The sequence below is a fragment of the Anastrepha obliqua genome, chromosome 4 (assembly GCF_027943255.1).
Source record: "Anastrepha obliqua isolate idAnaObli1 chromosome 4, idAnaObli1_1.0, whole genome shotgun sequence".
In the NCBI taxonomy this organism is placed as follows: domain Eukaryota; kingdom Metazoa; phylum Arthropoda; class Insecta; order Diptera; family Tephritidae; genus Anastrepha; species Anastrepha obliqua.
The window spans coordinates 19,210,884-19,282,972 of NC_072895.1; positions in this window are offsets into that span (position 1 = coordinate 19,210,884).

Below are 72,089 nucleotides of genomic sequence, written 5' to 3' on the forward strand. Positions count from 1 at the left end.
CTAAGCACGGAGCTTCCTTCAAGGATGAACTGCAAATTGAAATTTTTTCTTCTCTTTTTTTGGGTTTCTTGCTTGAATAGCTTGCGCCTACATGCACACACACATACACATGTATAAACTTGGGCATGTATCCACGCATTTCCGAACATAATTCACGGCTGAGCTGACAGTTAAGTTGGCGCGCGTGCATTGCTGGAATTTCATTTTAATAGGCTTTAGCGAAAATCAGCACCAACGCAATGCTACTTTAAGCAACAGAATCTGCAAAAAAATTAAGTCAAATGAAATTATGGCAGCAGCACAAAGTCATACACTAATACACGTATCCACACGTATATATTCGTATGTATGCATGTACGTACGCGGCGTGGCATGGAGTAACTTGCGGCTGTGTGGTCGGGCAGAAGGAAAATGAAATTCGAAATGCAAAGCAGCCCTTGAGGCGCCGAAACAATACTTAGGCACAAAGGCATGCGTGTACACACATACATATGCGCATATATTTTCTCATTAAACTCAATATTAAGGCTTTCACTGTCGAAAGCAAATGAACGAGCGATGATGATGAGAAAGAAATGAAGGCAATAAAGAAAACAAGGAAAATTGTTTATTTTTTTGAGGAATGAGACGATGTGCAAAAACACCAGCAATGACTGTAATGCCATTAGATTATTGCCTTTGTTTAGGTGTGTGTGTGTTTGTTTATGTTTCTGAGAGTGCCTGCACTTGCTATACGCGTGAGATTTGTGCGCCATTCGGTGCTTGGCGGGGTGGGTGACAGGTTATTAAAAAAGTCTTCATGCCGGAAATTGCGCTTGTATACGTGCTGACAAGTCTACAAAAACGATGACAAAGCAATCTAAATACTTCGTCGCTTTTAATTACAATGAATGTTGTAATGGAGTAAAAGCGTGTGTATTATTATTTGAGTGAGAGCGGAATGAAGTAGGCAGCACGAGCGCAGCAAGCAAATTGAAAAATCCACACAAAAAAAGTTACAACGTGAGAAAATTTCAATGTTCAAAAAAACTTTGCTCAGGCATAATATTCACGCAACCATATGTAGGCACGCAATTATGCACACAAACAGACACGCACACACTCGCATCTTACAAGTCAAACATGAACAATGGCAGATAACGCGGAAAGTTATGTAAATATTGAACATTTGGTAAATTTCTTAAAATTCGTTACTGTTTTAAATAGCGCTTAAGGTGCTCCATTACATATGCGCGTGTATGTGTGTAAGTAGGTATGTATGTGTAGAGTAGTCATGTAATTTGTAAGATACGCACGTGTAGCCTACACTGTAGCAATCGTGAAAAAAGTGTGGATAAGAACATTAACTCGCCCATAGATATGCCACATGCATGTGTGTGTGTGTGTGTGTGTATTTATATATACACGCATACACACACATATATGTGTACGGCTTGCGGTTAACTGTGTGAAAAGCGTAAGACTTATGAAATTTGACAGCTGACGCCACAATATTTTAACACCCACGACACTAAAAAATCCAGCGAGTTTAGGCAGATATGAACTGGAAATCGCACAGTGGCCATGCAGATGTTGCAGATGCGAATAAAACGCATTTTAAACCAAATTACAGTAAATAAATAAGAGATTTTTTTTCTATATGAGGGGAATATAAAAGGCAAAGCGAAAAAGGTTTAATTTTCGAGAGGACGTTATAAGCCACCAACTACCGCAACATGGCTATGGACCGAGATGCATGGAGCAAAATGTTGGAGAAAGTTAAGGCTTACACCGAAGTCTATGTAGTGCTGTGCATGATGATGGTCATGATTTTTATTCTGTGTGCTCAAAATCTATGCTCTATTGTAGAATTTTACGAAGCTCAGATTTTCGGAACATAGTAACGCTCCAACTCCAACTTAGTTGGAAATCAGTGGGTGCTTCCAAATACGCACTTTTTATTTTTTTACCAATTAGTTAGTTCACGAGGAGTTTAGTGAAGATTTCATGCTTACAAATTAAAATTTATTAAGTATAGTTTTTACCTTTCTTCTTAAAAAATTGGATACGCCTATAACCGCAATTTGTTTATATATATATATATATAATTGGCGTGTACACACTTTTTGGGTGTTTGGCCGAGCTTCTCCTCCTATTTGTGGCGTGCGTCTTGATGTTGTTCCACAAATGGAGGGACCTACAGTTTCAAGCCGACTCCGAACGGCAGATACTTTTTATGAGGAGCTTTTTCATGGCAGAAATACACTCAGAGGTTTGCCATTGCCTGCCGAGGGGCGACCGCTATTAGAAAAAACTCTTTCTTAATTTTGATCTTTCACCGAGATTCGAACCGACGTTCGCTCTCTGAATTCCGAATGGTAGTCACACACCAACCCATTCCGCTACGGGGGCCGAGCTTTCAATTTTTGAAAATAATGTAGCAAAAAAATGAATGAGGTATATTTTTTAACTATAACTTTATTTTCGCATTATTTAGTTTTAGAAAACATTTGCCGCATGAAACAAATGGTAAGATTCAAAACATTCTGGACATAAAGCTGGCTTTCCGGGACACGTTTTATATCTGTAACAAGTTTGTGCTCGAACTTTATTTTTGGTACAATTTCAGCAACGACGATATGTTATATTTCCTTTTTTATTTTTTGTTTTTTTTTTTCGTCACTAGTAGTTAGCTCGTAGAATTTTATTCCATATTTAAATTTTTTCGATTCCATATATTATCGAAACTTTAGTCGATCTCGGAATAATAACATGGATTCATAAAGAGATATATTTTTCTCTTGAGATTATGTTTTTTGATATTTTCTTCAAATGGGATTAAATAATGGAAGAAGCTGATGTAATTTTTCGGAACAAGAAGAACGAAGAAGTAGCTCTTTATTTCCATAAAGTACATTCACAAAGTGTAGTAACTGTTGAAAACGACGTCCTGACATTGTTTTCGCAAATACTGGAGAAAAGTATATAACAGCTAAACAAATTACGAATTGATGGTGCATTATGTTGAGCTTGCAATAAACGCAGTCCAAAAAACGTCCGTAATTCCTTTATATTAGTTTCTTTGAATTGAACTTTTTGTAATTTTCTTGCATGTAGTGGGTCCCTTACTTTTCATTCGATTTTAACCGTATTTGTTTGTTGCAGCAACAAATTTGTGTATTATCTTCTTATCAATGATTTCATTAAAAATAGCTCGTGGACTTGAACGTGACTTAATTTTTAGCTTTATTCCACATTCAGTTTCATTAAAACCAAATTCTCCATTATGTTCATCATTGTTACGCGTTTCACTATCAGAAGTATAAGCCATAGGAATTCTTTGTCGACGGCGAGGAACAAAAATATCTTCACTTTGTTCAGTTTTATCCCTATCTGAAGAGGAAAGCCTTTCACTTTCGCAGCAATCCTTGATTAGTAATCTCTTTCTTCGGCGACGGTTCATAAGTGCAAGAAAATAAGATACTTAAAAAAACGGAAAAAGCAGAAAAGCAAATTATAGGTGTGCAAATTTCGCAACAATTTGTGAAATGTCCACAACTGCATTCAAAAAGAGACTAGAAAAAAATGTTTTGAAACTGAAAACTAAATATAGCAAATTTGAAAAAAATTACAATTATAACAGTAATAATACCAACAATTGCAGAGAGGAACGAAAACAGAATGCATGAAATATTGGTGACTATGCACGCTGTTAAATTCTAAGAGCGCTCTTATCACAGTTGAATCTATTTTTTTAAATAATATAACTGTACCAATAACAGTAAAATATTACATCATTTATTATTAAATAAAGGTTTAAAGATTCAGGAGAAAGATATTTTAGCAATGATATACATTTTAATAATTTCTATATATTAATAAATATATGGGACGACTATAGACGTCATTTACGTCAACGTGTTAATTAGGTAATTTAAAAACTAAATTGCTCTAAGAATATTTGACTGAAGATTTTAGCGAAGGTTACCGAGCACACAAAAGCTTTAAATATAAGTGAATTTACTCGGAATCGACAGAAATATTCGCCTACCCATATAAAAGGTTTTCTCTGCCCTAAGTGTGTCTCTTCCCGTTTAAAATCACTTGTGCGGCTACGAATACTGAATAAACAGTTATCAGCGAGTGCATTTGGAAGCATTTAATGCGTACGAAGGTTGCCTTTTATACTCTTTTTCGCGCTAGGGGCGATGAGCTGTAATTCGATATTTATATCGAAAATTTCGTTTCTTTTAGCATAAAATCTCATATGACGTTTTTATTTTAAGGGGTTGGGGTTAGTCAGAATTTTCAATAAATTGGATTTTTTTTTAAGTGAAACTTCTTAGGCATCTATGGACGAGCGAGAATGGAGAGTAAAATTTCAAGGTCATGCAGCGTTTTGGGCATTTTCGTTCCGCGAGAGAGAAAAAAGAAATAATGTAGAGAAAAAGGAGAGAGAGAGAGCTATACCTTATATATATCTTAGATATACTTTAGGCTATTTTTCCTGAGGTTTTCCATGTGGTTGCTATTTTCTAGTGAGAAATAACACTGCCTACTTTTTGACGCTTGCATGTAGGAAATATATTTTTGGTCCCAATTTTTTTGGTGTTTTTTTGTGGTGCCTACTTTTTGGCGCTTATTTCCGTTTCCTGGCTAATGATTGTGCGTACTATAGAATGCTATCCATTCCGGCGTCGGATTTTTTGGTATTGTCTTGCGGTAATTTGTGCCGTTGCTGCGGTCCTAGAATCGCTGCCCTTGTGCGGCTGATAAACGCTCGGAGTAGTGCGCGTTGTTGCCACGGTTTATGTCCAGCATTTACCTACACCGGTCGACCCTTCCCAGTTTTTTGTAAATTTTGTCTGTTTGTACTCTTTGCAAATGTTGTGAATTTATTTAGATATATATTCTTTCTCTTTCTCTCTATCTCTCATTCTCTCTCGGGTCTCTCCCTCTTTCTTTGTCTACCTTGAAAGTTTAACTTCTGTTATGTGTACTACGCTACACGCACTTTTTTGTTTTGTATTTTCTTAAAGTATATTATCTTAAAAATATTGTGTGAAAATTTGAAGTGAATTCCACAAATACTTTTCGAGTTATTCAACAATTAACAAAAGGCGCTCGGGCGCTCCATAAATCGATCAAAACTTCAAATGCGTTTTTCCTAAAACTATGTTTTTTGAACTGCTTATACTGCTTTTAAAAACCATAAAAAACTCCTACCTGGTTCAAGGATTTTTTTTTTTCAAAATTTCGATTTTTTTTTAATTAACCCGACAGTTTTTACTCAAAAATTTGAAAAATATTTCCTAAGACCGCCATATTGTTAATTTTGAAAAAAACGCACAAGATTATCTATTAATTAAACTAATTTCTCTTGTCCGACTGATTTCAGATGAATCTCCAAGGACTTGTGATGATCACCGCAAGGGACTTCTGAAGAAACGGCCTCCACACAAACAGCGATAATTTTTACAATTATAAATTTTTTTTTTTTAATTTTGCTGAAATCAAGTCGAAACGTGATTTATTAATGCTATGTTTTTATTTTTGTGAAATAAAGCAACTGACTAGCAAACAAAAATTATTGGAAATCATCATTTTTTCGGGCCACTGACTACACCTAACCCCTTAAAGACGAATTTATGAACACAATTCAAGACTTTCCTTTTTCAGATGTAATCTTGAGGTCCAATTATCTCACTTTATTTCGTAGTAGAGCACGTCGAATGTTGGCTCTCAGCTGCCAAATGTTGTTTTTTGTGGTTTATTGTCGTAGGCAAGCGCCTATATATACCGTCAGAGAAAATAATCGAGAGGCATGAAATCGCACGAGAGATGTGGTTAGTGATGCCACACCAAAGAGAAAATTTTTCTAAATGTAATGCCGTTTCAGGAGGCGGCCGCCTTAACCGAATGGCTTGGTGCATGGCCACCATTCGGAAGTGCGCAAGCTCGAATCTCTGCGCATAAAACACCAAAGTATTGAACAAGTTTTTCCTAATAGCGGTCGCCCTTTGGCAGGTAATGACAAACCTTCGAGTGTATTTCTGCCGTGAAAAAGTTTCTCATAAAAAATCAGCTGCCATTCGGAGTCGGCTTAAAACTGTATGTCCCTCCATTGGCACAACATCAAGACGCCTACCACAAATAGGAGGAGGAGCTCGGCCAAACGTATTTTTTCTTAATAAATTTAAATAATTTGTAAGCTTGGTTCCGACGTGTGTCTATTCACGGTAAATTGACCAACCAACATAGCCGCAAAACTACCGAGAGCTTTCCAGTCGGCTTTCATAGAAAACTGTGATAACAATATTAAACTCTCTGCCCTTAAAAAAACATCCTTTATTCACTTACGCAGCAGCATTGACATATTATATATAACTTTCGAATTTCCTATACTCTCAAAAAAACACCCGCTACCTATGTACTTAAGCACGCACGTGCAACTATTACCTTTTGATTAGAAAACCAAAGGCATACCTGGGAGCCATTCAACCCATTCAACAACCAGTAACATATGCCATTCTTGCTTGACGAACGCCACGTTTTCTGTCAACTCATTGATAAAATGAGGAAAACAATTTTATGGCTCCTTAGGCGCTGCGAGACAGTCTAACGGCAATCTGACCAAAACAAAATTTAAGAGCACAAAAAAAAATGTGGGTAAAAGTGATATTTTGTGAAAACTCACTGAAGGAGAAATGAAGCTTTGAAACCAAAGCAAAAAAAAGCAAGCAGCAGCCACGAACAGACGAATGACGCCACAAAATCATTCTATCCATACGTGGTAGGTATCCATAAATCGAGCAAAAAGGCCAACACGTTGACACACACACGACCACACATTGGAGTCACCACTAACGCAGCCCCCTTACGCCTCCTACCACAATGCCATGGCCTGTTCTCCAACTGCTGTAGCTGCAGCTGTCATATAAATGTCAAAAAAGGATACGTGGCAACAGACATGCCGCTTGTAGCAAAGTGAGTGCGTAAAAAAAATAAAAATAAACGAAATGAATTTGTGAGAATACCCACACAAGGTCCGAGCACGTAGACAAAGCGTAAGGAAGCAAACGTACATAAGAAAATAAATTGCAAAAATGGCAAATACACTTCGATAGAATGCTTGTCATCCGCATGCAAAACCCCATTCCTCATGCAAACACGACTTGTCCGCTCGTAGCCAAGGAAAGTCAGTACTCGTAAAAAGTAAAACAACAACAAAAATATGTTATTAAGTGCCGTTTAATATGCCGTTCTTCAATTCTTTGAAAATTCGCAATGCGCCTGAGGTCTGTCTTCGGGAAAGAAAAACTGTTAAGTGATGGTTAAGTACGCAGTGACGAGGTGTACGCGGCATCAACGAAGACACGTCTGACATGTGTGATTTTGCTTATCAGTGCGTGTGCGCATATGAATTTATCTGCAGAATGGCATATGGCGTATGGCTGTCTGCGTACGCGGAACATAATTTGCTTTTGTGGAAATAAATTGGCATTAAAATCGAGACTCATAAAATGAAGCTGCAACACTATGGCAGCAGCCAAGCGCGTAGTCAAGAAGCCAAACGGTTGAAGGTGCTGAAATTTTTTTATGTTTTGTATTTTTTTATTTTATTTTATTTTTTTTTTTTGTGATATTTTTTTTTGATTTTTTTTCTTTTTGTCATATCACAAGGCAAATATAGTACATATATATTAATTGAATTATTAAATAAATATACAATGATGGCACATCAACATTTTGATCAATTTTTATTATTTGCATTTTTTTTCTTAATGTTCAATATTTTTTTGTAAAAGCACAGCTAATTAACTAACAAACACCATGCAATTTTCCAATTTTTACACCATTTTAGCGCCAGTTAAGGCCCAATTTTTAAATTTTTTGCAAAAATTACAAAATTTCTACAAACATATTAGAAGTTATCTATAATAAATTAAGAAATTTCTAGAATGATTCCAACTGTGCAGTTTTACATCTTATTAAATTTTAATGCAAGTTTGAAGTTGCTTAGAAATCTCGTTGATTTTTTTCTAGTTTCTTCCCCTGACGATGTTGCGCATTTTATTTAAATAAAAAACTGAATGAAGGGAGCTATGAGAAAGAACAGTGTAGGCTTGAGCAAATTAGGAAGTTAACTGAAAAACGTAAAAAACAAAATCTTTAATTTTGAGACGTTGAAAATTTGGTATATAGTTTTTAAATTTTCGGTTATTTTTATAATAGAAAAAAATTTAAGGGACAAAAAAATTTAACTGACTAAAAAAAATGTAATTAAAAAAAATCTTAAAAAATTTTAATTTAAAAATATTTTTTTTTTTTATTATTTGAAAAAATTGTATTCAAAAATTTTTGGGAAAAGTATTTTTTTTTTAATAAAAAAATAAACATTTAAAAATAAATATAATAAATAAAAATAAAAAAATGTAAATTTAAATATACATTTTTTCATTTTCATATTTCATATTATATTTTACCCTAAAAAATCAGAAAAAAAAATTATAAAAATATCAAAAGAATATTTGGTAGGCTCGGGTATAATAAGAAGCTAACTGAAAAAAAAATCTATAATTTGAGACTTTGAAAACTTGGTATATATGTAGTTTTTAAAACCAAACACTTTCGGTTTTTTTTTAAATTAAAAATAATATTTAAGGGCAAAATGCACTTTTAAAAAAATTAGTTCTTGTTTATGTAAACATTGTTGCGAAAAGTCCTTGTTTTCTAACTAAAACATAAAAATTTAAAAAAAAAAATAAATAAATATAATTAAAATTCAATTTTTGTTAGCATTTTATTTTATCCTAAAGAACTGAAAAAAAATTATAAAAATGGTAAAAGTATATTGGGTACGCTTGGGTATGATAAGAAGTTAACTTGAAAGATTACAAAAAAAAATGTATTTTGAGACGTTGAAAATTTGGTATATAGTTTTTAAAGCCAAACATCTTCGGTTGTTTTTAAAATTCAATAAGTTTTTCTAAGGACAAAATATACTTTGTAAAAAAAAAAATTTATATAATTTATTTAAACACTTTTGGAAAAAAAAATTTGTTTTTGTTATGGTTTGCTTATTTTTTTTTTAATTGCTGAGCAATACCGAAACATGACCTCAGCTATAAAGGCAAAATATAAGAAAAAAATCTGAGGTAGGTGTTTTTCAGTAAGAACAAAAAAAATTCTGCTCTAAAAGTTTTGACCTGAAAGAATTTTTTTTTTTTTCAATTATATTTTATATAAAACAACAAAAATTAAAATAAATAGAAAAATAAATTTTGTCTTAAAAAAATTTTAATTAAAAAATAATTATTAGGAAAATTAGAATTTTTTTAAATTATATTATTTTTTCATTTTATTTTTTATAGATATTACAAACACACATTTTTTGTTTTATTATATTTTATATAATATAAAAATTAAAAAAATAAAAATTTCTTTAGTTATTTTATGGATTTTTTAAAAAATTCAATTTTATAAATTACTAGCTTATACCCGTGCGTTTCACCCCACATTTCTATCAAAAAGTATGCAATGTAAATAAAACTACTTTAACTTTTTTAAGTCAGTTTAGGTATTATTTAAAACGATCAGATATACGACATTTTTTGTTATATTATTTTGAGTATTAATAAAAAGGTTTTTCGGTGCGCCAACTCTGGAGCAGGCTACATATAATTGGCCATGGGTAAAACATGAGTTGGTTAGATTGCTGGACTATTTACTTACCGATGAAGCTTTACCAATAAGAGAATGCATTGAATTCAGCAATACCTCTATCGTTGATAACATAAATTCGTTTCTATATCAAATGGTCTAACCCCCATTTTTCTCTAAGCTCATATTTTATCTAGGAGTACTAAATACTAACTTCATTAAACTTTTTACCAATTTTTGGTATTCTATAATACCATAAATGCGTCCAGTGATATGCAGTATGAAAAATCCCATTTGTATAGGAGATGTCACGCCCCATTCTAGCTATCACCAATTTTCATGCAGGTGTTAGGTATTAACCTTATATAATCTCTTACCAAATTTCAGTTTTCTAGCCCAAATACTTCCGGAGATATGGACAATGAAAAATGGCATTTATATGGGAGGTGCCAAGCCCCTTTTCGTTTTTCTTAGTTTTCTTGGAGGTGTTAGGGATCAACCTCATATAACCCCTTCCCAAATTTCATTGGTCTAGCCTAAATACTTCCAGAGATATGGACTATAAATAATTCCGGTTTTATGGGAGGTGCCACGCCCTCTTTTTCGTTATATGCAGTTTTTCTGAATGTGGTAAGGATTAATGTCATATAACCCCTTACCAAATTTCAGTAGTCTAACGTAAATACTTCCAGAAATACGGACTGTTAAAAATTCCATTTGTATGGGAGGTGCCACGCCCCCTATATATATCAAAATATTGTTTAGCCTATGACCATCCCGGTAAGGTATCCAGTTCGTGTTTCAAATTTGGTTACGATCGGTTTATGCGTTTAGGACGCAAGTCGATCTATATAAAAAATTTCAGTTGTATGGGAGGTGCCATGCCCCATTTTTCGTTATACGCAGTTTTTCTGGATGTGGTAAGGATTAATGTCATATTACCCCTTACCAAATTTCAGTAGTCTTACGTAAATACTTCCAGAAATATGGACTGTTAAAATTTCCATTTGTATGGGAGGTGCCACGCCCCCTATATATATCAAAATATTTTTTAGCCCATGACCAGAGATATGGACTATAAATAATTCCGGTTGTATGGGAGGTGCCACGCCCTCTTTTTCGTTATACGCAGTTTTTCTGAATGTGGTAAGGATTAATGTCAAATAACCCCTTACCAAATTTCAGTAGTCTTACGTAAATACTTCCAGAAATATGGACTGTTAAAATTTCCATTTGTATGGGAGGTGCCACGCCCCCTATATATATCAAAATATTTTTTAGCCCATGACCATCCCGGTAAGGTATCCAGTTCGTGTTTCAAATTTGGTTACGATCGGTTTATGCGTTTAGGACGCAAGTCGATCTATAGATACATACATAATTTGAATTTTATATGTATAGATATTTGATCTTTAAAAATTGGAAAAAAAATATAAAATGTTAAAAACAGCCGTAGATATTTCACTTTAGAAGTTTTCATACCAAAATTTTCAGCGTTAAATAAATCACAAAATAATGCAATTTTTTTCAAAACTTTTTCACTTTATTTTTTATTATAATGAAGCCACGAAGAAATATTTAATATTTCATTTATTGAAATAATCGTTGGTGCTGGGACTGTTTCTCCACTAACCCAAAGTTTATTACTACGAAGAGAATTTTTTTCAATTTATCTGACACAAACTAGGCTAAATTTTCTCTGACTGTCCTAACTTTTTTTCTTTTTTTTTGATTTCTTATTGAAAAAAGTTTATGTTTCAATGCTGAGATACCCGTTTCAGGGAGTTTACAAATGCAGGAAATTTCAAACACACAAAAAAACAACAGATCAGAGATTTATGCTAGAAACTCTGTTGGGATCTTTTTATGGGGGGTGTAGACTCTCCTTCTCTTTGGTCTCATCAAAGGCGAAGCCATAAGCATTCATTATCACTCAACTGTGCAATTGCGCGATTCAATTCGAAATAGTCGCGAACTAAAAAAACACTATTTTTGGTTTAAAATGAGCCCTTGGTTACGAATTTATTTGCGAAAATATTTGCATGTTGAACGGATTTAATTTTTGGTTGCTAGGAGTAGTTTTTACAAGCAGTACATTTTACGTAAGAATTCATTTTTTTCTAAAATATTAGTGACCAATGTAGTATTAAGAGCTGGACCTTTTATAAATATTGTTCATACACAAATGTCGCCTTAGAGACGTCATCCGCGCCTAGGGCAACCAGGTGCATGACGTGTCTCAGACGTCAAATGTATCCAAGGGGTTGAGAAGTCAAATAATATTAATTAAATAACTTTCTTAGTTTTGACAGGCAGTTCTACATATATCCGGATCTCCTTACAAATGTACTCACATACCCTACATTTGTCTATGTATATCTGGTGACTAACTTGGAGTGCGTAAATGTTTGCTATGCCTCTAATATTCTTGAATAGCTTGTCAGTGTGTATGTATCAGCAAATGTCATGTGCTTCATTTCTGCAGAAAATGTAGGCGAATATGGATTTACATACACATATACATATGCCGACATCTACATTTATACATATGTAAGTGCATGCATAAAATTGTGTGTGGGTGGATCAGTGCGTGTGCGACTCTTTTCGTTCTGTGTGCTTTTTTAACAGCTGTGTGAGTAGCTGGGCGGCAAACATTTGCGTTTTATCGACGAACAGACACGCCTTGGAAATCACAATTATTATTTTTTTTTGCATGCACACATATGCGCAACCCGACATTTATTAACACAAACATACAGTGGCGAGCATCTCTAAGGTTATAACGATTTTTGCTAATATTTTTACATTTTTTCTTTAAGGGGTCCCGGTGGTCTAGGATTTTCAAAAAATCAAATTTTTTTTTTGACATTTCGAAAGTAATGGCTTTTAAGAATATACAGTCAAATTTTTGGAAAGATATTGCCAGTATTTTCGATTCTACAGCCGTTTTAGCAGGTGGAGTCAGATTCGTCCGTGGCCACGACTCTCAAAACTTGAAGCTCAATTATCTCAAAACTACTTTTTTCGGCCTGTCAACCGGTCAGCCTGGTTCAACCGGATGATCTGAAATTTTAATATGTATATTGTTCACAGCATCAATAGCTATCCCCCGTACTAGAATAATATTATTATTTCAACTATTTCGGTTTTTTTTTTTATTAAAAAAAACTTAAAAAAAGAGTGTCAAATTCAAAACCGAGCCATTTTGTACCTTTTTTTTTTGTTTTTTTTATTCAAGTAGCGGGACATAGCTACAGTCATACTGATCACTAATTTTTTTGGTTTTTGCGTTTCAGATAAACAGAAGAGCCAAAATGGACAACACCGTTCAGGTCCAATTTTTCGAGAGGGTCAACTTCAGCGCCTTTTTTTTAATTATTAAAATTAAAAAAAAAAAATCATTTTTGTATGTAAAAGAAATTAAGTAAAAAGGCTAAAAAATTCAAATATCGTTTTTCATTTTGTTATTGTAAAAAAAATACAAAAAACTAAAATACCCTAAATTTTCGAGCTCTAGACCACCGAAACCCATTAATATTTGCGCTGATTCCGATTTTTTCTAATATTATTTATTCTTCAACAAAAACTCTACAAATCAACCTTTCAAATTTTATAAAAAGTTTAGAAAAAATCAAAAAATTTTCGTTTTGAGTTTTTAACTTTGAATTTTTATAATTTTTACTTAAATGGCGGGATCAAAATCGCGCGGATGAGATCACTGGTGCATAAGACAATGCTAAAATTACATGTTAGATTCTTTAATAAATGACAGCAAAATTTACTGTGTAGTTTTCATTCGGAAAAACATGTTAAAAATTAGAAAAAACATCGTTATGCACTCAGTTATGCTCACAACTGTACTTATAGGCGCATATTTGGGCAAATTTCATATACATTTCAATACTATTTACTACCTTGAAGGAAAATTTAGCTTTTGCTTACTCCTTACGTTACATGCGAACTATTTTGTTAGGGACTAGTTCTTCACTAGTTGCCACGGGACCAAAAAGAAAAATTTGGAATAGCAAGTCAAGAGTACATCTTGGAAAAAGTGAAATTTCGTTACATGCAAACTAGTTTGTTACGGGCTACTTCTTGACTAGTTGCCAAGGGACCAAAAGGATTAAATTTATTGTATTTATATTTTAAGTAGTTATATTTTAAATTAAATTATGATTCGTACGTGTAGTAGAAAGCCCCCAAAGTTCGCCAAAGGGCTCCCGCCTGCTCATTTATAGATATTCGTACCTTTAGTGAAAATTTCAATGACACTCTGGGATAATTGGAGCGAGTGCCACGCGCAGTGTTATCTTTCAAAGCTTCAATAGCTTTTGACTTTTCACAGAAAGCCCATCTTTACATACCAAAGTGTCTATAGGGTTATATATCCTTACTATCGTCACTGTAATCTCATTGTATTGGGGTAGAGTGCTTGTAATGCTTCGCGTTTTACGTGTGGCAAGTGATTCTGTTGAGCACATATTTGCTTTCATTGAACTGTATTCGCTATTTTCATTTCATTAGGCTTTCGGTTAGTCTCTTCATCTTCATCTTTGACTGCATTAACCGCGCGCTATCAGCTGCAAATGTACCCGCAATGGTGACTTTATCTACTAAAGGCTGATCGCATATGAAGGTTTGAAATGCTACAATACCCATCGGATGGCTTTATGGTACTCCTGCTGAGCCTGCTCTCCTTCTTCTCCTTATACTCTTTCACGCGTTTATTAACTAAATATTTTCCCATATTTTCAGTTAGCAGTGAAGAAAAATATATCCTTGTTCCTAATTCACCAGATAAACACCAGTTTGCAGCGTTTGCTTTTCCTGCCGGGAAGCTTCTGTTGGGCTATTATAATATTATTATTAGTGTATACAAGGCGCATATAATATTTACACGTTATTTTATTTTTCCATTATTTTCTTTTTCTATGCGGCGATGCGGGTGTGTATTTTATTAACTGATATTGACATGATTTGATATATTGCCGAAAGTTTAGACGGCTGCGTTCTATACTTGTGACTTGTGAGCTGTGAGTTGTGTCATGGCAAAGTCGGATGCCTCTTTTTATTGTTAGTTTATTATTTCGACATTTGACTAATAGTGACTGCCCAAAAGCAGAAACGAAAGCCAGCAAAGGTGTGAAGTCTGCTTTTAATATACATTGGACATTTTATGCCATCGACGTATGTAGCTGCCAAGAAGCACATACAGGAGTCTAAATATATTTAAGTAAATGTATATTTACAGATGATTTATCTATCTGTGCATGCATATTAGAACTACAAATAATTTATTAGTGGTTTACCAGAATATATGACTATGATTTATTAGATGGACACCAAAGCAAAAAGGTTGTAATGCTCTTAGGAGTAGATATTAAAGTAGCAAGCACTAGAATATGCTTTATTTTATTAGACTTTAATATAAATTTTCCTTCCACTTTGATTTGAGTTTCATTCGATGATGAGTCACTGTAGTAATAAATCAATAACTACTGCCAGCCTACTTCTCGTCGACAAATAAGCCCTTTGGGCACCTTTTGATACTTCATGCCAAACCACTATTTCTTATTTATATCGCCCTACCATCTTTCAAGTGCCCGTCAGCACAAACAGTTGCTTGCTCAAAGTGCATGTGTGTTAGTGTACCTTACAAATAGCCAGTAATCAAATAGGCTTAGCGCTAGTTTATAAAAAGCTTTAGTCTATTTCCCTAAATCAAATGCAGAGCTCACCCACAAAGCCGCAATAATCGCACAAACAAATATAATACACTCTTGTGTGTACACATACATATGAATATTTGTGCAAGTAAGCAAATATATCAACAAGTACGCATATATGTATGCATGTAATTTACCAACACATATGCGCAAACTAGTGTGATTGCATGCAAATAATAAATATCATTGAGCCTCTGTAAATACGAATACATTTTTTGCTTCTGCTATAGCCATAGACTAACAAAGCAGCATCGCCAGATTGTGCCTGGCGGCATAAGTGGGCTGTCGTCATGCAACTGAATAAATGAAGAAGTAAGTGGATAAATGTATACCCACATAAGCATACACTTATAACCGAGCAGCAAACCAGCTGTACATCTAACTCACGATGTACAGCATGCAGAGGTGTGGCCAACATCAGACCGTTAACCGGCTCTCAGCGATTTTGTAGAATTCAGCTGATTTGCTAATGTAACCGGGGTCAGCCGTTTATTTACGAAAAAAACTGAGATTGAGTTGGTCATATGCGAAAAAATCTACACAGCCTTTGCTCACATTACTTCGTTGCCTTCTATACAGCGACTCATGAGACAAATGAATGCGTGCGAAATGAGCGGAAAGAATTCTGCTGCCGAATCCGCGATGACGTGGCAGCCAATGTTACTCTCACAATTTTGTTTCGGATGCCAAACCTGGTAATCTGTCATCTTTGAATTTAATAATCTATCTATCTATTTTTTCGAGCTTAATTCCCAATCCGTAATTAATAAGCGAGATTGTCCATACAAAATGCCTCTCCCGAAATCTGAGCTAATAAAATATTCCTAATTATAAAGGCACTGTTTTTCCTACAGCCATGGGTTTTGTGTGTTATCGATAATTATTATTACAAATTTAAGGAGAAAAGTAAAAAATAAATAAAAATGGATGGTGGCAAAGAAAAAAGGTTTGGGAGAATAATTCTAATAAGGTTGCTCTAGCTTGGGGCCCACTTGGGCAAATATTCAAAATTCGTCCCTTGTGATGCCTTACAGGGGAAAGGAGAAGGGAAGGAAGAAGGAGCCTTGGGATTAGAGGACGATTTACGTTTGTAATTAGCCGCAACAGGCTACTGATGAACTTCAGCAGATGTTTCCAACTGTCGGTTACTAGCAGCAATCGACTAGCATTAATTACTAGTGTTAAATTAACTAACGCTTCTATTTGCCTTTTCTACATATCGTTAATAATAACTAAACAAACCAAAAAACAATAAATTATTAAATCAAACCAATTTCTATTAAGAAAAACCTTTCACAACAGTATTGACACCTGATTGGGTGAACGAGTAGATTATTTTTTATGAGTTTATTGCTAATCACTGCATACAGGGTCCGGCACTCGAACTGTAACCAATAAAAAACCCATACATTTAGTTCGGAAAATTACTTTTATTCTGTTCAAAGTGTTAAATGTATGAAAATAATAAAAAATTCAGAATCAATTTAGTTTTGCTCTATATGACCACCTTGATTATGGCCTTGGGACGGTCCAGAAACATATCGCATGCTGCCAGAATGTGACTTACAGATATATATTTTGGCCCACTCGCGGACAATGGCTTTTTCAGCGCCACGAGACTGGTGAAACATTTAGTTTGGGCCTTTCTCTCCAAAATGGCTCAAAGAGAGCAATCCATCGGATTCGCGTCTCGTGAATTTGAGAACCATTGTGTGCACGTTATGAAGTTCGGAACGTTGTTTTTTAGCCATTCTGGGTTCACTTGAGCTTTGTGAGACGGTGTCGAGTCCTGTTGAAACATCCATGGCCTTCCACTGAAATTTTTGTCTGCCCACGGCTTCTTAGCAACCTCCAGAATACTTTCCTGATAATATTTCACATTTACCTTGAAAATTTTCTCGTCAGAGAACACAATGTTCGGAAATTGACCGCTTTCGGCCAAGCGAAGCAAATCCCTCGCTCTCTCAAGTCTGACTTGTTTCTGTTTTGGTGTGAGATCATGCGCCTTTTGGATCTTGTAAGGCTTGACCTTGTGATAATTTTTCAGTACGCGACGGAGGCTATGGTCAGATATTTTCAGCTCTTTCGCCATTTGATTGGAACTTCGTCGGGGATTTCGCTCAAGTCGCTTCTTCACTTTTTGAACCATTTCACGTAACGTTACTGTCTTTTGATGACCACCTCTATGACGTTTCATGATGCTACCGGTATCATTGTAACGAGTTACGGTTCGATAAACAAAAACTTAATTTACTTTAAGGTGCTCGAGCTCACGAACAATCGTTGATTTTCCAGCCAAATATAATGCAATCAGACTCTTACGTTTGGAATCCATTACTGATTTTCTTTTTTCGTGCTTACTATCGGCAAAATGCTTCCACGCGCTTGTAAACAATACTCTGGAGTGTCATTTAGCTAATTAACAGGTAGCTGATGCCCGTGCATCAGCTGCGCGAGTGGTTTGAAATCGGTTACACTTTGAGCGCCGGACTCAGTACATATTTTTTGTCAAATAGAAAAATACCAGGTGGAGCGAAGTTCTGTTCCCCCTTCATTTCCAACTCAGAGTTATCGTTTTCTCCCTCTGACACAACCAGAAAATAGGCCATTGCATATTTTCTTTAGAATCTTTTTTCCAATCGAACGACTCAACCTAGCCAATGAAGCCGCCGTATTTTTGTAAGCAGCACTGTGTGTCTTCGTCATCGCAGTAAGGCTTAAAATTTTTCTTTTCCTTGTCCACTCCTTTCGGGAGCATGGGGCCTCGACAAGATTTGTCATATACTTGCATGTTTATGTAGCTCATTGTTCCAATATCTTCGATATTCTCTGGCAAAGTTTTAAAACTCTTGCCCAGAAACTTTCAATTGAACTACTGTTTCTGCACAACTCTATTGAGTGAGCATAGGTGCGTTTACTACTTAACTCATTTGAGTTTCTTCGTATTCCGAAGTCGCACTTGCTGGAAAAAAGTTTCAAGGCTGATATTAGTAATGGTTTTTATGCTACTTCTTATTTCAACTGCACTCTCTACTAGAGCTGCAAAATGCAGCTCAACCAAAAGTTACTAAAAATGTACTCTGTACAGCTTGAAATGGCATCTACTACACCTGATATGCACAGTACTGCTCAAATTCGGCAGTACACTTAAAATAATGAAGGAGCGACCGCACAGTGCGGCCGATTCTCAAAAAGCTGGCCAAAAGTCAAAAAAAAAAGTTTCTAGATAGAGTTTTTTTGTCTTTGGGTTGGCTACAGTAATGCCTTGAGTAGTGAAAACCGTTCATAGCAACGTCCTGTACCCTAAGTATCCTCTGTATTTTCAGTCGCAACGTGGCCTTCGTTTGAGCATCGTATTACTGTCGATGAATAGTGAAAGTTGTACACATTTGAAAGATTTTGTAATGAAGTAAATTGAACAAAACCAAATGGAACCATCTTCGGAAGGTTAGTAAAATACGAGAAATCTTTAGTACATATCAATACCTCGACACAAAATTTTTAGCTGCAGTAATACGTAGATACATTTTTTGCAATTTTTGTTATAAAATTTGAGTTTTCCAACTGTATAGTAATACAACGCCGTCATATGCTGCTTTGAAACCTATTAAAGGTTACTCAAAAAAGTAATGGTTACTGAATAAAACAAGATTCAGCTGCTACCACTTGCTACCTTGGCTTTTATTTATTTTTTGTGCACAAGAAATAAATACGAAGAGAGAATGAGAGAAAACAGTGAAAGCCTATACTTTCAAGAGGGGATCTGCTTGTATAAGTAACGTAGGTTTCTATACAAATTCGTGTGTGTGTGTGTGTGTTTTTTTTAACTCGGAAGAGCTCACCTCTTACGTTATTTCACCATTTTAAGATCAAATTCGTAATCAGCGACCCCGAAAACATATAAATTTACATGCATCTTGATTATGTTCTAGAATATACGCTATTTCACGTGAGGGGGTGGCCAATAGGGGTGGAAGGGGGTGGATTTTCAAAATTTTAAGATCAAATTCGTAATCAGCGACGCCGACAACCCCCGAGTAAGAAATTTTGAATCAATTACTTAATTTTTTGAGTTTTGGCCAGCTTTTCGGGAATCGGCCGCACTGTGTACCGGTGTAGTCAAATGGAAATGTGCGTGACTATCCCTCGATTCACCTTTGTGAACATAAAACAACAAATTATCAAATGATGAATGCATTTCTAGAGCGAGGAAACTTGGCAAACTTCCGAGTGTTAGCTTTTATTGCTAATGGGATCAAATCTAACTAACTTCGCATTGAACAGGCGAAAAATTCGAAACATACTCGTATATGTGTACATATTTCGCATGTGTGGGTATGGTATTGGAACGTTTGTTTGCAGTTAATTAAATATGAGCAATGCACGAATGTATTGAACCACGGCTCCTAAACGCATCTGATATCCATTCGAATTGTCATATTTTCACTTATTATCTTAATTGTGGCCAGTTACAACAATGCGATAGAGTTACGCCATTCATTGAATTGGAAAATTTGTGAAACCCCAAAATCGATTTAAGAGCAATTAAGTGCGACAAAGCAATATAATTTTAGTTGCACATGCAAAGTTTGTGTGTATGCAGGTATGAATGCGATATGCACAGCCACGTTAATGTGTGGCAAATGAGTATCTATAAATATGTACGTGAATAGCTGTGGGTTTGCGTAGAGATCAAGGGCGAAAGTGTATGTTTAATATAAATTTTGTTAAGGTGAAAGTATGATAGCTGCATGAATATTCACTCTCAATTAAATCACAATTAATTCACCTCAAACACTTGACTACTGGCCATTTGGCAACTGACAAGTGTTGTTTGCTATTTTTGTGCTATTTATGTAATTGAATAAAGCTACAAAAATTAAGAAGTTCTTTGAATATGGAATTAAAATATTAATGGATTGCGCTATCGAGCGATGATTAACGATTTTTTATGGCCGGGATTGGATGGTTTTGATCTGGACAACGTTTATTTTCAACAAGATGGCGCTACGTGCCACACAAGCAACGAAACCATTGAAGAGGTGATCACAATTGGCCACCGAGATCTTGTGATTTAACACCTTGTGACTCTTTTCTTTGGGGCCACGTGAAAGAGAAGGTCTACGCCAACAGCCCAGGGTCGATTCAAGACCTCAAAGATGGAATTTGTGAGGCTATCGAGGGCAAAGGGCAGCCACTTTGCCATTCGGTTATGGAAAATTTCATGAAAAGGATATTGTCCTGTAAGCGTGGTCGTGGTGGTCATTTGCCTGATGATATTTTCCACTATTAACGGAAGGTATGCCGTAAGTAAACATCCGATCATTTATATTAAAAAATAGCATTTTTCTTTGAAGATCAAAATATCACCTCTGTTTGGACACCCCATTATAAACCCGTAATATACGCAGGTGTAGCAAAAAAGAGAGAGCTCTGAGGTCTGAATCTTTACCCAACGTGAGCAGGACAGGTGAGAAGAAGGTATTGAGATGATGGACGCCCAACGGACAATTTCGGGTAAGAATACTCACCAAAATCGAGAGCTGCGGCTTTGTTAGCTTTAAAAGTTCCCTCGAGCACCCCCGATCTACCTATGGCCAGAAGGATCTCGCGACTTTGCATGTTTGCGCACTAGCCCAGTGCTCCCTAAGTTGATGCGAGCTCATCTTTCCAGGAGCAAGCCACAGGTTCTCAAGGGAACAACCATCCTCTCATTTTGCAATGAAGGCGTCTCCAGTGTTCCCTGTCTATCCTGATCATCAGCCCAGCAGTTTCCGCTGTGAACGGAAACCTAGATTAGCCTAATATCGAAATATTTGCATACAATCGGGAGAGACGTCTGGCATTCCCCGATATATTTGAACGCACAGACGACGAGCCTAAGGCTCTAATTGCCACTTGTCTGTAGAAGTAATAATTTACGTACTTTACAGCAGTTACAGAAGCAAGCAATCAATCCAGGGCTTCCTACTATAGTGGACCGGAAACACTCCAGTGGACCAGTGGAAAAACCGCAAATTTTTTAGTGAGACACACTAATGTGTTTACGCTTAGCCTGTGCGCCTATATTTCAATAGAAATAAAATCGTTTGCTTTGCATCAACAAATAATATTACAAATGAAGAAAATCAAAACACCAATAGAATCCAGCCACTCATAAAAATCGGTCACGGATACTATTTGGCGTGTATCGAGGTTCTGTTTAGTTAGTAGCATATCTTCACCAGAAGGAGGAAGCTTGATGGACTCGTTCTGCCTAAGCTAAAAGGACTCACAATCCAGCTATCTAAAGAAATTAAATATCTTGGAGTAATCCTTGATAGTAAATTTCTTTGGAAATCACACGTTCAATCAAAGACATCCAAAGCACTGAAAGCTTTCTGGCAGTGCAAAGGTGTCCTTTGGGAAAACGTGGGGTCTTTCCCCTAGCATGATCCTAAGGATCTACACAGCAATGATAAGACCTATTATCACCAATGAATCAGTGGTCTGTATGAGTATACTCTCCCTCCTCTGTTGCACCGGAGCTTTTCCGACTACTTCAGGGCCGCCACTAGATGCTCTGAATAGTCTACCACCACTTGATGTTTTCATCCAAGGAGAGGCCCATGTCCGGCATTGGAAAACAGAGAACCCATGGACTTCGATCCAACGATTCTCTACATGCCCCTTTACTCCTTGCTTTCAAGAGTCGTACTTGAAAAGAGATACATTGTAGTGCTGCCAGAGGCTCAGTTGTGGTCAAACTCTGAAAATGAGCCCGGCAAACACTGTTTTCGCATTTTCACAGATGGCTCCAGGACGAGTATGGCTCCGGCTCTGGGGCCTACGAGGAATCCAGTAGGACAAAACTGCGCTTTGCTCTTGGATCGCATGCATCTGTGTTTCAAGCGGAAGTGTATGCAGTTGTTGTGGAAAACCGCTGGAGAGGTAGATCTATATGTATCTGGGTGTCTAGGGTAGGCATCTCAGACAATGTACTCTGCCCAGCTTGTGAAGAGGAGGATGAGACGGCGCACCACTTCCTGTGCGTCTGCCCCGCCTTCGCTCGAATCAGGTTTGAGGTCTTTGGCACTGTTGTGTTAAGAAGCGACCATCTTGGTTCCTTGGCACCACAAGATCTACACAGATTTCTTCGGAGATCGGGTAGACTAAAAGAAAATTAAAAGGGAATCCAAGTGTAGTACAAGGGACTTAATTAATGTCTGAGTGCTGCACTTGCTAGTTGTCCCGACAAAAAACAAAAAAAAACAAAAAAAAACCATATCATGGAGGAACACACACCAAGTTTTAGTCAGATTGCTGTTTTTCGTTGGGTTTCGTAGGACACGAGAAGGTGCAGCGATTTTCCTTTTTCATCACAAAAACGCACCAGCTCACGCCTCAGCAGTTGTGGTCGCAAAATTAATGGAAATAGAGTTTCAACGCACTTCATATTCCTCCTATTTAATTTCTAATTTGAGGAAATGGCTGGCAGGAAAACTTAATCGACTCAAACATGGATGTGATTGTAGAAACGAGTGGCTGTTTTTCAGGCTTGAACAAATTCTATTATTCATAGAAATCAACAAACTAGAACAGCGTTGGACTAAAACTAGACTATGTCGAAAAATAAAAGAGGTTTATCCCAAATAAATGTGATTTTTATTTTTGCAGTGACTCTTCAAACGACCCTCATATGCATTCTGTGAAGAAAATATGGGGAATTGTTCTTTTAAAAAGCGCGCGTTACACGTACTTCTGTGTTTAAATTTTTTTACAACAGTCCTTTATAGTATGGCAGAGTTTGAGCATAGTCTTTCAATTAGCTTATTTTTGGGATTTAATTACATCAGTCAACTGCAGGTGTGCTCTGCGATTTTTTGATTATGGATAAAAATATCGAACAAAGAATTTGCCTTAAGGGAGGAAACCGGTTTAGTAGGCCAAAATATTGGTGGTTTTTCGAGAATTTTTTGAACAAAGAAGGAATAATCAGAAATTAAGTTTAGAGGATATTTTATTTACATTTTTAGGTACACTTTTAAATTTTTTTGAAGCTATTTCCACGGGAGATAGTGGCGTTAGAGCGTGCTGTCCATGCACGATCGCCATCCGAGTGTCTTGCTGGTGAGAACTCCTGAAGTTGCAATTTTTCTCTGAAATCAGCAGCAATTTTTTTTATTAACAACATATTTCCTAAGAATATGAACCTAATTGTGGTAAAAAATATTGAAAATTACATACTTTTGAGGCACTTGAACACAAAGTAGTTTTTTTATACCATATTTTGTCATCTATTTCGCGTGAAAAGCCATACTTTCAATAATAGTATAATCCCAGAATTAGGTTCACATAGATAAGAATTGAATAAAGAAAACATCTCGAAAAATTTTATAACGATTGGTCTATGACTTTTTAAGCTAGAATTCTCACCTGTTGAAAAAAGTAGTTTCGAGAAAAACGTCATTCTAACTAACGCGCGCTACGGTGCGGAACCGACGGGCAGTCACTTAAGTGCTCATAGAATCGGGAATAATGCGAATTTCGCTTTACAATTTTTACCACATATTTTTGAGTTGTTATACTAACGATTTATGCTGCGGTTTCCCCCTTAAATTTTGTAATCCGAATGGGATTTCGTGTGACAAATCATTGAAAATGTTGCAGAAAGCATATGGCGAGTGTGCTTTATCAAAAAACATGTGTATAAGGCTTTTGCAGAGAGCCGACAAGTCGTGGAAGATTTGCCCCGATCTGGTCGCCCATCAACGTCGTCAACGGATGAAAACTATGTCGTCGATAAAGTCAAGGAAATGATGCTGGAAAACTATCATTTAAGTTTGAGGGAGGTAGCTCGTGACCTCAGCGTGTCTACGAATCGATTCGCAACATTTTACACCATCAATTGGGCATGAGACGCGTGGTTGCTCGACTCGTTTCAAGAGACTTGAATTTCTTTAAAACAATTCATCGGTGGCAGAAGGTGGCTGAAGAAATGGTTGAGGAAGTGAGTTTGGACCCAATGCTGAAGGAGCTGAAGAAGATCTTTTCAAACGACAAAATGAATTTTTATGATTAAGCCATGATTTTGTGTTTTATTGTACAATTCCCGGTACTTTTTTGACAGAATGTACGATTATTATTCAATATATCTACAAAATACTCCGCACTTCATCAGTAATCGCGCTCTCTTAACCCTGCAGCTTCAGGCGAACATATTTTATATTTACTTACATACACCTGCGCATGAATGTTTGTCTAACTTTGATAGAAATTAATGAAATTCAAGAGAAATACTAAATCGTCCGCACTTAAGCAATATTGGCTTTTCGTGATGAGCTTGTTTACAATTTTTGTAAGTAATACCCAACAGATATTTGCCTGAGCTTGTTTGCTTGTTTTCAATATGCAACTGTTTGTGTATGTTTGTGTGCGTGCAAATTAAAAAATACGCTTTCGCCGTGCAACGAACTCTTCAGCTGTGTAGATTGCGTTTGCTTTACTTACTTATTTGCTTCGATTTGTGATAAACGTTGCAGCAAGCAACGCAACTAAAAGCAAGCAAGAAAAAAATGCACAGCAAAAAAAAAAATGAAAAAAGGAGAAAAAAACCACAGCATCAAAAACAAACAGATAAATACAAAGCTGCAAAACTAACAAACAAACCGACAACAGCACTATAATATCCTGCGGATAAGTACGGACAAATTGCTCATACGCCCGGAGAGGTTCGTGGGGGCTAAGGTCTGAAGCGAGTGCAACCTCAAGCAATGCCGGATGTACGGTATTGGTGCAAAGTGTAGAGGTGAATGGCAAGAAGTTGAGGAAATTGCTAACACTTTACGCTGTGGTGGATGAAAAGCAGCAGAAACAAGCAAATGTTTAAAGGGAAAAAATTAGGATGAACGGGGGAAAAGGAAGAAAGAACAAGGAAAAGCTACAATTTATTGGTTTCAGCATTTGTTGTGTTTAGCTCTTGTTTTGTTGTTGTTGTTCTTTTTTACTATGTTGTTGTAATAGCATGTCTGTGCTTTTCCATTGTACTTCTTGGGAATTTTGCTTTGCTGCCATTTCGGTTTGTATGTAGCATTCGTTTTGCAACACCAAGCAATAGCATCAAACAACAACAACAGCAACAAAAACAAAAAATACTAGCTTATGCAATGCAACGAGCAAATGCAATGTTGATTTTTTTGCTTTTTTGTTTTTACTGGAAAATAAACAAATCCATCAGCATGAAACGAACGAATGCGGGAAACTGACTCGAACAAACTGAAGACAGTCTGAAGTCTCGTAAATAACAGATGAGTGAATTCGAAGCAGAAAACAATGTAGGTGAGCGCAGAAGTCGTCTTGTGTGTATGTGTGTATGCATGTGTATGTATGTGTGTGTTTGTGCTTATTTTGAAGCATATGAATTAGCAATAATATTAATTCAGTTTTATGCTGCCAAGCTAATTGCCCAGCTGGGAACTGCAAATATTGACTAACTACAACTAAAATTAACTTTTTTGTTTTGTTTTTGCTGAATTCATGATTTATTAACAGCAAGCCCTACTTCAACGGAGAAATGAAAAGACTGCTTACACTATTATTGTTTGTGCACTTAGCATACAAATATAAACCACAAATGGAATATAAAGCCGGTGCGTGTAATCCTCCTACTTAACAGGAATTCTGTGAATTATTTTTAATGAAGACATTTTACTGGAGAAAAATGTTCTATTTTTGTGCTATAAATTTATTTGTTTTAGCTTCAGTTTAACCCTGCAGTTAAACCTGAATTATTCAATGAAAATGTCCAATAAACAAACTGGTTTCTAACTAGTCTCGCAGTGGTTAAAAGTACACTAGTTGCATAGTGACCAATTAAGGTTGTGTACAAAGCAAATATGTAGTTTTATGTTTTCTATTAAAAACGTAAAGAATGCAGGAAATGAGTATGAGACGCATATAAATATAGATAGAGTGTAGCCATTTTCAAAGAGAATCCTCAAAAACTGTTTATATTCTCAATTGGATGATACAGGTGAATTAATAAATATGCACCCTTTTCCACCAAATTGTCTTTGATTGGCCCTATTTAGGGATCTACGCATTACATATATCACATCACGCTGATTCAAAGGAGACATATACAATTAGTAAGTAAGCGTGCTCCGATTTCGCTGAAATTATGCATTTTTCTAAGTTAGGAAAGAAAACCCGTGAAATTTAGTACGGACTGGAAGGATATACATAACACTATCCGATTTTGATTTTGATAATACACTGCAGCGACTTTGCACTCGTCGGAGGATCTTATAAAGGGTGGTTAAATTTCAAGGGCCGATGTTGAATGTGAACCACACCTAAACATCAAGCATTTTTCTACATTTAATTTGACATTTTTCAATTTCAGACTAATTCTATTTGAACCATGCAAAGATACACAATCGAGCAAAGCGTTAAAGTTATTCAGGCTTATTATGAAAACGGGCGTTCAAATCAAAATGCATATCGCGCACTTTGTGATTTTTCGGTCAATTTAATCGTCCAAATGTGCGTACAATCGGAAAAATTGTGCAAAAGTTTGAGCAAACCGGGTCTGTAGGAGATGTGAAAATACCAGTGCACGACACCGTTGGACTTGCTGCTATTCGCGATAGTGTGGTTGAAGAGCCGTCCACCTCAACTCGTAGTCGTGCCCAACAATTGCACCTCTCACGCTCGTCGTTGATGGTTGATGAACATTATGCATAAAGACTTGCAATTACACGCTTCCAAGGTGCAATTGACTCAAGAACTAAAGCCTCTTGACCATTTCAAGCGTCGTCAATGGTCAGAATGGTGACAGGAAATGGTAACAGTGAATGACCAATTTTCGAAGAAAATCATCTTCAGTGATGAGGCATATTTTCACCTCACCTTCGTCAATAAGCAGAACTGCCGCATTTGGGTGAATGATAATCCAAGATTTATTGCCGAAAAACTAATGGCCTCACAAAGAGTGACTGTTTGGTGCGGTTTATGGGCCGTATTTTTTCCAAAATGAGGCCGGTGAGGCAGTTACTGTGAATAGTGTTCGCTATAGTGAGATGATAACGAACTTTTTATGACCCGAATTGGAAGATATGGATGTGGACAATATGTGGTTTCAACAGAACGGTGCCACTTGTCGCACAGCTAACGAAAAAATGGCTCGTTTGCGCGAAAAATTTGATGGCCGAATAATCTCACGTCGCGGCGATATCAATTGGCCACCAAGATCATGTGATTTGACACCGTTGGACTTCTTTCTTTGAGGTTATTTGAAAGAAAAGATGTACGTCGATAAGTCAGCAACAATTCAAGAGCTAAAGGATGAGATAATTCGTCACATGAACGGCATAGAATCTCAATTATACCTCAGCGTCATCGAAATTTTGGACCATCGGATGGAGGTGTGTCGCCGAGGCCGCGGCGGCCACTTGGCCAATATTTTGTTCAATACGTAATTGAGCCATACCTATATTATCATAATAATTTCCTAAAAAATTGTATTTATTTAAAATCAACTCCGGCCCTTAAAACTTAACCACCCTTTATTAGAGTAGACTCGATATTTTGTTCAATACGTAATTGAGCCATACCTATATTATCATAATAATTTCCTAAAAAAATTGTATTTATTTAAAATCAACTCCGGCCCTTAAAACTTAACCACCCTTTATTAGAGTAGACTCGATTTGTGGGGGGTTGGACACATCCATGCACTCAGTCAGGAGACCATTGTAGTACACCCGGATAGAATTCAGTAGAAAGAATAGAGACAGGAAAGATAAAATGTGAGTGGTAAGGCGGAAAAAGTAGTTTAAGGTTACTCTTCCTTAAATCTCTTGGATTCATTGATGAATCTTAAGAGATCCGTAAGACGAAGAGTATGAACTCTATCTATACTCAGGATATCGCAACCCAATATCCTAAGTCTGATTCTGGAAAACTCCGGACAGCTATAGAGAAAATCCTCAAGTCGGAATAGGCATATCGGGCTATCGACAACCCCCATGGCAGCCATATGCTGACCACAGGCGTTGTGCCCTGTAGTTACACCCACCAGTACTCTCAGGTCCTTTCTGGTGAGTTTTAGGAGAAAGGTCGCTATTTTTCTATTTGTTTTTTCACAAAGCACTTGGCTACTCTGCACGAGTTCAACCCAGACCAACGTCCTCTATGGGTAGACCTCATGAAGTCGTCAATTCGTAGTTGAATCGATGCAGAATTGACACCTAGAAAGGATTCACGGCCTAGTGGCATACTTGCAGAGCCTTCATTCGCCAGTTTATCAGTCAACTTGTTCCCTGCAGTACCACAATGTTCAAGCACCCAAAAAAGACAAACTTTGGGGTGTCTTGCAACACTGTTTAGTTTTGTCTTACGTTCACCGACTAACTTTGAAGAGCAGCGTGGGTTAGCAGGGGCTTTCAGGGCAGCTTGGCTGGCACTTCAAATTTTAATACTGCTACCCCGCCACTTTTTCTCAATAATCCAGTATCCCTCGTTCAAGATGGCATAAACTCCCGTAAGGAATACCGCAGCCATCTGTCCTATGGCCTAAGAGTACTTAGTGTCTTCGTCTAAGTATCATCCGGATCTGCTACCATCACCGGTTTTGGATCCGTCGGTGTAGAAAGTATGTTGATATCTCGTTAATAGGTTCTCTGGACTTAACCATTGATCTCTATATGGGATCAAAACATTATACTTCCTATCGAAGCTAACGAAAGGCAGTCGATTCAACACTATCATCGAGAACAGTGTGCACCGCTCCGACAATTGGTGGTATATCTGACAGTTGCCAGTGTTTTCTTCGTTTCCCCAGACTCCGTTTAATTTGAGCCTGTACGCCGCCTTCATCACCTCCTTCCGAATTTGAAGATCTAGAGATTGCAAGCTCAGAATGGCATTAAGGGCATCACCAGACGTCGACGTCACGACGATTTGTGCGCAATCACAATTCGAAAATTGGGCTTTTGTCAGAGACATATCCACTGAAATATTGAAATAATTACTGGATAGCTGCCTTGAAGCACTTACACTTTTGCAGAGCGCCGAGAATTTGTGGAAGATTTGCCCCGATCTGGTCGCCCATTTAATGTCTTCAAAGGATGAAAATAAAGTCGTAGACAAAGTCAAGGAAAAGGTACTGGAAAACTATCATTTAAGTTTGAGGGAGGTAGCTCGTGCTCTTAGCATGTCTCATGAATCAATTCCCAACATTTTACACCATCAATTGGGCATGAGACGCGTGGCTACTTGCCTCGTTCCAAGAGAGTTGAATTTCTTTAAAAAAATTCATTGGAACAAGGTGGCTGAAGACATGCTTGAGCAAGTGTATTCGGACCCAACCATAACCGAACTCCAGCGCATCATAACAGATGATGAGACGTAAGTATATGAGTTTGACATGCAAACCAGTCAACAGGCGGCTGAATGGCGCTATCCAGATGAGCCGAAATCCAAAAAACTACGTCAAAAGTGAAAGTCTCTCTACTCGTTTTCTTTGATTATCATGGTGTTGTGCACTCGGAAGTTGTTCCAAATGGTTATTCGATAAATAAAGAATATTATTTGGAACTTCCACGACGTTTGAGAGAGAATGTGCATGGGAAACGGCCCAATTTGTGGAAATAAAACTCATTGTTCTTGCACCATGATAACGCACCGTCTCACAAGACTCATAATGTGAACACTTTTTTGACCAAAAACTCGACAAATATCATCCGGATTTAGACCTCTGTGACTTTTTCCTTTTCCCAAAAATCAAATATCCACTCCGCGGATGCCGCTTTGAGTCGATAGAGGCCACTAAGAAGAATTTGCGGAAGGAGCTGAAAATATCTCTTCAAACGCGTTTAAAAGGTGCCTTGATGACTGGATTAATCATTGGGATATATGCATTGCTTCGAATGTGGCCTATTTTGAAGACGACAAAAAAAATTTTGATGTTTAGACAATTATTTTACGTTTCATTGAACAATTCTCGGTACTTTTTTGATGGAATGTATATCAAATGAAACTTTTGTATTCATTTTGTGCGTTACACAAATAAACAAGATCGTATATAAGCAAACAGATTTAGATAAAAATTCATATTCAATTAAATTTTTCACGAAATCTTAGAAGTAATTTCCAAAAACCAAACTCGCTAATCCGCTTTTGCTATTCGGTTTGTACAACCACTTTAAACACTACTGTTCCCCTTAGCCTTTTTATGGTAATACTTTTAAGTACTTTTGATGAATCATTTCTAACCTTTAGCCGCAAATTATACGGTGGCAATTTTCATCTACATAATGAGTTCATTATTCCAGTTGAGTAATAAACCATTTCATTTCGATCACTAATGCAACCTACTTTCATGGATCCCACAGCTCAGCGTTTTATCTTTGATTTGTCAAAATCAAAACCTCTACTTCCTTCGAGTGCCTCCAGTGTTGGCTTGTGCGAAATTGTTCGTTCATCTAAACTGATTGATTTGCAATTCTGCAGTACTTTCACATTTGCTGATTTAGTGTTGGAAATGTTGCATGCCAGTGCACCTCTCGATTGCTCATTGAGTCGCTACAACTCCAGATGTTGATACGGCCACCGCTATTTGATTTTGTGATAAAATCAAAGCTGATATCAATGAAATTATAAACGTTTTGCTAATTCTGACAGGTGCATCGAGAATGGAGACTCCTTAGTTGCCGTCGGTGCTTGCTTACTCATCAACTTGTCGTGTGTCTACATGGTTTTCTGTTGCCGATTCACAAGTGAAACGTTTGCTTGTACTGAGTACTTCAAAGAATTATAATCTTAAATCTTAAATTGAAATACTCGATTCAAAGTGTTGTGCATGGGGTGCTGCCGTGTGGATATTGCTAGTTTATGCAATATCTTGCCGGATATCATGAAGCTCAAATCTTCTATTGAAATTAATGCCTCGCTGCGAAACTACGCATTGAATGCAAGTTCGGTATTCGTTGTTTTCATGGCATTTGTTTTCGACCATACACAGCGAGTCCAGCTTGTGGTCCCCACTACTTATAGCTTTGAATCTGTTTCAGAATTATATTCTTTCTGTGCGGCTATCTACAGGAGAATATGTGCATAAGTTAATCCTTTTCTTTGCTTCTTCAGCAAAGAATAAAGCCATTGAAAAAGAACTGATGGGGAGCTCTTTACAGATACTCCTCCTCCAACCATACCGTCCAGCTTCGAGCCATCCGTCAACAGGTTAACTAAGCCCTGTCCCCAAGTGTTGCCGCCGGTCCACTCCTCCCTTGATGGAATATGTATGGAGAAAGTTCCGCTTGGACTAAGCGAAGGCACGCACTGATCCGTCGACGAGGGGATGAACTCAAAGTTTCTAAGGATGATTGAGTGCCCATATGTGAAGTTGAGCTTATAGCCCAAACCCCTCAGTCTGATTGCGATGCGTACAGCGGCAATTCTGCCTGCGATGTCTACGGGTACCACATTTTAACATTACATTAAGCCCCGGGGTAGGAGTAGTTCGAAGCGCCCCACTGATTTCAATGAATGCAGACTTCTGAACTCTCTCTAGCTTTTTGGCTGTTCGGTATAGTTTTTTTTATTTTTTATTTTGCTGTCTAGTGTACTAGACTCATTTGTATTTGCAGTTTGCGGCCGCCGTAGCCGAATGGGTTGGTGCGTAATTACCATTCGGAATTTACAGAGAGGTCGTTGGTTCGAATCTCGGTGAAAGCAAAATTAATAAAAACATTTTTCTAATAGCGGTCGCCCCTCGGCAGGCAATGGTAAACCATGAAAAAGCTCCTCCATGAAAAAGCTCCTCATAAAAAATATATGCCGTTCGGAGTCGGCTTGAAACTGTAGGTCCCTCCATTTGTGGAACAACATCAAGACGCACACCACAAATAGGAGGAGGAGCTCGGCCAAACACCTAACAGAAGTGTACGCGCCAATTATTTATTTTTTTTTTTTTTTAAATAAAACATCCAATTGTCTGTTCAAAGAAATTTCGTTTATCATTAATTTTGCTAAATTTTGTATCGATTTTATTGTATTTTTCTTCTCTAATTTTTAACTGAAATATGCGCACGGGCATAGTTGCGGTCATTACATAGTTGCCGCACTCCCATAAATAGTCAATTAAAATCAATGAAACATTTCATTCAAAATATACCGCGAAAAATATGCACCCACAAACATCTGCATACCCAAACAGTTGTGGAACGCAAACTAACTTTTGCATTTCATTTCACACCAATAAATTGCCTCAAAACGATACTCCAGCTGTATTGAGTATTTAACCAAATGGCCAAACCAAATGTGCGAGCTCTGACCATTAAACGAAACCAGCAAACGAACACCACTCACGTGGCGTAAAGTTATTGAAAACTTGCCATTAACAAAGTGTAGAATTGCAAAAAAAAAAAAAACAAAAGAAGCCACACACCTAAAATCGAAATAGCAAATACAAATGCAAAATATAGCAAAATTGTTGGAGGCAAATTGAGATAGCAAAAATCAAGCACCAAACTATATTTGCTTGTAGCAAATACTTTCTATTGAACTTTTAGTTTAACAACAAATATATGGAACTCGCATGTAACGGCATTGAGGCTACTATTTGGACAAGTGGAATGTAGCAGCGAGTGCGGCTAGAGGGGGTACGCAAGTGGTTGAATTTTCTCACCAACACTCAAACACTCGAAAATGCTCGAAGCACTGGAATATTAGAATTCACGAAATGCAGCATCGAAATCGAGATCGAACTGCAGCAGCTACAAAAAGCAAAGCAAAACACAGCTGCATGCAGTGCCCAAGAGCTGCACGAACAAGGTGTAATGTAAAACTCGATGGTGGCGCGCAAAACCGCAGCAATGTTGTTGCCACAAACTGTTAGCGGTACCGCCAACGGGCCATCCACTGTAGCACTACTTAGGCATTGAATTTGTTGCGCTGTGATGCTGTTTGTCGCTTGTGTTTCGTTGGTGGCCGCAAAATTTAGATCAAGTGCAAAATATGAAGCACTGCACGATTTTCATATGTACGAGTATGTGGGTGCACCTATGATCAAATTAATAGGAGCGCGGCGAATTAACAAGTTTTAACATTTTTTTTTGTGTTTAAATTTCTTTACGTTTTAATAAAAGTATAACAAAAACTATATAACTCAAAGCGCTAAAATTTGCATAAAATTCACAAAAACTTGACAAATTTAAAAAAGTTATCATCAAAATTCTTTAAATCAGAATTTTTAGTAGAATCCCATCTACGCGGTTTTGTAGCCCATTATATTTGAGTACAGCAAAGTGCAAGTTTGAAGTGCTTCAAAAATCTCGATGACTTTTACCAATTTTTTTCCCATAACGGCGTGACGCATATGCTCCATACAAAAAATATTTTCGGAAGTCTTTTATTCAAATTTTTATTACTTAAAAACTCGAGCCTGATTCAGAGATTTTCTTTTTTCAAATATCAATTTTTTTTAACAATTAGTTTTCGGTTTTTTCTCTCGAAAATTTGACAAATATTTCCTGAGGCCGTCATATTGATAATTTAAAAAAAAGAAAGCTTTGATCAGGTACAAGATTATCTGATAATAAAACGAATTTCTCTTGCCCGATTGATTTTAGATGAATGGCTAAGGACTTGTAATGATCACCGCAAGGGACTACTGGAGAAAAAGGCTCCCCACAAACTTTTACAATTCTTACTTACTTTTTTTTTTTTTGAAATTTTGCTAAAGTCAAGTCGAAACATGATATAGTAATGTTATGTTCTTATTTTTTTATAAACTAATTGACTAGCAAAAAAAAAAAATATTGAAAATCCTAATTGTATCAGGGCTCTGACTACCCCTAACCCCTTAAGTGGCTGCCCAAGCGAGGGCCTACTTGATCAAAGCATCAAATTCGTCCATTGTGGTGCCATACAGAGGAAGAACAAAGGAAGAAAAACAGGTGAGCAAAAAGCAGAAGGAGCTTTGGATTAGCAAACGACGATCAAGCGGTGGCTAATTACATTGCGTTAACCGCTTCAAGCTGCTGGTGAAATTCGAGTGCTATAAAATTTCATGGAGTGGCATTACTTTGCTGAGTATGGTGAATAAAATCATAGGTCATATAATTAACAAAAGACTATCCGACGCTCTGCTGAGTGGGAAGCACAAGCCGGATTTCGGTCACGGCGCTCTTGTGTCGAGCACATAAACACCTTAATAGTGATCGTATAGCAGTCTGTTGAGTGGCCACTGTAAATGCATTTCAGCGACTTTGAAAAAAACGTTTAACACTCCCAACCACGATGTGATCTGGGGAGCCCTGGTCTGTAATGGTAAGTAGGTAGGTGGAATGATTGAAGTGCCATTCTGGCGTTCCTCAAGTAAGGCAGACATCCAACAGGCAGATATCTACAACCAGCCAAAGCTGTTGATATAGTGGAGGAGATTGATTGAATTTAGGGTGGCGCACCGTTCCAGGCTGTCGAAGAAAGGAGCGCCCAGTGACTTTAAAGGTCTAGCTGCCAAAACCGGACATTTACAGAGAAAGTGATCAACAGTCTCCTTCTCTGAAGGGTCGCCAGAGCTTCTGCAATGGGGGTTAAATGGTAACCCTAGCTTTTCCCTTTGTGTGCCAATCGTTCAGTAACCAGTAAACACAGCTACGAATTTGGAAGATTCAATGACGAGGAGTCCAAAGAACTTTCCGAGTCTTTCGTATATCGTATTGAGGAGAAAGGGTTTTCAAAATAGCACATGATGAAATAGAGCTCCATCTTTCTCTCTTCGCTCTGGGTGATCGGGGACTTTTTACCCCGGGCCCGGAGTTCTCAGAGGGCCCGGACTCGAGATTACACGTATTTATATGAATTAGACGTAATTGGAAAGGGCCCGCATATGCAATTTTCCCCCGGGGCCCGGATATGCTCTCTACGGCCCTGTTCCTATGTGCTGGAACCCAGATTAAAGAAATTTTATGTCCTCCTTACAGGAGTTTACTAATTTCATTCTGCACCATGGCGTCGTCAGAGCCTTGATCGCTTCTTAACATTAAAATGTTAATATCTCCCTCGCTCCCACGTTCCCTAAGCATTTTGCATTCCTGCAGGATCGCAAAAAATTCTGCTTGAACAAAACTAGCAGTATTTGGCAGTGTAAACGAGTACCTGAAAATATCATCAACCTCATAAAAGAAGTATACACAGATGCCACTTGCAGAATGAGATTTGAAAACCACCTGAGTGGTGGCATTCAAGTGAAAACAGGATACGTGCCATCCCGGCTCCTCTTCAGCCTGGTAGTGGATCTAGTAATGCGTCAAGCACCCATAGCTAACACTGGTATATCCTGGAATCTGCGCGGTTACCTTGAAGATCTTGACTACGCCGACGACAGGTGCCTGCTGTCGCGCAAATACTCACATATGCAATCAAAGATCGCAGCGGTAAGCAAATTTGCAACGAACGTGGGCTTGAAAATCAACATTGCGAAGACAAAGTTATTGTACGCCAACCCTGCGAGCTCGCAAAGCTTTCTGATAAACAGTACTAAGCTCGAAGTAGTAGATGAGTTCTGCTTTCTCGAAAGCGTCATCAACAAAAATGGCGGCTCATTAGCCGACATTCGCAGTCGAATAGTGAAGGGTCGCGCTGGTTTTGGTCTTTCGGACAAAGTGTGGAGATCCGGGCGCACGAAATTGACGATCTTTGAATCTAATGTAAAGTTTGTTGTTCTGTGTGGGTGTAAGATACGTGATACACAAATACTCCAGGTGTTTATCAACTGCCGTCTTCACAAAATTGTGCGCTTTTTCTGGCCCTATATCATCACTAATTCCGACCTCTGGGCATAAACGAAGCAGATACTCGTTTATCTTCTAATCCGATGGCGGAAGTAGAAATGGAAAGGCTAAAACCACATGGAGATATCCCAAAAACAGCCCTAGACTGGAACCAGGGAACAAGGCAGTCGGAGATGTGGTAGGACAACTTACACGTGGACGCGAATAGTGGAAGCAGAAGTGCTACAAGCAGGTGGCACCTGGCATTAAATAAAATTCTTAGCTTTAAATAAATCTAATTTTAACTTGTTTATTGAGCTCCTTTGTTACACCTAGCAACTACGTGGATATATATATAAAAGTCCATACAAAAGTATTCCGAAATTCCAAATATAAGGTTAAAAATTTGAAATTTGTATGCATTTTTTTTGAAATTCGTTTAATTTTCGTGTATTTTGTACAAAAGTTTAATGCTTTGAGCTACATGGTTGTAACATCGTAATTCGTCGTATTCCTATTATTTTGAACAAAACTGTATTTATTTATACGATTGCAGCCTCTAACTACATAGTTAGGCGGTTCATGTAACCAATGCGTTTGTGTGAGTATAAATAAAACCTGTAAATGTAAGTGCCTGAGTACGCTTCAGTGCAGAAAACTTGCAATTGGACTATTAGTACCGAGCCCATGTAAAAAATTGTATATAGAAAATTCCTGTAAAACATTCTGTATATTTGAGAGCGCATAGGCGCTGCTTTTGGCATTTTGGATTCGCCTCTATATATGGAGGTGCGGTATGCGACATACTGTAGTAAAAACTATGCAGTTTGAAGTATTCTCCCTCTTTAGTTTTTCGACCAGAGATAAGATAAAAAAAAACAAAAATTAGATGTTAATAGTAGTTTATTCGACTGTTCATCATTACTTGAATATTGAATAGCTACCCTTTCAAATCCAATTATTTTTATTATTATTATTATTATTATAAAATTATAATTAATTATAAAAGGCACATAAGATCCTAAGGTCGAAGTGCAACCCTCCATTTTATTCATTTTTTATTATCAGGAGGTGAACAGCTTACAAAAATGTCCCTGTTTTTCTCAGTGTATCAGTCACTTGCGTTCATTAGTTCCGTTACTCTGTCTCTCTCTCTCTCTCTCTCTCTCTCTTTTCACAGATCCATACCTACCGTGGGCCAGATCGAAACCTACTGTGGGCCACCAAATGCTTTAATTAAAATAGAACTAATAGGTACAGGTGTGAGTATTGTAACAATAAATTTGTATTACTAATTTACTGAAGGAAATTTCTTCTGATATGGCAAGAATTCAGCAGTGCCGCTTTTTGAAGGTCATAGATAAGGTGCTTCTCCAATTTGAGCTTCTTGAGGTTTTCCGTCGGATTGACGTGAACGAGTCCGTGGGCCGATATGATCAGTGGCAATATAACTTTCTGAGTTTCCACTGCCACTTGTTGTCAATCCCCAAATCGGAGCAAATAGATTCGTTACCATTGTTCAACTTTGTCCATTTTTGTTGTAGTGTTCCTGCTGTTAAATTCATGCATCATTGTAAGAGGTGAAAATTTGTCATTTGACCTCATGGTGAAGTGCAGAGTTTCCGGCCTTTCCATAGAAGTATTTTCTAAGTTTCAGTTTCCTTCTTTCCTAGGCAGTGCAATTCTCAACCCAGAGCTTTTAGGATGGTGACATTTATGTTTTATCATTATTGTCCACATTATGCGTTCCAAGTTGATCAGTTCAGTTGTTGACCATTTTACTATGCCAAAACTATGCGAAATTACAGGTATTGCAAATGAGTTGATAGCTCTGATCTGGTTATGGCCATTCAGGTTTGTCTTGCAAAGTACGTGGAGGCATCTTCTGTACTCGGCTATTTTCTCATTTGCATTGGTTTAACATTGTTGTTTTGTAATACACCAAGGTACTTATAAACTTCACCTTTTTCCATTTCCTTAATGTTCGCTGTGGTGTTGTCTTCTGCACCCGGTTCAACATTTATGGCTTTGCCCTTGACAATTTTTATTTTTCGGCATTTATAAAATCCTATGGGCATTCGGATATCTTTAGAGAAGCCTTGAAAAATGCCGCTGCGGATGACGATTTCATTGGTGTAGCATGAACGGGGAGAGTCTGGAAGCTTAATTCTGCTTCTCCAATTTTACCTTATCCTTTGTAAGAACGATGTTATTGTTTCATTGACCCCATATAACCGCAGCACAGCCATTAGCCAAGAGTGTGGGACAGAATCGTAAGCCTTTTGCCAGTCAAAGGATGCTGTATACAGGTTTCGATTTTGTTTTTTCACCTGCCCCAGAATTGCTAGGTCTATAATTAGCTGTTCTTTACATCCTTGTGATGCTCGGACGCATCCTTTTTTTTTCTTCCGCAAGAACGCCGTGCAGTTGAACATGGTCGTATATCATGTTCGATATGCATGATGTATTATTTTGATTTAATGTTTATATTTTATTTTGTATTATTTTATTGGATTTTAATTTTGTTTGATTTTTTTAATTTGGTTTATTTTTTTTTTCTTTTATTTATTTTGTTTTTTAATTAAATTTTTAAATTTTAAATTAAATTTGTTTTATTTAAGCAAGAAGCTTTTTTTTATTGTGCAACAAATTCTTTCAGGAATTAAAAACTCTCAAAATAATATTTGACTTTCTTTGTAATAATTCTCATTTTCAAACTACTTTATTTTACTTTTTTTCTTTTGTTTGTACAGGGTTGCCCATATTGGACGCACCCGACGGATTTCGATGACTCTTTCAATTGAATCTTATACCGGAATAAATGCAAATCAATGCGGATAACTCGTTGTAAAGTGGTCCGAGCAATGCCCAACTGCTGAGAACGGCGATTTTGGGATGTCCTTGGCAACGCCTTGGTCTGTGTTGATTTGGCCTCTTTGGATTAGAAAGAGCATCACCAGTCGAAAACCTTTCGTACAAACGTTTAATGGTGTTCTTCTTAGAAGGCGCACTTTTCACATTATTTAATTTTTTTACACGCGCATTGAGTTTTCAGAATTGAATTCTTTTGTTGAATGTAAATTTTGACAATTTGGGAGCGCTCACGTGGCGTGTACTGTTCCATAGTAAAAATCTGCTTGGACCGACGATTCCAACGCGGTATGTCATTAAGCGACTGATGTCTCTGTCAAAAGATACAGGGTTGCCAGATGGGTCCACCGAATATTGACAACCCGTATATCTATATATACATTTTTTTGTGATATTTAAATTAAGTTCAATTTATTTTATTTTATTTCACTTTGTTTTATTTTACTTTTAAAATTTCTTTTCTTATTTTATTTTTCATTTCTTCTGATATATTTTATTTTAATTAAACTTATTTTGTTTTAATTTATTTTTTAATTTTTAAATTGTTTTAATTCTTTTTATTTGATTTTCTTATTTCTTCTGCTATATTTAAATTAAATTTTAACTTTTCTTTAATTTATTTCATTTGAATTTATTTTACAATATTTTAATGTATTTTATCTTGTCTAAATTGAATTTTTTCTTATTTTTCATAATATTCAAATTAAAAATTTTATTTTTAGAATTAGGAACAAAAAATTTAACCAACTTTTTTATTGGAAAATGTTTTAAGAGCGCAAACAAATTATTTCAGTAATTTAAAAAAAATCTTTCAATAACTTTTGACTTTCCAATATTTTAATTTAATTTAATTCAATATATTTTATTTGGTTTTGTTATATTTTATTTAAACTTTTTCAATTTTTTAAATTTATTTTATTTTATTTATGTTATCTCTTTTTTTATAGTAACTTTTTTCTTTTAATTTTTTTGATTAAATCCATTAAACTTTATTTAATATATTTTATTTTAGTTCAATTTTTTTAGTTTATTTTGTATTATTTTATTGTTTTTTAAACGAATTCAATTTCTTTCCTTTTATACCTTTTATTTATTTTATTTTTTCTTTTTTTTTTAGTCTTAATTTTTATATTCAAATAAGTATTATTTTATTATTCATTTGTTTTTCATTTAACTGATCTCATTTTTATTCATTATTAATTTAATTTAATACTTAGTTTTTATTAATATTACACTCTAAAAAGATTTAGACGTGCTGGACTAAGACTTTTTGCTACAAATATAAATCCTTCTCCGTCCCAAGAATTGAATCATAGCCACTTATGTTAGCAAAAATATGAATCATTGAACTATTTCTTATGTGATCCAGGAACTGAACTTAGTACCTCTCGAATGGTATGCCACTTATGCAACTTATCGATTAGGGTGACAATGACAGTGACAACTTAATAATATAACACTGTGCGACAGTGAAATTATACTTTTATAGAGACCTAGTACAACTTGTAGGTATAGTAAAACTAAGAAACATGGTATAGGAGAAATTTCCAATACACCCCCAAAATCTCATTTTATGGCCATAAAACCGTTTTTCAGTAGGTTGATGTGAACAATCCCTCCTAACTTCGCCAATTTCCATCCGATTTCGAATTTGTTTTTTTAGTTCGAAAGAACAAAAACAAGCCTTTTTGACAGAGTGTTGACAATTTTTCTGAAATGACAACTGACGAGACTGTAGACGGAAGTATTCGGAATTTTTTTATTTTTTCTCTATTTTTTCAACTTTGACATCATTTTTGCGATATTATCCGATATTGGGGATGTTTTTTAGTAGACTATTGTTATAGTGAATTTAATTCTGCGTCGAATGAGCTATATTTGACTGTAATTAAATTAAAATTCATAGAGTTGTGCGAGTTGTGCGAGTTTTAAGATTTAATTTTTTTACTAATTTTATAGCAAGTGTCAGTATAAACACATCATCAGTATGAAACAGTACAGGTTTAAAATTTTAAAAGATGTCGGGAAAAACTAATCTTAATTTCAAAAATGTTTGCTAGACCTGCTCCGTTTATAAGAGTCATCACAATTTTAGGGTTCCTTGTCGGGCCTCAGATTCGAAAACTCATGCGAGATGAGAAATTTACGAGTAAGCTCAGTACAGTGGAAAGACGGGCATGGGAAAGTTTTAAATCATTGTGTGAGAAGTTCCTTGGAAATAAAAAGAGCTCTGATTATGTTGAAGTCGTCAAAGAGTTTTTGAGTGCGTACGAAAAAATGGAATGCAATATGTCCATCAAGATACACTTTCTGCACTCACATTTGAATTTTTTCCCGGAAAACCTGGACCAGATGAGCGATGAACAGGGTGAAAGATTTCACCAGGAGATAGGAGTCATCGAAAAACGTTTTCAAGGGAAGAACTCCATCGACATGCTTGCTGATTACTGCTGGTCCTTGAAACGTAAAACAAGTGATGACTCTTATAAACGGAGCAGGTCTAGCAAGCATTTTTGAAATGAAGATTAGTTTTTCCCGACATCTTTTAAAATTTTAAACCTGTACTGTTTCGTACTGATGATGTGTTTATACTGACACTTGCTATAAAATTAGTAAAAAAAATAAAATCTTAAAACTCGCACAACTCGCACAATTCTATAAATTTTAATTCAATTACAGTCAAATATAGCTCATTCGACGCAGAATTAAATTCACTATAACAGTAGTCTACTAAAAAACATCCTCAATATCGGATAATATCGCAAAAATGATGTCAAAGTTGAAAAAATAGAGAAAAAATAAAAAAATTCCGAATACTTCCGTCTACAGTCTCGTCAGTTGTCATTTCAGAAAAATTGTCAACACTCTGTCAAAAAGGCTTGTTTTTGTTCTTTCAAACTAAAAACAAATTCGAAATCGGATGGAAATTGGCGAAGTTAGGAGGGATTGTTCTCATCAACCTACTGAAAAACGGTTTTATGGCCATAAAATGAGATTTTGGGGGTGTATTGGAAATTTCTCCTATACCATTTTTTTTAGTTTTTCTATAGCCACAAATCGTGCTAGGTCTCCATAAAAGTATATTTAATTTTTTTTTTTTGTCACACCGTGTAATATAATACAGTATAATATTGTGATTTGGAAAAAGAAATAATAGTAATAAAATTCATACAATAAAATTCATCGAACTGTACACTCATTTGAAAATATCGCAGTGAGAGGTTGTATGAGATCTCAGTTTTCCATTATCACACCAGTTCCAAACTACTCAAAAAGGATTTGGGCCTGCATTGACATTTCTTAAAACAACTTCTATAAAATACGTCAATTGCTAATATGAAAAAGCGAACGAGGGCGATATCCGGCACTCACTTGTGAAATAACCTACAGGCCAGCAACAGCCACTAAAACATAGCGAATTCACTAGCGAGGCGGTGGTTATAGGTACTGTAGGGGCATATTGCTTATGTATGTGCACGCACACATACACACGTGTAGGTATGTGTATGCAAACGCAATCACACTCACACACATGCATATGCACATGCGTCACTTGCAGTTTCATTACTTGTTTTCGTTGCCGACCGCAACGTACATTTAGGAGCACTTCAGTCACCAATTCATGCGCTCTTTGAATGATATAGGCCAGTGTTGGTTGTCTCATAAATATTGCAAATGAAACTGCATTTGTATGTGCATTGTACTTTTTATTTTTATTTTTTACTTTTATTTCTAGTTCCAACTTTTTTTTTTTAATATTTATTGTGGTCCAGATAACGCGGCTTGCCATTCAAGCATAGGCACTTGAGTGCAGCAACAGCAGCAGCAGAACGAGTATATCGGCCCTGACCAGTGTAGCACACTTATATTATTTGTATGTGTGCATGTATTTTTGCTGCCTCACTGGCTGCCACCTCAGGCATTCACTTGTGTAAACAAAAAGACGTGTGCGTGTATGTGTGCGTATTTCGGGGTGAGCTTTAGATCTGCTTTTTCAAGTTGCAAGTTGAGAATTTCGAGATTTGTATGTCAGTGTCATTTGCACACGCAAACTAACAATAACAAAAACATACAAAAACAAACTAGCATCCTTCGCATGTTAACCTCTCCGTCACTTACAGTTTCAACCCCTGTGCAACCCCTCCTTTGCTTTCGTGCGCGCTCTTTCCCTATTTTCTACTTTGATTGCATTCAAGTGTTCTTTCATATTTTCTATCATTCATAACCACTACTTGTATGTCCTATTGCTTATATGTATATATTTTTATTTACAAAAAAAAAATTTTTTTTTTAATTGTAAGGAATTTCGCCTCTTGCTCGAGTCAACTCTTTGTCCTTTGCATTGCAAAGCACAGCAGCAGAGTGGATAATTTACATGTTGGGTATGCATGCATAGATCCATATAAATTTGTCTTTGCCTATGTATATGTGTATAGGTGTAACTGTATGAGCATCACCACGCATTGAGGTGTGTATGATAAAATTAAAACCGTAAATATTTACTTTTTCTGACAAACTGTGAACTAAAAAAAAAAATTTTTTCTTCCTTTCTTAACTCCACTTTCCACAGCCTCCGTCGTATTTGCATTTTTAATTGAGCGAGAAACTAAAAAAAAACAACAATTCTTTAAATAGGTTTGCCTACTTATTTTTCATATTTTTAAATAAATATAAAAAAATTAACTCAGCTCATTATGCCTCAAAAGGCCGCTTTGTAGAAATTGTGTCACACGTAGAATTTTGTGGTTAATGAAGAAGAGCTAAACAAAAAACGTGAAAAATCCCAAAAACCTACATTTCATCAACAAGCAAATGCAACCGCAGCTCTACGCTTGTTGAAAGGCCAATGAGTATAATCACACATACATATGCACATAATTAGATGAAAATGCAATAGTGAAAAAATTAATTTATTTTATTGTTGTATAATATGTGTTTGTTGACTTTAATTGCATATAATTAGGCGTTCTTGCACTGTTAGTTGGATTTGCGGCAAACGCTTTTTCATAATTGACTTCCATAAGCTATTTCATAAATTTAAAAAAAAATATAATATTAATTAATATTGCATTATTATTATTATTATTTTTTTTTTTTTGTTTTATTTAATCCATAAAATCTGACTGTCGATTTGGTCTCGTTGCTTTTCAATAAATCCTTCAATTTTTCCACTTAAAAAGCAACTTTAATTGTCAGCGGAAATGGATAATTCATACAGGTTAACTTGTGCTTGAAATTCGTTTTTGACCGTGTTTTGTTTTGACAGTTGCCACAGCGCGATGGCGTTTCTTTCGACAGATTTTGAGTAGAAATTTTCCAGTTTACTGAAATGAGTTCGCTTTTGCACGAGAATCTTAAAACAACAAAGTGCGTGTAGCGTAGTACACATAACAGAAGCGAAACTTTGAAGGTAGACAAAGAAAGTGGGAAAGACCCGAGAGAGAGAGAGAGAGAGAGAGAAAGAATATATATCTAAATAAATTCACAGCATTTGCAGAGAATACAAATAGACAAAGTTTACAAAACACGGAGAAGGTTCGACTGGTGTAGGTAAACCCTGGACATAAACCGCGGCAATCGTGACAAAAACGCGCACTCCTCCGAGCCTTTATCACCCGCACAAACGCAGCGATTCCAGGACCGCATCAATGGCACAAATTACTGCAAGGCAATACCATTAAATTAGCGGCCGCCGTAGTCGAATGGGTTGGTGCGTGACTACCATTCGCAATTCACAGAGAGAACGTCGGTTCGAATCTCGGTAAAACACCAAAATTAAGAAAAACATTTTTCTAATAGCGGTGGCCCCTCAGCAGACAATGGCAAACCTCCGAGTATATTTCTGCCATAAAAAAGCTCCTCATCAAAATATCTGCCATTCGGAGTCGGCTTAAAACTGTAGGAACTTCTATTTTTGGAACAGCATTAAGAGGAGCTTGGCCAAAAACCCAAAAAGGGTGTACGCGCCAATTATATATATATATATATATATAACACCAATAAATCCGACTCCGGAATGAATAGCACTTTATAGTACGCACAAGCACTAGCCAGGAAAAGGAAATAAGCGCCATAAAGATGGTACCAAAAAAAGGCCCAAAAACTTGGCACCAAAAAACGCCCCAAACAGTAGGCACCAAGAAAATATAACTCCAAAAAGTAGGCACCAAAAATATATTTCCTACAAGTTTGCACCAACAAACAAGCGCCGAAAAGTAGGCAGTGTTATTTCTCACTAAAAATTAGCAACCACATGGAAAAACTCAGGAAAAGTAGCCTAAAGTGTATCTAAGATATATATAAGGTATAGTTCTCTATCTTTTTTTCCTCTACGTTAAATCTTTTTTCTCTCTCGCGGAACGAAAGTGTCCAAAACGTTGCATGTCCTTGAAATTTTACTCTCCATTTTCGCTCGTCCATCGACGCCTACGAAATTTGACTTAAAAATTAAAATACACCACAAAAACAGAACTATGGAAGTTTTCGGTCGTTTCAAGCATGCAACAGCGAACCACTTCACTTGGTTCGCCTCCAAAGCCGAAAACACTACAAATTTTCAAAGGTAACATTCCACAGAAATTGTGCGAAATAGAGCCCCAATTACGCCTAAATGTCATCAAATGCTTCAGCAAAAAGAACTGAGAGCGAAGCAAAAAGGGAAAAATTTGGGGAATATTATTTTTCATGCAAATAAAGGAGAAAAGTATCATAGCAAGAGATAGGAAAGAATAGAGATAGAGACAGAGACAGAGACAGAGACAGAGACAGAGACAGAGACAGAGACAGAGACAGAGACAAAGACAGAGACAGAGACAGAGACAGAGACAGAGACAGAGACAGAGACAGAGACAGAGACAGAGACAGAGACAGAGACAGAGACAGAGACAGAGACAGAGACAGAGACAGAGACAGAGACAGAGACAGAGACAGAGACAGAGACAGAGACAGAGACAGAGACAGAGACAGAGACAGAGACAGAGACAGAGACAGAGACAGAGACAGAGACAGAGACAGAGACAGAGACAGAGACAGAGACAGAGACAGAGACAGAGACAGAGACAGAGACAGAGACAGAGACAGAGACAGAGACAGAGACAGAGACAGAGACAGAGACAGAGACAGAGACAGAGACAGAGACAGAGACAGAGACAGAGACAGAGACAGAGACAGAGACAGAGACAGAGACAGAGACAGAGACAGAGACAGAGACAGAGACAGAGACAGAGACAGAGACAGAGACAGAGACAGAGACAGAGACAGAGACAGAGACAGAGACAGAGACAGAGACAGAGACAGAGACAGAGACAGAGACAGAGACAGAGACAGAGACAGAGACAGAGACAGAGACAAAGACAAAGACAAAGACAAAGACAAAGACAAAGACAAAGACAAAGACAAAGACAAAGACAAAGACAAAGACAGAGACAGAGACAGAGACAAAGGTAGTTAATCCTGTGAGAATTTACCAGACTCGTTCGTTAATCTGTAAATATCCTCCAGTTTTAGTGAACGAATATTACTCATTCTCTCGAAATTTGTAGCATTGCTCTAGCGAAAGCAGGACACTCACAGAGAAAGTGATGTAATGATAGTCATATGCTGACCCCATGGGTTGTGTCCTGTAATAATGCCATCGACCATCAAAAGAACGTCTTTCGTTTCAGTTTTTAGTAGAAAATTTGACAGTTTTCTGTTCGGACTTGTCACAAAACACTTTACAGTGCTTTAGCGTTCTAGACACACCCTCTACTCCGCCAACGCTTTCAATGCTTTTATTTAATTTAAATTTAAAAATTGCACTGAAACACGTGAGACCCTGTATATATGAATTCAAGTTTTTTCGTGCTTACTTACTCATACATTTCAATGCGTAAATTTAAGCTGAAATTTTATCATAAAAAAAAGTCAGAGTTTTTAGGTTTTTGACTTTTATCTAAGTGGATTAGCATGGTTGTCGTATGGTTAATTTAATAATTCGCAAAATTTATAATTTAAATTGATGAGTAGGCAAATTGTAACTAATTTTTATTAAGGGGGCAGATACCTGTAAAATTTCGAAAAAAAAATTTTTTTGCGTTGCCAACTTTTTACCTGTCTCTTTGAATCTCTTCACCTTTCTACCTGTCCATTATTGAAAATTTGTATGAGCAGATTCTTTAAAATATTTTTATTGACAAATTTCAAGTAAATATATAGCATTGCAGTTGCTAGAGAGTTTGTTTGAGCAGGCAAGATCCGGTGTTGCTGTTAGTTTTCTTCAGTTTAGTTTTGGAGCTAAGCGTGGAGAATATGAAAAAAGCTGTAATGGCCACCTATTATCATTTGTGCTCCACGGATGGCAAGCCATGCCATGAGTACCTACTATCCACCATGGTCGCATACATTGCTGCTGGATTATTCAATGAAGGATATACATCGGTTTTAGAAACAATGAACTCCTCAAATATAATAATTGACCGATAATGTTAATCTTACGCCGAAAAACTGGATGAAAAAAGAGTGGTTTAAGGAAATCGGCTCAGCCCACTAAAGAAGCTCGTAAAGCACGTCAACAGCAACTAATTGAAAATAATGAGTTCTACGAGGCTTCAGAAGGTCAATTATATGGCGCTGGAATTGCTGATCAATCGGTAAGTCACAAAACTCATTGAATTTTCATGTATTCAAACTTGAGACACGTTTTTCTTAAAACTATTTTTTTCGAATTGGCGTACACGATAACTCGAAAAGTTATTGACCGATCTGCCTGAAATTGTGCAGACATCCTTTTTATGATATTACTTTTTATGTGAATTTAAAAGTTATCGAAAATTTTTTTGAAGCAAAAATAGTAGGAAAATTCGCTCCAAAACTCATTTTTTTAAGCATTTTATTCCGCGATTTTTTTCCATTTTTCTTAGTTTATATAGAAATTATGACATTAATAAACAAAAAAATTTTTGATTTTTTGTTTTAAGATCACCGACGCTGATGCTATAATGCCCACCGATTGAGAAGCCCCGCTGCGACCTTCCCGGAAGAATTACGTATACATCCGCCATTTTAAATGATTAAAATAAAAAAAATAAAAATTTTATTAATTTAATGTACAAGTAAACTGTATGCCAATTTTGAAAAAAAATATATTGACTTCTTCATTTTAAATAATTTTAATGAAAATCAGGGAAAATATGGCCGGCCGTTAGAGGTGTCTGTCCCCTTAAATGTGCACCTATTCTAGAAAAAATGTACTATTCCACGAACTTTTCAGCTGTCAAGTTCCAAGTTAAGTCTGACCCTAATTAATGAAATTTTTTGTAAGTTTTTATTAGATAAATTGCTAGATCTCATCTGTCTAAGCGGTAATATTATTTGCTGTATTTCAAAGCGTATTTCGCCAATATTCAATACTGGTATTCATCATGTCGCTTTAGAGATGAAGCTAAAAATGTATGAGTTTATACCTCTGACCACCTCAACTTAATTAATTCCTTTTTAGAGTTTAAATGGGATGAAATATTGTCTGACTTGGGCATTACCGGTATTTTTTTTATTTTTAACACACTTTTATTAGGTCGGGTTGTATGTATGTATGTATGTAACGGAATCTTTGAGCTTAATTTTCACTGGCTTCTAAAAATCTGATCGACTTGAAATTTTGCATACCTATCAAGGACCGATGACAATGCAATAAATATAGTAAATATTACAATCATTCTATTGGCAACTGTCTATGTACAGAAGGTTATGAAAGTGAAGCAAAATGCATCCCACGCTTTTAACTCTAATTTGAATTATTCTATTTGTATCTTAATTTTTGTTATAATTCTGTTCTGAGGTAGTTGACTATGACTGATCGTTCGATTTGCTATTACTTCCTTATAGGTCTCTTTGTCATTAAAATTTATTTTCAACTTTTTAGTTCGATTAGCAATAAAAGCGTGTTTTTTAGTTTTTTAAACTATTTTTTATTTTTTACTTTTTAGTTCTTTTATTTTTTATTTTAAAGCGAATGCATGAATTTTGCATTAGTTATATTCCCTTAAAACGGAAGCCCTGTTATAAGTCACCTTGGCTCAATAAGCAAATCAAGCAATTAAAAATCTTATATATAAACACCTCAAGAAACTTAAAACGACTAGTAATCAATAGTTTTTTGTAAAGTACAAGCATTTTCAAAAGAAATTTAAGTCCTTAGACAATCTGCCTTTCAAAAACCATATTCTTAGCACTGAGCAGAACACTAAAGGTAACCGCAAGTCATTTTAAAGGAGGCGGATAGCACTGAGCAATTTCTCTGTGAGTGTCCTGTCTTTGCTAGAGCAAGGCTACGAGTTTTGGGTTTCAATGTCGTGAGAATTAGTAATATTCGTTCACTAAAACTGAAGGATATTTACACATTTACCAAAGAATCGGGAAAATTCTCACAGGACTAACTTTCTTTGTCTCTGTCTCTATTCTTTCTTATCTGTTTCTTTGATACTTTTCTCCTTCCTTCCTTGACTATCTACCCTCTTTCCAAAGCTCTTAATACAATGGGCCTTTTAAACTGAGTGCTTTAAGAGCCATCAAATCTCTTGGTGCTCCTTGGCTCGACCCATTCAAATTTCAAAAAGTTTAAATTCTTTTTGGGATTTTGTCAATTTTAAAAAGTCGAATGCGAGTATACATATATGCTTCGGTGATGTTCGATGATAAATTTACTAACTTCTTTGCAGAATATTATTGTACAGAATGGCCTGTCTGAGCGTAACGAGAGCAATGCGAACCTACCCCGCAGCGGCTTTGGGAATAATCACTGAGCTCATTCCATTCAATCTTGTAGCCAAAGGGTCGACAGTCAGTGCAGCTCTAAGGCTTCCTAATCTACTCCATTTCAAAAAAGTAATCTTACCGGAAATGTAAGAATTCTGGGTTAAATTCTGAACTCTCCGTGCCTGACAGTCCATGACAAGAATTCTCCAAACTAGAATTCTCCAAGAAATTCAAAGTGGCCATAAGTGACCGCTCGGCGTGAAGAAACAATGAAATATTCTTAAAACAGAGCGCACAGGCGGCGTTTACTGATGATCCAAAATGGAGGACGGAATTGTCGGACCACATTTCAAAAGAGCAGTAGCCATGGGAAAAACCACTTCCATTTTCCAGGCGGAGGTCTACGCCTTAGAGCTGTGTGCCAGCGAATGTCTACGGAGAGGCACGCGCGGTGCAAATATTAACATTCTCTCTGACAATCAAGCAGCTCTAAAATCGCTGGATAGCTACTCATTCCAATCAAGGTTGGTCTGTGATTGCGAGAGATTGTGAGATTGCGAACACTTTAGCGAAAAAGGAGGTAAACACTCCCTTCATAGGTCCTGAATCTTTCTGCGGGGTAAATAACAGCTTCAAAAGTGCCGTTCTGCGTGAGCGGAACAACGAGGCCTAATCGACTATTGGAGAGCCCAATCGGGCAAGCGGCAGTCGAAAAGACCCATAGACCCAGAACGAATAAAGGCAGAAGCAATCCTTAACCTAAGCAGAAAGGACATACAACTTTACAGTGAAGTACTAACAGGACCCTGTAAACTTAATTATCACATGAAAAAGATAGATTTGATAAAAAACGATTCCTGTAGACTCTGCAAAGAGGCACCAGAAAAAACTAAACATGTTCTATGCGACTGCCCAGCAGTGGCACGAAGCAGACTATATTACCTGGGAAATGGGGCTATAGATCCAAACCTCCTGGTAGAAATCAAGGCAACAGCAGTTTTAGTTAACTGTTTGAATAGGCTACATGGCTGCACAATAGATCTCTTCAGGTCGCAGTGCGCAAACAGCCAGTAAATAATAATAATAACTTATTTGCAGAATGTTTTATGTCAAATTATGTCGCAGCTGATGAGGCGCCCCTTGACCTATCATCCGAAACAGCTTCATGTCTAAATTTTGGCAATGTGCACAGCTCAGCTGATGACATTTTCAAGTGAATGACTTTTAGCAAACCTTCGTCAAATGCAGATGTGGACGGTCTTTCAGTTATCTTGAGACATAAATCATTACCTGCAAGCACTTTTTTAAATGAATGGAAATTTAAATTAATCACCACATCTTATTTTAAAATTGCAAGAAAAAATTATATTCACAATAATAGACCAATTTCCAAGCTATCAAGCATCTGTAAACTGTTTGTATGCAATGTAAAGGACAAAATTTATGCTGCGGTTAAGTCTTTCATTAACCCAAGCCTACATGGTTTTGTATATGGCCTTTCAACAGCTACTAGTTTTGCTGCTTTTAGCGAATTCCGTATGCCATCATTTTCCCATGGACTCCAAGTTGATTGCGTTTACATTGACTGCGCTAAGGCGTTTCGTAAACAAGTTGGCTTGTTTGGGCTTTCACTCCATCTTTCTGCAATGGCTGAAGTCATATTTTACGGACAGACGGTGCGTGGTAAAAATCTATGGATTTTTGTCGAACCACATCTTTGCTACGTCAGGAATCCCCCAAGGGAGCATCTTAGGGCCACTACTTTTTGTCTTTTTCATCAATGCCTTAAGCAAATGTTTTATTTTTTCTAATTTCTTGCTTTTCGCGGATGATTTAAACATTTTCTTCGTGTTGTTAAGGACTCAGTGAATGCTCAGAAGCTTCAACTCGATTGAAACAACCTTCATTGCAGACGCATGAAGTCGTGTTTGTCGAAAGAATATTAAAAAATGTTTTCATTTAGTATTTTCGAGGCATAAGTGTATTTTTAACAAATCCTACGCCATTTATATAAAGTGCAAAAGAGTTTAAGGATCTTGGAGTTTTATTCAATACGAAATTCTCCTTCAGTGGTCACATGAATTTTACTCCTTCAAAATCGTTTTTTTTTTTTCTAAGCTTCATTCGTCGCAATGCGTCTGATTTTCTGAATTTTCAACACACGATTCATTTAAGGAGTCCCGGTGGTCTAGAATTTTAAAACAATCGATTTTCTTTTTTTTTATAATTTGAAAGCATAGGCTTTTAAGGAAATACTGTTAATTTTTTGGAAGGATATTCCCCGCATTTTCGATTCTACAGCCGTTTAAGCAGGTAGAGTCAGATTCGTCACGCGGCGGCATTAATGAAAAATACTAAAAAACTTTAAACTCAATTATCTCAAAACGAGCCTGGTGTTGTCAAAAACAAAAAAAAACGGTATTCAACCGAATCCTCTGAAATTTTGTTAATAAATATGTTATTCACAACACCAATGGTTTTTGTTAATGGCTTTAGTTATATCATATTTTGTTGATTAAAACACTGAAAAAAACCGATTTTTTTATTTTTGTTTTTTATTCTAGTAGAGGGACATAGCAACAGTCATACTGATTTAAAATTTTTTTGGTTTTTGTGTTTCATATAAATAGAGAGCCAAAATGGACAACACCGTTCAGGTCCCATTTTTCAGAAGGGTCAACTTCAGCGCCATTTATAAAATTATTAAAATAAAAAAAAATCATTTTTGTATGTAAAAGAAGTTAAATATTTATTTTTCATTTATAAAATTATTAAAATAAAAAAAAATCATTTTTGTATGTAAAAGAAGTTAAATAAAAAGCCTAAAAAATTTAAATATCGTTTTCATTTTTTTTTTTTTATTGTAAAAAAAATTCATTTATAGGACTATGAATAAGTTCGTGCGGTTTTTTTCGAAATTTGAAACTTTATTGACGTAAAATGGTTACAAATTTAATATTCAAAGTATTGTCCATCGCTTACTACTACTTTTTCCCATCTTTCTGGCAATTCACGGATTCCCTTTGTGAAAAATTCGGTCGGTTTTGCCGCAATCCACGAATCGATCCATTTTTTGACTTCATCGTAATTACGGAAGTGCTGGTCAGCCAGGCCATGTTGCATCGATCGGAAGAGATAGTAATCGGATGGCGCAAGGTCTGGACTATACGGCGGGTGGGGTAGGACATCCCATTTGAGCGTTTCTAAGTATGTTTTGACCACTTGTGCAACATGTGGCCGAGCATTGTCATGTTGCAAAATAACTTTGTCGTGTCTATCGGCGTATTGCGGCCGTTTTTCTCGCAGTGCTCGGCTCAAACGCATCAACTGTCGTCGGTAGACATCCCCCGTAATCGTTTCATTCGGTTTCAGTAGCTCATAATACACAACACCCAGCTGGTCCCACCAGATACACAGCATAACCTTCAGGCCATGAATATTCTGCGCCGACGTCGATGTTGAAGCATGGCCAGGGTATCCATACGTTGCCCGACGTTTTGGATTGTCGTAATGGACCCACTTTTCATCGCCAGTGACAATTCGATGCAAAAAACCCTTTCTTTTGTGCCGTTGAAGCAGTTGTTCGCATGCCATAAAACGGCGTTCAACGTCTCTTGGCTTCAATTCATACGGCACCCAATGGCCTACCTTTCGGATCATTCCCATGGCTTTTAAACGTTTGGAAATGGTTGATTGATCAACTCCCAAAGTTTTTGCAACCTCTTCTTGCGTTTGAGCCGGATCTTGATCGAGCAATTCCTCCAATTCGGTATCCATGAACTTTGGCGGCGCACCCTCGCGTTCTTCGTCTTCCAAGCCAAAATCACCACTTTTAAAGCGTGCAAACCACTTCTGGCACGTTCGCTCAGCTAGAGCATGCTCACCATAAACTTCCACCAAAATACGATGACTTTCGGCTGCTTTTTTCTTCATATTAAAATAATGAAGAAGAATTCCCCGCAAAAACACATTATTTGGCACGAAATTCGACATTTTCAAGTGTGGTAAAAATATTGTTGTTTACGCTTCAAATAAAAAACTTATACTGACGTTTGTGCCTTACGACAGTAGCTCTCCAATGAATGTTTGGAAATGTGGATCGATGGAATAATAATCAAGTTACGCCATCTGTTGTAAAACCGCACGAACTTATTCATAGTCCCATAAGTCCCATAAATACCCAACATTTTCAAGCTCTAGATCACCGGGACCCTTTAAGTGACTCCAGCACAAACATAAAGAATAGAATAAAAATTAATATGTAACACAAAAAAATTATTCATTTGAAAAATTTTAGCGTAGGTCTACGCCAAGGTCAATTCAAGACCTCAAAGATGGAATAGAAGGACATAGGGCTGCCACTTTGCAATTCGGTTATGGAAAATTTTATTAAAGAGGATATGGTCTTGTAAGCGTGGTCGTGGTGGTCATTTGCCTGATGTTATTTTCCACTATTAACGGCATACCTTCCTCTTTATAATAAAACAAACATCCGATCATTTATATTAAAAAATTGCATTTCCTTTGGAAAACCCTTTATATGTTATACGATGTTCATTATTAAGTAACGAATTCCACTGGGCGGTCTTACTCCAAGCTATTCTTCTTTAAATTGTAGGTCAAAATGTACTTTTTGCTATTGTTGTGACAGATTATATGAACTAAATGGAGGTCTAAAAAACTAAAACTATTTTTTTTTTACCTTAGTACTCAAAGCCTATTTCTAATAAAAAGTTTCTTTATATGAATAAAATCCAAGCATTTTATCATATTTTCTAATATCTGTGAATAAATTACACCAAACGATTTATTTTAAATTTTTTTTATCTAAATACTTACAAAACAAAAAGTGTAAATAAAAAAGTCTAACTCCGTTAATCGAAAAAAACTTTATGAATTGGGGGGAAATGTACCCCAGTGTGTCGTTTACGTCAAAAAATATTAAAGTGCCTTCCGAATTTTAAAGGAAGCGAATTGCGGAAGTCTTTCTTACACATGCAAAAAAGCGATGTGTGTGCACAAGGACGGTTTAGTTGTAGTAGGTCTACACTTCTAGTGCACGTCAGTAATGTTTTTTGAAAGGAAATTTTGTAATTTCCCTTAGGACCAAAATTATTATAAAACTATAAAACAATATAGCAAAAAGGTAGCACATGAATGAAGAATATCAAAAACATTTAAAAATATTTTTCATTGCCAACTCTCCTTTTTGAGACAAGCGAAAAATGTGCTTTGAAAAATGCAGCATACAGCAAATGAGCGCAAAAACTAGAGCCTCGCTAAGGCATGTTTATTTTTTTATAAAATTTTATTTGCAAAGTTTCTTAGTATGTTAGCAAGAACTTTGAATTTTGCGACTACCCTGAAAATATCTTTACTGTGCGTGGTTGCGTGTCACGCATAAAACATAGGCACATTTTGACGCACGCTTCTGCATGAATCGCTTCGTTTACAGATTAAAAATTTGTATTAAATATGAGTCCTAGAATATATAATGTATAAATGTTTGACGATTGCTGAAAAGAAGAAATTAATTGAAAAAAAAACAGAAGGAGGTGAGAGGGTTTCATCAGGACAATTCGCAGATGAATAAAAACCATGAGAAAAATATCTGGGTGGGGTATTTTTCAAGAAACACCCGAAACGAAAAATTTCCACAAACAAATAAAAATTTTTTTTGAGTATTTTTTATATCGTACTAAAAAAATAAAAATAATAATAATTTATAAAAACGTTAAAAAGCACCGCGGAATTTCATTAATTCTCTTTTTTATACAATAATTTTGAACATTAAATAAATTATTAAATTTTTTTCAAAACTTTTCTCTTTACTTTTTATTTTTAGAAGAATTGATGAGAAATGTCTAAATTGCTTGCATCACTTAACATAGAATCACTCACATAAGCTTCGGCAGGATGACTCTCAAAAATGTCGTCAAATGCGGCTCAACCTAAGGAATCTTTTTCGTTTTTGCAAGCGTTGCTCCAGCTGGTTGTTCTTAAGACACAGACAGATTGGACACTTTATTGCTTCAGTACCCAAAATTACAACTATCGGTTACAATGCCGCGTAGGTAAGATGAGTGTTGCGTGACCAAATACCAAGCAGGAGCACCGATTTGCCACTTTACAATGGAAACCTGCTGCCGATAGTAATTCCCAAGTATTTTGGTACTGGCCAATTTGTATGGTAAATAAAAAGCTAGAGATACCCGGTTTTTCAATAAGTTTTGCGGTTCGATAAGAGAGGGCATTGATACTAGCGTTAATTTTTGAAGTGAAACTTCTTAGGCGTCGATGGACGAGCGAGAATGGAGAGGAAAACTTTAAGGTCATGCAACGTTGTGGGCATTTTCGTTCCGCGAGAGAGAAAAAAGATATAACATAGAGGAACATAACATAGACACACCTTAGGTTATTTTTCCTGAGTTTTTCCTCGTGGTTGCTAATTTCTAGTGAGCAATAACACTGCCTATTTTTTGGCACTGGTTTGTTGCTGCAAACTTGTAGGAAATATATTTTTGGTGCCTACTGTTTGGGGTGTTTTTTGGTCCCTTTTTTTTGGTGCCTTCTTTGTGGCGCTTATTTCCGTTTCCTCGCTAGTGAGTACGTACACTATAAAGCGCTATCCATTCCGGCGTCGGATTTATTGGTATTGCCTTGCGGTAATTTATGCCGTTGCTGCGGTCCTGGAATCACTGCGTTTGTGCGGGTGATAACCGCTCGGAGTAGAGCGCGTTGTTGCCCCGGTTTGTGTCCGGCGTTTACCTACACCGGTCGACCCTTCTCCGTTTTTTGTAAATTTTGTCTGTATATATTCTCTGCAAATGTTGTGAATTTATTTAGATATATATTTTTTCTCTTTCTCTCTCTCTCGGGTCCCTCCCACAGTTTCACTTCTGTTATGTTGGTGCGCTCTTCATTTGACCGAATGTGAAGTTTCGTTTCACTCAATCGTCAATTTATTCTTTTATTACAAGACATTTAGTATCGACGTGTCACAGTATTTTCTACAATGGAAAAAATCAGTATTATCTACAATGGAATGATTGAATTTTTATTTTTGGAAGGTTTAAAAGCTACGGAAATTTATGAAGGAATTTTGAAAGTATAGGGCTTTTCAATTAGTACAGTCAAAAGACGGGTTTCTGAATTTAAACGTGGTCATTCCAGCCTCCACGTCAAAGACGTCCAAAAACAGCAACAGCACTAGAAAGTGCGAAAAAAAATTCAAGAAATCACTGTGGAAAATCGTCAAGTGACTGAAAGAGATTTAGCTTAAGTCCTAGGCATCTCATCGGGCAGTATAAGTAATACTTTGACTGAAGTATTGGGTTTCAGAAAGCTATGTGCACAATGCCACTGTGTGCCGCATTTGCTAATAATGGAACAAAAACGCATTCGAATGTGACTTTCTCAGCAACACTCAGAGCGTTTTCGAAAGGATAAAGTGGATTTTGTGCGTCGATTCATCACTAAAGATGAAATTTGAGTCTATCAGCATAATCCTAAATCAAAACCAGAGGCTAAAGAGTGGCGTGGATCTGGTTCTTGGGCTCCAAGAAATTGGCCAAACATATGTGACTATCAGTTTTTGGGAAGCGAACGGATTTTTTTTTTTTGTGGGCTCCTTGCAAATTGGTAAAACAATAAATACTGAATATTATTGCTATCTTCTGTTATAACTAAACAATAACCTTAAGGGGACAGATACCTGTAAAATTTCGAAAAAAAAATTTTCATAAAATGTTAATATAATCCTTTAAGAATGTGTCAAAAAAAATTAAAGAATGTAAATTTAAGTATTATATTATAGATCATCAACCGTGACGACTATATTCTTTGCGTTCGAGCGCTGGGAGAGGAATATTCATATATTCAAACTTTAGACGCGTTTTTCTCAAAACTATATTTTTCGAATTGGCGTACACCATAACTCGAAAAATTATTGACCGATCTGCCTGAAATTGTGCACACATCGTTTTTATGATATTACTTTCTATATGAATTTAAAAGTTATCGAAAATTTTTTCGAAGCAAAAATAGTAGGAAAATTCGCCCCAAAACTCATTTTTTTAAGCATTTTATTCAGCGATTTTTTTCATTTTTTTTAAATTTATATAGAAATTATGACATTAATAAGTAAAACAATATTTGGTTTTTTGTATTCAGCTCACTGACGCCGGTGCTAGAATGTCCGCCGATTGAGAAGCACCGCTGCGACCTTGCGTGTGCATCCGCCATTTTAAATGATTAAAATAAAAAAAAAACAAATTTTTTTATATTATTTTAATGTATAAATAAACTGTATGCCAATTTTGAAAAAAATGTATTGACTTCTTCATTTTAAATAATTTTAATGAAATTAGGGAAAATATGGCCGTTTACGGGTATCTGTCCCCTTAAATTGGCAACTCGTTGTAACAAATGTATTTATGCTGACGGGCACGATACTGAATAATAAAGTGCATTTTAAGCCATGAAATCGTGTTTTTCTTAACGAACCGCAAAATTTATTGAACAACCTAGTAAAGGGTTTTCCAATAAGAGGTATTATTGGTGAATGGATTGCGCTATCGAGAGATGATTAACGATTTTTTATGACCGGAATTGGGTGGTGTTGATCTGGACAACGTTTATTTTCAACAAGACGGCGCTACGTGCCACACAAGCAACGAAACCATTGATTTTTTACGGGAAAAGTTTCCGGACCGTGTTATCTCTCGAAGAGTTGATCACAATTGGCTACCGCGATCTTGTGATTTAACACCTTGTAACTTTTTTCTTTGGGGCCACGAGAAAGAGAAGGTCTACGCCAACAGCCCAGGGTCGATTTAAGACCTCAAAGATGGAATAGAAGGACATAGGGCTGCCACTTTGCCATTCGGTTATGGAAAATTTCATGAAAACGATATTGCCCTGTAAGCGTGGTCGTGGTGGTCATTTGCCTGATGTTATTTTCCTCTATTAACGGCAAACCTTCCTCTTTATAATAAAATAAACATCCGGTCATTTTTATTAAAAAATAGCATTTTTCTTTGAATATCAAAATAACACCACTTATTGGAAAGCCTCTTATTACATCATCAACCATTTATGGACAGGGAATAGTAGCGTTTGCTTGATGTTATAGCAAAATTGCTTGACTGAGTATGAAAATTTTGACATAAACAACGAACTGGTTCAGTAAGTTCCTAATTTATTTTGTATGTCTTTAAAAGAAGATAGCCAAAGTGCTTTGATGCCACAGAGGGAATATTGAGTTTGTCGTCAGCCAGCGAAAGTGGGCTAGAAATCGGCGCTAAGATCTCTTTTCTGTTATATTTTATAATTCCCAGCATTTGTAGGCCGGCAAAAATATTTTCTTATCGAATGAAAGCAAAAATAAATCATTTATTTTAAGTAATCATTTAGTCGTATGAATGGCATTTGTATGTACTGTGAGCGTCAAAATAAAGTGTACAGCGTACATCAGTAGCATTTTAGCGATGTTGTACGGTAAAAAATACCGTTATATTTGGTTGTTACTTCCTTTTTCGATGCATTGAAACTTTTTTCATATTGTATTTTCATTGGTTGCAATCGGCAGAGTGAAAAGTTTTTGTCTACAGTAAATTAAATTCTATTCTTTATTTTTTTCAATAATGGGTAAGCAAACTTCGACTGATATTAGAGAACTGGTACTAAAGCTTCGCAATGAAGGGAAAACCTTTCGTGAAATTGGCTCTATTGTCAACAAAAGCCATAATACTGTGAAAAAAATAGTTGACAAATACAAAAAGTTCGGCAAAGTAGAAAATCGTCCAGGTGCAGGCCGTCCAAAAATTTAAAATAAAATTGAAGTTAGGTCTATAGTGCATGATGTGAAGAAAAATCCCTTTGAAAGTGCGGTCAAAATATCACAAGAAATTTCAACTGCATCAGATACTAGCGTAAGTGCCAATAGAATACATCGAGCGTTGCACGCAAATGGGTTACATGGTCGTCTCCAACGAAAACAGCCGCTAATATCGACAGTTAATCAAAATAGACGTCTTGATTATGCAAAAAAATACGAAAATCGGGATGTTTCTTTCTGGAATAATGTCCTGTTTAGCGATGAAAGTAAGTTCGAGGCCTTTGGGCAGAAAAACCCGTTAAAGTCTGGAGAACCAAAAATAAAGAGTATGCCGACCAAAATTTGATAGCCACAGTTAAGCACGGTGGGGGTTCGGTGATGGTGTGGTGATGTATGGCGGCAAGCGGAGTTGGCAATTTGGTTTTTATTGAAAGTACCATGAATAAAACAGATTATATGAATATTTTACAAAATAATTTACTAACCAGTTTGCAGAAATTAGACTTGCAGGGATCTTGGATCTTTCAACAAGATAATGATCCCAAGCGCACAGCAAAAATAGTAAAAGAATGGCTGCTTTATCGTACTCCTAAGACATAGGGTCATCCTCCACAGTCACCGGACTTAAGCCCTATTGAACATTTGTGGGAGCATTTAGACCACCAAATCCGGAAAAGGACAATCACCATTATGGGTATGCTGAAACTCGCTATAAAGGAAGAGTGGGATAGAATTTCATCTGGCGTGACAAAAAAACTAGTTGAGTCGATGCCTGTCTTCCGTTATCAAAGCAAAAGGGAAATCAACAAAATACTAAATCGATATAATTTTTGTAAAATATATCGCTGTACACTTTATTTTGACGCGTAAAATATGCACTAAATCTTGTTTTTGTTTTACAACTTTTGTTGTTGTAACTTATTTCTTTGTTGTTTTCTAGTAATTAGTAGAGAATCAAATACTAATTTAAAAAACATAAATGAAAATATATTGTTTTGTTATAAAAGACTGAAATAAAATCCATATTATAACAAAATGCTTTGTACACTTTATTTTGACGCTCACAGTATTTATGGCAACATTTTCGCGATTCGTAATTTCCTTAAATTTGCGCTCATTGTGCTAGTAATTCAAATTCCTTTACTAATTGAAAAATTCCATGCATGACAAATTTATATTCATTCGAACAAAACACTCGAAAACTTTTCCAGCTGTCATTACACCTTTCCCATTGCTGCAATTTGCCATTTGCGCCATGGCCAACGCGGTAGTGGATAAGAATTTAGCGAGGCGCAGCATTTGTGGAGAAATGTCAAATAACGACGTGCCGCCGCCGCCGCCATTCTTTATGCTTAACGTAAATTCAAATTGAAACATTGCCAGACAAAAATGCAAATTGCTACACAAAACAAACAAAAAAAGAAGAAAAATAAAAAACAAAAAGACACCAAAAAGACAGCATAAGCAGAGGGGCTTTTCGAGTCGCGACCATTTAAAATATGCAACAATGTTTTTTGCCAACTCACCTTGAATTGTTGCCAACAGCAAAAGCAGCCGCAAGCCGTAGCCGAAAAAGCCACCGAAGCGCGGCCGTGCAACAGACATTTTATAAGTTCAAAAATGCGGGTTCAATTTGATGATAATTGCGCTGCTGCTCTGCTAGAATCTCTTGCCGGAGTTTGTTTAATTGCCTTGTGAATTCGTAGACACACCACAAACGCGTTGCAGCAGCAGGCCGTACGTTGGCCTATGCCAGTTGATTATTCAAAGGATGTACGTGTAAATTTCTTGTCACTTGGGTTACTTAATTTGAATAAATTGGAAATTACGCGCGCACAAAAAGCAAGTCGCGCACAAAAGCGCGTTTCACAATTTCACCACTTCGCAAGCAGGCGGCTTCGCAAAAAGAGCGCACTCACGTCGCACAATAGTCCTTAGCGGCGTTGACAATTGGCGCAAGAGTCTACATATATCACTCGAGTTGTCCATGTGCGGACCATCATTGGGCAACGTAAGCCACCTTAAATTACACTATTTCACACTTTCTAGTTAGCTGCTCTATTTCAATTTTCGCTGAAATTTCTGCACACTTTCGAGCAGCATAGCAATTTCGTTTTTCCTGCCACCCCCCTAGTTAGTTGTGATGACTCGGCGTAATTGCAAATGGAGTTGGGCAAAAGAGCAGGAAAAAAACAAAACGAAAACAAACTAAAGGCGATAACATGCCCGGCTAAAATGCCAACGAAAAAGATTTCATCAAATTAGTGCCGGTGAAATACCGGAAAAATGGTCGTTTTTAAAAAAACACTCACGGGACTAATAACGCAAAATACTTTTCTTGTGCGCCTTTTTTTGAAAATATTTTGCCCTGCGCGCTGTCGTTTTGTTCGCTTGGTGCTGCTGGTAGTCCAGGCAAGAAAGCGGCGAGATCGGCAGGCTGGCGGTGTGGCGATGAAAGCGCACAGTTAGTGGCCTGGTCGTTTCGAGTACACACAAGCAAGTCGTTTGCTGTGAAATTCGCTCGTCGACTTTTGTGTATGCGTGTGTGTGTGTGTGTACCTCGCAGTTCGTTGCCTACTTCTGGGCGCCACAACCGCTTAACTCAACTTGAAGTGGTCGTTGCTTTTGTTGCTGCCGTTGAATGCCTAGTGTAGGTGTGATTTTTATTATTTTGTCATTGTTGTTGGTTTTTTTTTTTTTGGCGTTTTGTTTTTCCTACTACACTTCTGCTGTTGCTGTTGATGTGATGTGATTTTTTTTTTGGTTAACTTTTTCGCTTTTATTTCGTCGTACAGCAACGATGCTGCTGCTTTGTCCCCGAGTGAGCGCACAGTTGCGCTATTTTGCTTTTATTGCAAGGTAAACCGAGTTTCAGTTTAAGCGCCAATGTTCAAATGGGTCAAATTGAATTTAGTTTGGCATTGTTTTTTTTCTATTTTTCGTTTTTCATTTTTCTTTTTGTTTGGCGTAGAATTGAGGCGTAATGAGAAATGAGAAAAAAAGCACAAATTTGATTTAATACATCATAGGGAATGCAGAAATCTTAAATTGGCTCAAAAAGTGGCCGTAGTTTTAGTATCACTTTAACGAACTATTGAATTATTTCAGGCAACGCGTTTTACAGAATGCATCACTGCGATTCGTTTAAATGAAATATTCGAAAACACTTGCACCACAAAAATTTAAAGCAATCAATCAACACTGCGTACTAAACATTTCCTTTAGACACTCTCATCAGCACAATTTCTTGTCCTTCACTACTTCGAGATGAAATTTGCAAGTTAATTATGTAATTGTTTCGCAAGTAATTTTTTTTTCTATTTTTTTCTATTTTTTTTAATAATTTTTCCCGATTTTTTCTCTTTTTCTTAACTTCCACTTCAATCACACCTCTTGACAATACCAGTTTGTCTGTATTAACTTGTATACTGAATAATTTTTATATATATTCTTAGGCGTTCATGCCGTTTCTATCAGTAATCATAAACACACAAACAACGTACACGCGCGAGTAGCATCCATTTAGAAATATTTTTTAAAATTTGTAGCATACATTTCAGTGCTTGAAACACATACAACAAAAATAGCATCTTTTAGGTGCTTCAAAAACACACAACAACACGCAGTTTTCGTTTTTAATTTGTCAAACTTTCACGATTTCACATTTTTCATGTCATCCTAGACGCCAAGCAGCTCTACGGCACTCCCACTCCGGTTGCTGTTACTTGCTGTGCATACGCTTCACTTGCTACGTCTGAAAAATGCCACCATTTATAAAACTTACTTATTTCAACAATATTTTACTTTGAGCATAAATGACTCTCAATTTATATCAATGTTGTAGCCAACTTTCTTTACGTCTACTTCGCATGCAAACTTGTGTTGTTTTTCGCCTACTCGCTGTTGTTGTTGTTTCACCTGCAAACGCTGCTGCTGGATGTAAATCTCATTTATTTACTTCTTCGGAACATGCATGCTGCGGCAGCAATATTTAGGCGCACTCTTAGACGAATGTCATTTATCTTTTTGCGCCTCCTTGTGTAGGCAAATTTCAGCACCACAAAGTAGGCTACGCCAAAACTAACGACGTCAGGGTAGCTGACTTTGAAACAAGTAAATGGATTCTTTTTTGTTAGTCCAGTACAACACTACAACAGCATCTGTGTCACCACTAAGCTCTACTTGAGCGCACAGCACATTCAGTCGTTCAGCCGTTGCATGCTTTTAGGCTGTTGCCTGCGTATTTTATACCTACATTTATTTATTAATTTCTATTTTCCTTCAAATCGCCCACATTTCACTTTCAAAATTCATTTACCGTTCTTTTGCTGTTTTTCCCCAATTACAGTTTGGTTTCGCTTGTATTTGCTTGTGACGCGTACGCGCATAAACGTGCAACACACTTGACACACAGTATGAAACTACTGGCTGGCTACTGGCTCCAACTGCGGCCGTAGCTAACAGCCTGTCGTCGCTGCCAACACAGCTGCTGTGCCGTGGCGAATTTGCAAAACAACATACGGAGATAGGGGGTTGAGGGCGCAAAAAACGAGTGCACGACCTGTGTGTGAATCGGTATTTTGACGGTAGCCGAAGCTAATTGAAGCCGCCAACGAGCAGACAATTCGAATATTGTGAGTTTTAAGGCAGGCAAAGAGCGCAAGCAAAGTGCGAACAAAGAGTGAGACAATCAAATAAAGAGCAGGAAATTCGAAGATACAATAAAAACGAAAGTGAGTTTGAAATGGGAAATTTTATAATTGTAAATATATAAAGGAAAAAATTTTTAAATTTATTAAAAATATGCAATATTAATTTATTTAAATTGGTGCAAAATAGTTCTACACTTTATATATATATGTATATATAATTGGCGCGTACCACCTTTTTTGGTGTTTGGCCGAGCTCCTCCTCCTATTTGTGGTGTGCGTCTTGATGTTGACTTGATGCCGACTCCAAACGGCAATATTTTTATGAGGAACTTTTTCATGGCAGAAATACACTCGGAGGTTTGCCATTGCCTGCCGAGGGGCGACAGCTATACTAAAAATGTTTTTCTTAATTTTGGTGTTTCACCGAGATTCGAACCTACGCAGTCACGCACCAACCCATTCGGTGACATATCGATTTTGTTATTTCATAGTACTAACCTCTAAAAGTATACTGTCAAAATATCAAGACATTTGGTTCATTATTTACCAAGTTACAGTGCTTTAAGTGACGCTACTTTTGCTATTTTTCAAAACAATGAATTCAAAGCCATTTCGTGTGCTGATTTATCATTGTTTTCTTATAAAAAAAAATACAATTGAAGCAAAGCAATGGCTCGATAAACGTTATCCGAACTCCTTTCCATCGAAAACAACCATCAAACGATGGTGCGCTGACTTTAAACTTGGCCGCACAGACGCCGATGATGCTGAACGTTCTGCTCGTCCAAATGAGGCAGTTGCTCCAGAAAATACTGAAAAAACTCCCAAAAATGATCATGGGCAATCGCAAAGTGAAGCTGCAAAAGCTACCTGACATCCTGAAGATATCAAAAAGCACTGCATACACTGTTCCGCACGAACATTTGGGTATGAAAAAGCTGTTGTCGAAATGAGTGCCGCGCTTGCTCACGCCGGAACAAAAACAACAACGAATTGATGATTCAAATCGCTGTTTGGACATTACAAAAGCGGGATAAGTCTGAGTTTTTGCGTCGATATGTGACAATGGCTGTGAACATGGATACACCACTACACACCAGAGTCGAAACGACAGTAATCTCAGTGGACTTTGTCCCGGTGAAAGCCGTCCAAAGCGACCAAAGACGCAACAGTCAGCTGGAAAGCTAGAAAAACTTGTAAGGAAAGACTTCCGTTGATGGTCGATGATATTATTACAGGACACAACCCATGGGGTCAGCATATGACCACCATTGGAATCACTGAAGATCCGATGTGCCTGTCTTACTTGGAAGAGGCGGATAGCACTGAGCACTTTCTCTGTGTGTCTCCTGCCTTTGCTAGAGCAAGGCTACGAGTTTTGGGTTCCGATGTCCTGAGAATGAGTACTCTGATACTTTTCTCTTTCCCTCCTTGACTATCTACCCCCTTTGTAGAGCTTTAAATACAATGGGCTTTTTAGCCTGAGTGTTAGGAGCCACCAAATCTCCTGGTGCTCCTTGGCTCGACCTTTTTATGGCGTCGTTATTTTGGGATTCGCATGGCATAATTTTCATTAATTATTATGAAAAAGGCGAAACAATTAATTCTGTTTATTACTGTGAATTATTGGAACAATTGAAGGAAAAAATTGCAGAAAAACGGTCCCATATGAAGAAGAAAAAAATCCTCTTTCACCAACAGAATGCACCGTGTCACAAATCTATGAAAACGATTATGGTCAAATTGAACGAATTACGTTTCGAATTGCTTCCCTAACCACCGTATAGTCCAGATCCGGCCCCCGCCGACTACTGGCTGTTTTCAGATCTGAAAGAAAATCCCCGGGGAATGAAATTTCAATCAAATGAGGAAGTTATCGTTAAAACTGAAGCGAATTTTGAGGCAAACGACAAATCGTTCTACAAAACAGGCATAGAAAAGCTACAAACTCGTTGAAATGATTGTATCATCGCCAAAGGGGACTACATTCATGTCCCTATGATTAGAAAGTACCGGGAATGTTTAAATAAAACAAAACAGAGTAAAATTTCTGGAAAATTTATTTTATCTCCTTCAAAATATGGCCCATCTGAAGCAATACACTTCTGCCAATATCGCTCGTCTCGGACTAGTGTATTGGTCACCAAGATCGTGTGATATCACACCTTTAGATTTGTATTTGTGGGTGTAAGTAAAGTCTAAATGCTTTGTGGATAAACCAGCAGCGATTGAGGCATTGGAAGCCAACATTGCTAAAGTTATTCACAAGATAACGATCGAAGCTCTCCAGAGACTCATTCAAATTCGGTGTTTACGAATCGCCGAATTACGGCGGAGTTGTTTGGCTACAACATTTGAAAGGGACTATCTTTAGAAAATAAATGTCATGAATGGTTCTACACAAAAGTAATAAAGATTGCCCAATCAGCTTGAATTTTCGTTTTTTAATGCAATTTAATATCCGATACATCTAAATTCATAAGCCTTTATAACACCCCGATCGCGAATTAGAAAGACCACCTCAGTCGCAGGATCTAAATCCGATCGAGCAGCTATGGAGCGTACCATTCCGAGACACGAAATTACGTAAAGGGACAGCTGTAAAAGCAGCGATGCTCAAAGAATGGGCAAAGATATTCGCCGTGAGAATACAAAAGTTGGTTTTCTCAATGCAGACTTAATTAAGAGAAGTTGTTATAATGAAAGGATACACCAGATATTAATAAAAAATACCGTGAGCTATGAAGTTATGAGTCTGGAATTGATTTTTTGCACACTTTTGCGACTTGAATTCACATATTTTTTAAGTTAAGGGGTTAGGGGTAGTCATAATTTTCAAAAAATTGGATCTTGTTTTGAGATTTTCTTAAACTAATAGGACTATGAATAAGTTCGTGCGGTTTTTTTCGAAATTTGAAACTTTATTGACGTAAAATGGTTACAAATTTAATATTCAAAGTATTGTCCATCGCTTACTACTACTTTTTCCAATCTTTCTGGCAATTCACGGATTCCCTTTGTGAAAAATTCGGTCGGTTTTGCCGCAATCCACGAATCGATCCATTTTTTGACTTCATCGTAATTACGGAAGTGCTGGTCAGCCAGGCCATGTTGCATCGATCGGAAGAGATAGTAATCGGATGGCGCAAGGTCTGGACTATACGGCGGGTGGGGTAGGACATCCCATTTGAGCGTTTCTAAGTATGTTTTGACCACTTGTGCAACATGTGGCCGAGCATTGTCATGTTGCAAAATAACTTTGTCGTGTCTATCGGCGTATTGCGGCCGTTTTTCTCGCAGTGCTCGGCTCAAACGCATCAATTGTCGTCGGTAGACATCCCCCGTAATCGTTTCATTCGGTTTCAGTAGCTCATAATACACAACACCCAGCTGGTCCCACCAGATACACAGCATAACCTTCAGGCCATGAATATTCTGCGCGGACGTCGATGTTGAAGCATGGCCAGGGTATCCATACGTTGCCCGACGTTTTGGATTGTCGTAATGGACCCACTTTTCATCGCCAGTCACAATTCGATGCAAAAAACCCTTTCTTTTGTGCCGTTGAAGCAGTTGTTCGCATGCCATAAAACGGCGTTCAACGTCTCTTGGCTTCAATTCATACGGCACCCAATGGCCTACCTTTCGGATCATTCCCATGGCTTTTAAACGTTTGGAAATGGTTGATTGATCAACTCCCAAAGTTTTTGCAACCTCTTTTTGCGTTTGAGCCGGATCTTGATCGAGCAATTCCTCCAATTCGGTATCCATGAACTTTGGCGGCGCACCCTCGCGTTCTTCGTCTTCCAAGCCAAAATCACCACTTTTAAAGCGTGCAAACCACTTCTGGCACGTTCGCTCAGCTAGAGCATGCTCACCATAAACTTCCACCAAGATACGATGACTTTCGGCTGCTTTTTTCTTCATATTAAAAAATTCCCCGCAAAAACACATTATTTGGCACGAAATTCGACATTTTCAAGTGTGGTAAAAATATTGTTGTTTACGCTTCAAATAAAAAACTTATACTGACGTTTGTGCCTTACGACAGTAGCTCTCCAATGAATGTTTGGAAATGTGGATCGATGGAATAATAATCAAGTTACGCCATCTGTTGTAAAACCGCAAGGAACTTATTCATAGTCCTATTATATATAATAAAATATCCTAAAATTATTGTGTAAAAATTTGAAGTAAGTTCGACAAATACTTTTCGGGTTATTCAGCAATTAACAAAGAGCCGCGGGCGCCCCGAAGCGCTCGAGAACAAGTAGCCAAACTTTGAAAGGATTTTTCTCAAAACTATGTTTTTTTGAAGTGTTGATCACTGTAACTTAAAAACCTCTTGGTAAATTTGAATAAAATGTATACTGCTTTTGAAAAACATAAAAAACTCGTTTCGATCAAAGGATTTTTTTTTCAAGAATTATCGGTTTTTTTCTCGAAAATCTTTCCTAAAGCTGCCATATTGTCATTTAAAAAAAAAGCTTCAATCAGGCACAAGATTATCTATTAATAAAGCTAAAATCTCTTGTCCGATTGATTTAAGATGAATCTCCAAGGCCTTTTGATGATCACCGCAAGCGACTTCTGGAAAAACGGGCTCCACACAAACAGCGATAACATTTACAATTAAATTTTTTTTTTTAAATTTTGCTAAAGACAAGTCGAAACATGATGTATTAATGTTATTTATGTAAAATAAAGCAACTGACTAGCAAAAAAAATATTGAAAATCATCATTTTTTCTGATCTCTGACTACCCCTAACCCCTTAATGCATTACTTACTTACGCTTTCGCTTAAAAAATAATAATTTAAATATCTTAAAAATTTGTTTAACTACTTAAATTAATTTAATTTTTGAGCAATAAATGCAAGTGAGAACGGAAAGAAGTTTCTCATATTTCACAAACAAAAACAAAATTTTTTGCGAATACTTTTGTGAGGCACTGCATGTACAATAAATATTCACGAATTAATTATTTAATAAAAAAATTTCAAAAAAAATCACTATTCCCTTCCATACATAATCTAATTTTATAATATACATTTTCTGAACTCGTTCTAAAACGTCATGTACTTTTTGTTTTTTTTTTTTTTTTTGTATTAATTTTTTGAATTACTCTTTGAATAACATTCCTAGTTTGTAAATACAACAATAAGTTTCAACTGACGTAGGTCAGTTTCTGAAAGTTTAATATTTTACTCCAGTTCACATTCGCTCTCACAGGGTTTTCTACAGGCTATGTCAACCACAGGCAATCTCTTATAACTGTTAAAAAGTGTATGCAGCAACTGGCAATCTGTTCTTAAATCTGTTCTCTTAAATTCACCACACTTGCCTTAAGAGCAAAAATCCGCCTTTGAACTCTCTTCAAGGCTCGCTAAGTTATTCTCAAATTAAATTTCCCATTGTATTCGATTACAGAATTTTGCATGTGAATGCATGCATAAATACCGATGCTGCAGTCTATTCAGTGAGTAAATAAGAAGCTTCAGAAATACTGGTATGTCTAAAAGGCTTAGTAAGAAATATGAGCAAACTATAAACTGTTTCTCTGTTCTTTCAAATAAATTCCGTTTTGATCGATGACGTTTTCCTTTTCCTTTTTTGTTTTTGTTTTCTTTTCTATTCATAGAGCTGTTCTTCCAGAAGCATAATTATTGTTTTCCTTCCCAAGTGAAAAAGTGGTTCAAGTGCATATGGCACTCTTTCAAAATAAAAAATGTTCACTAAACGGAAAAAAGTGGACAAAATATTACTTTCTCCTAGTAATAGATGGTTCAAGTTGTTATCGACCATAAAATTGTTTAGTAAGTTTTTGTTTGTCTCCAAGTTTTCCCACGCTTGGGATTTTAGTATCTTCAAACAAGGACTTACTTAAGGGGGAAAACCGGCTTAGGAGGCCAAAATTTTGGTGCTTTTCGAGAATTTTTTGAACAAAGAAGGAATAATCAGAAATTGTTTAAGGATAGAGGATATTTTATTTATATTTTTAGGTACACTTTTAAATTTTTTTGAAGCTATTTCCGCGAGAGATAGTGGCGTTAGAGGGTGCTGTTCATGGACGATCGCCATCCGAGTGTCGTGCTGGTGGGAACTCCTGAAGTTGCAATTTTTCTCTGAAATCAAGAGAAATTTTTTTTTATTAACAACATATTTCCTAAGAATATGAACCTAATTGTGGTAAAAAATATTGAAAATTGCATCCTTTTGAGGCGCTTGAACACAAAGTAGTTTTTTATACCATATTTTTTCATCTATTTTGCTTAAAAACCCATATTTTAAATAATAATGTAATCACAAAATTAGGTTCATATAGATCAAAATTGAACAAGGAAAAAAGCCCGAAAAATTTTAAAACGATTGGTCTATGACTTTTTAAGCTAGAATTCCCACCTGTTGAGAAAAAGTACTTTCGAGAAAAACGTCGTTCTAACTAACGTGCGCTACGGTGCGGAACCGACGGGCAGTCACTTAAGTGCTCATAGAATCGGGAATAATGCGAATTTCGCTTTAAAATTTGTACCATATTCTTGAGTTATACCAACAATTTATGCAAAAAACATCGATTTTTTGATCGGTCTAAACCGGTTTCCCCCCTTAATATGGAAAAATATTAGGTGCGCATCTAAGTTCTCGCTGTTTTTTTTTTATGAAAATACAACTTTATTCTGAAAAAAAAAATGGTTACAAGTGAATCATTGAAAGTATTGCCCATCGCTGGCTACTACTTTTCCCCACCTTTCTGATAGATCGCGTATACCGTCGAGGTAAAACTGTTCATTTTTTGAGGCTATCCACGGATCAAGCCATTTTTTGATGTCTTCATATGAATAGAACTGCTGGTCAGCTAGCCCATGTGCCATTGATCGGAACAGGTGATATCTGGAGAATATGGCGGGTGGGGTAGGATTTCCCATTTCAGTGTTTGCAGGTAGGTTTTAATGGGCTTGGCAACGTGAGGCCGAGCGTTGTCATGCTGTAGAATCACTGTTTCATGCCTCTCCGCCCTCTCCGCATATTACGGCCACTTCTCGCGCAGTGCTCGGCTTCCCAGCGATAGTTTCACCTGATTTTAACAGTTCATAATAATTAACACCAACTTCGTCCCACCAAATACAAAGCATAGCCTTCGCGGCGTGAATATTCGGCCAAAGCGACGACGTAGAAGCATGACCGGGCAGTCCCCATGACTTTCTTTTCTTTGGATTGCTGTAATGAAGTAGTTGTTCATCCCTTGATTTTAACTCATAAGGAACCCAAGTGATCTGTTTCTGAATCATTCCCAAATCATGCAATCGCTTGAAAATGGATTGGCGGGTAACTCCTAATACTGAAGCAAGGTCTTGTTGCGTTTAAAATGGATCCTCATTGATCAATGTCTCCAATTCAGCGTCTTCAAAGGTTTTTGGCCTTCCTTCACGCGGAAGGTCGTCAACATTATAATCACTTAAAGCAGCTCTCCATAAGCTTTTTGTAGCTCACGATGCGCTTCAGCAGTGCATCTTGTTAAGTATAGAAATGTATTTTTAACAAATTGACAAAAATTTAAATTTTGAGATTTTCTCTGGGCATGCAGTTTAAATTTATAGACCATTGTACTAGTTTACTAAATTTTACTTAAATAAAATGAAAGCTTTAAGTCTCTCAGAAATCGCTTTGATTTTTAACATTTTTGATCGCTAACGTTTCACGCCATTTATGCTCTTAGTCGGCTATAAAAGTACAGAAAAAGTACAGTACGCAGAAAAATTCTCAAAAATCTGGTTAAAAGTTCACAATTTTTCATGGAATTTTGAGAAGTGTTGTACAAAATTTGAAACATATGGATTTTGCGGAAGTATGAATAATATTTTAGTAAAAA